At 41.7% G+C, this 72,089-nt stretch overlaps 2 protein-coding genes across 2 annotated transcripts; one reads left to right on the top strand and one right to left on the bottom strand.

The window, feature by feature from the left end:
• Nucleotides 1-39,655: 39,655 nt before the first annotated feature.
• LOC147449231 (uncharacterized) lies at nucleotides 39,656-41,290 on the top strand. The gene has a single exon (XM_086521758.1). The coding sequence runs from the start codon at nucleotides 39,859-39,861 to the stop codon at nucleotides 40,813-40,815; it is 957 nt and encodes a 318-aa protein (XP_086377884.1). The 5' UTR covers nucleotides 39,656-39,858; the 3' UTR covers nucleotides 40,816-41,290.
• A 4,747-nt stretch (nucleotides 41,291-46,037) lies between these two features.
• Nucleotides 46,038-49,626, bottom strand: LOC147449230 (14-3-3 protein 7-like). Its single transcript, XM_086521759.1, has 7 exons — nucleotides 49,424-49,626; nucleotides 48,326-48,632; nucleotides 48,115-48,202; nucleotides 46,849-46,958; nucleotides 46,618-46,766; nucleotides 46,360-46,406; nucleotides 46,038-46,235 (listed from the first exon to the last, which is right to left on the bottom strand). The coding sequence occupies exons 1-7, from the start codon at nucleotides 49,494-49,496 to the stop codon at nucleotides 46,233-46,235; spliced, it is 777 nt and encodes a 258-aa protein (XP_086377885.1). The 5' UTR covers nucleotides 49,497-49,626; the 3' UTR covers nucleotides 46,038-46,232.
• Nucleotides 49,627-72,089: the final 22,463 nt, after the last annotated feature.

Genomic DNA, 72,089 nt, shown 5'->3' with positions numbered 1-72,089 from the left:
GAAGCATTGGGAAGCAGTGAAGAAAATCCTCAGATATTTGAAAGGTACAACTAGCAAGTGTTTACGCTTCGGAAACAGTGATGCATCTATTGTAGGTTACACGAATGCGGATTATGCGGGTTGCGTGGATCGTAGAAGATCCACATCTGGCTATGTGTTCATGTTTGCTGGAGCGGCTATCTCTTGGAGATCGTGTCTCCAAGATTGCACGTCTTCATCTACAACTCAGGCAGAATATGTTGCTGCATCTGACGCCAGCAAGGAAGCCATATGGTTGGCTCGTCTAGTGGGAGATTTGGGCATTCACGAGGTTCCAGTACTACATTGTGATAGTCAGAGTGCCATTGCTTTGGCAAAGAATCCAGTGTTTCACTCAAAGTCGAAATACATAGAGGTCAGATACCATGTCATACGAGATGCATTGGCTGGCAAGCGTATCGAGCTTGTCAAGGTTCACACTGATGACAACCCCGCAGATGCTCTCACAAAGAGCCTATCCTCGGAGCGATTTACACATTGTATAGAACTTATGGGTGTAGGATGAAGCCTCGGCAATGCTTCATCAATTTTGTATAGACTAACTATACTAATGCCACTATTGGCCACCATGACCTTCAAGTGGGAGGTTGTTGGGGTGTAGGCCAGGTGGCCGTGGGAAACCACCCTTGTACACTTAAGTTCACCTATTCAATATAGGGAGAAAAAGAGGAAGTGTTGACTTCACTCTTTCTTCTCCACTAACCCACACAGGCTGCCTGTGTATCTCCCCCTTCCCCATTTCTCTTCTTCCCTTCTCTTGCACACACTCCGTACACTCATACGCGCACTCATCAAGTGGTAGTGGCCCTCTAAATAGACTAATAAAGAGCTGGTATCCTTCTTTGGATATAGTGTTTGAATTGAACGACAAATTCTTTAGATGCATTAGCATCCCCTATCACCATTCTTACCAATCAAGGCATTGGTCAGATAGCAATTCTCCCATGCTTCTCTCGTGTAGTTTTGGTCTTGCATTTGGGGCATCACAGTCAACTAAGTCATCAACTGCTATTTGTTGGCACTTAGGATGCATGTACCAGCCTTGACCCAACATGCCAACATTACACGACATAGTAGTAGAAGAAACTTTGTCATTGGTATGCACAACTGATTTGGTGAGTAGTGTGTCGTTTGCTTCTCAGAGGCAGTATTCATGATGGGTGTGGGGTGATTGCATAGCTATAGCAACTTTGTCTCTATATGTGGGTAAATTTCAAATTTACAGGCTAGATTTCACTTGATCTAGCGAGCATGTACACTTGCATCTACCAAGACTCGTCACATGGATGTTGAGGTCTCTTGCAATTGAGCATAAGCGTGTTAGTAATATAAGTCGCATATTGTTTTTTGTGTACATTTGGGCACCATTGGCGCCTTAAAATGTGAGTGCAATGAAAGTAAAAAATTTCACTCAATCATTTCTCTTTGCAAGAGTTTTGGGCATCATGCTACAAGAAAGGGCGTGCTGCAAAATACACACACACACAAACAAACAAACACACACATGTATGTTCTTATTTGAGAGAGCAGATTGTATTCAAACATTCACATGGTTGCCCTTACCCATATTTTATACCATAGCAGCCAATTGGCATAGCTCCCACTCCCTTACATGTGAGACGGAGCATTGAGGCACTACATGGAGGAGAGTCTCTTTCTGTACGTGAATTATACCCCTTAACAATTTGAGAGTGCGATCATCATACCCTACATGAGTGCTCAGCTTTTGATCACATCAAACTTTCTTTACCCACATTTTAGCCCATACCATGGCCTACATACCTTTCTCTCCTAGCCACCTCATGGATTCAACTTGTCAATGGCCACCCTTATATCCATAGTGTTCGAGCATGTTCCATGTTGTACTCAGTCCCATAGGTCAATCTGACCTTTAAGGATGATCTCTCTCTCTCTCTCTCTCTCTCTCTCTCTCTCTCTCTCTCTCTCTCTCTCTCTCTCTCTCTCTAACCTTTGAGGTCACCGTGTCCCCCTCTCCTTGTATAAGTATGTGAGCATGCAAGCCCTTGAGTTCAAGAATCAACGTTCATCGGCTAATATTTTTAGGTATGTTGTGATCTTCTTCTTCTCCTCTCTCTCTCTCTCTCTCTCTCTCTCTCTCTCTCTCTCTCTCTCTCTCTCTCTCTCTCTCTGTCTTCTAACTTGCTATGCAACATGACGACTTGTTGCTAACAATGTTTGGATTGGATAGGGTTTGCCTAAACTTAATAGTTGACAGTCAAGATTAGTCGGTCTCAAAGTTAACGGGTCTCAAACCACGTCAGTAGGAAGAAAAACGTCTCTATATGTGTGTGTGTGTGTGTGTGTGTGTGTGTGTGTGTGTGTGTGTGTGTGTGTGTGTGTGTGTGTGTGTGTGTGTGTGTGTGTGTGTGTGTGTGTGTGTGTGTCTAGTTTGTAGTATTAAAATGAAGCATGTGAGAGGCGAAGAGCCCGGTCGTGTGTACCAGCGAGCCTACTTTCTGCTCGATCACGAGGAACCTCTTTTCTCTCTACCTATCTAATTGTGGTGATTAAGAGCCTCGAAACGGGCATAGCCTTTCACATGGTTGACTTTTGAGGCCCTCTCGGTTACCAAGAACCTGCTCAAGATTTGTCTCATCACTCAATCAAATCAAGCATTTATCTTCAAAAACCCACCAATTTTCTTGACTTGCAAACAAAGCTGGAAGGCTATTTAGCCATTCCAAAGTGACCAGGCTCTAAATGTAAGCAAAATGACATGGAGGCAGTCCTACAATGGAGATACGTGCATGGAGGCAGCCCTATAATGAGAGACCAGAGTCATCATTTCTAGGGAGAGGCCACATTAGGTATGTAACACCAAGGAGGATCCAAATGAGCAAACAATTGCTAACTCCAAGACCAAGGCCAATACCCTCTTATGGCAATGATCATCCTCTAATGCAATCACGTCAGTGTTCAGGAAAAATCATTTTTTCAAACGTACAAAATTGCTTTCCTTTAATTTTCCAAGAGAAATTTTAGAAAATTAGGTTTATTTTGCAGGTTTTTACACTATTTTTCTCTATTTTGGGACGGGATTTCTCCTTTTCCCCTTGCCCTCAACCGGCATTTTTGAAATTGAAAACTGCATGATATTAAGCTGAGACACATTTTTCCCAAACATTGAATGGAAGACCCGCCTTGCACGACTGTTGCCGTGAGCACTGTTGCAGCAAGCAATGCCACCTGTCCCCTTTGCAGAACCCCTTTTTTATTGCCTATGTCAGGAGTTCGAGATGTGAAAACTTGGGAAAGCTAAAAAGCCTAGATGGTCACGTTGGAGCTCTCAACATTGTAGCATCCGCTGACTGGCCGAAAAAAGACGAAGAAAGTGTGGAGACGAATGTGGGACTCTCTCTCTCTCTCTCTCTCTCTCTCTCTCTCTCTCTCTCTCTCTCTCTCTCTCTCTCTCTCTCTCTCTCGTGGTGTGGAGGGTCGCAGCTAGGCAAAAATGGAGCTCGTCGGGATCGAGGGTGGCGGACAGGCAGCGGTAGAGGAGTAGGTGGCTCAGCAAGCGCTTGTGACGAGTGGGACATGTATTGGATCCAGAGTCTTGGTGTCCCCGCGAGCAGATAATTGAGGTTGTATAAGAGTGTGGGGCTTGTGGCAGATCAGTTGTTGGCAACCAAGGGTGTTCATAGAGGAGACTATATGAGGCCTATTGCGGTAACATTCGAGAACTTATACATGAAGTAAATGGCGGGTTGTGTTCATGATCGAGTTTAAGGGGGGAAGGGAGCATTCTCTGTCAAGTGCCAAGGCCAATCAATGGCACTCCCTCTCTCTTTCGAACAGAAATAGACATACACACTCCTCAACAAGACTAAATGGGATTGGCCTCTCTCTCTCTCTCTCTCTCTCTCTCTCTCTCTCTCTCTCTCTCTCTTTCACTCACACACACACACACACACAAAGCTACAACAAATAATGAAGACATCTCTCTCTCTCTCTCTCTCTCTCTCTCTCTCTCTCTCTCTCTCTCTCTCTCACACACACACACACACACACACAAAAACCTACAACAGACACGATAGTACTGAGGCAAGCTTTTTCATGCATGGGAACCCCCCCATATATTTTTGCCCTTTTACCAAAATATTTCCCATTACATAAGTTACTTTTGATTTTTTCTTCCTTTTTCACAAACATTTTAACCTTTATTAAATAAATAAGACTTATGCTAATCAATCACGATGTAGCATAAATAAGTAAGCTTTCTTTGTTGATCTCTCTTTTGACCTTAAATATTAAATATATATAAATTACATTATATATTTTAGTATTTTCTAATATATTTTTCATGTATGTATATTATTCCACCCTACCAAATATTTTATTCACTAGTTTTCATTTTCAAACCTCAACCCCACTTTCAAATTTCAATAATACCTCCATCTAAATGATTGCTAATCTTTTCAAAACTCTAAGTCATGTTTTCATACACATGAAGAAGCTTACACTTAAAGGCAAGAGAGAAGTCCATTCAAAGGGGACCACCAAAAGACTTTTGCAGCCACAAATAATACATTATTTGGCTGAATTTTTTAAGTAAAGAAGAACCCCGAATCTGAAGGAGCGTTCAACATGAAAGATGTAGCTCGTGATCTCAACTTTTAGCTCAAATTTTTTCAGAATTTTTGGAGTTATGAACGCGGAGCTATGATTTTTGTAGTGGACCCCAGTTTTCTCATGTAATGGTGACACAGGCCATCCTTAGTTTTCTTCCCTTTAGAATGGCTATGGTTCTACAAGTCTTCAAGCATGATTAGAGGAGACAAGGCTCTTTTAATGAGGTCTTGGCAAGTCTAGAGTGATTCTATTACCATTTTTGGAGGATCCATCCTCATCAACAAATATCCACCTTCGACAACCTCTCTTATAATTTTCTTACCTCTCTCTTCTCTCCCTAATAAGCTTATGTCTAGCCAAAGCTAGACTATTGTAAATATTTCCTATCCTCTACATCCTACCCACATTCTCTCTTCTTCTCTCTCTATTGACTCTGTTATTTTAAATAATGAGGAGACAAGATGGGAGCCACAGTCACATGCACCCCATTTTCCTAGTACCAGAGTGGGACACTCACTTCAATTAGAAATATTGCTAAATCCTCTCCTCTTTCCCTATATAAGGAGGCCATGAGAGCTCACCATGACACAAAAACACACACAAAATCACCAAAGAATACACTACGCATTGTGTGTGCCTAGTGCACACAAACACACCCACACCATCACCATCACCGCAATCACCATGCTCGTCTTGAGCATGACCTCTACACCCTTGGGCTATGGAAGATGAAGGGCAGCTAAATGAAGGATGATGGCCATAACCCTTGGGCGAGTCTTCGCCATCAACTCCCACCTATCCGCCATGTGCTCTACCACTCTCTCCCTTCTCATTCCCCTACCCTATGCTCCCCATTTTATCGCCTTATTCTCTAAATAAAGCTTGAGGTTTTGTGAGTATGTTTTCGTGCAATGTTTTGCCCATGTGAGGTATGTGGAATCGCCACCTAGTCTTGTGTTTGGAGTGAGCTTGTGTATGTGTGAAGGGTGTGCGGATTCGTCATCCTTCTGTGGTACCTAAGTACTAAGCCGCAATACCCCCTCCCTCACTCTCTCTCTCTCTCTCTCTCTCTCTCTCTCTCTCTCTCTGACTTGATCTCATTTCTCTTCCTCTTCATTATTACTCCCAAGCATCCATCTCTCTTGGATGAAAACTTTGTTATGGTGGTGTGTTGTTTGCATCCTAGCCGCTGAAGTTAGGTGGTGTCCCCCTGTTTGCTTTACCATGACAGGCTCGAAGCGCGCCATTCGGTCCCCGGTGTTTTAGAGGCCATCGGGGTTCGGGGTTCGCTTTGCTCCCTTCATTTGGTGCCCCCACTAAGGAACTTTTCATGAAACCCTTCAGTTTACAAGACTAAAACCCCTAAACTATTGTGAATGGATGAATGGCTAGCAGGATTTGCTAATTGGATGACAGAAGAAGAAGAGCTCCAAGCACAACTAGACGAACTCCACATCTCCATCGAAGCTCGAGTGCCAGGGGTAACGGTAATCGATTTGCAGTGGGAGAGTCAACCAACACGCCAAACCCAGTGGATATACATAGGCCAAGTGCCAAGAAGAAAAAGGAGAAGGTCGAAACCATGTCCGCAACCTACAACCAACCCACAACAACAAAATGGAAGGAGCTCTACACAATAGAGAATCAACACTATTCTACTTTGAGAATCGGGTAACTCAAGTCACCAAGGTAATTATCACAGTCAGTTTTCAAGTCGCACCTGATGCTGCAGCACAAATAACGGAATCATTGGCTCAAACTCTCACTAGAGAAACTAGGGATCTACTGAGTTTGTTTCAGGAAAGAACACCACCCTCTCCCACAAGCTTGGACAGTGACTAAGCACCTCTAAGCTTCACATGAATCAGTACAACCTACCTCAAGACAGATCACACATACCAACACGTGTACGCTCAATCAAGGTAATACTGGATTTGAAGGCTCACTACCAGCACGTCATTGACACCATGCCGGGTGGGGAGCGGTTTTTGGAGGTTCTGGCATCAGATCAACCATTTGTCTTACCTTTGGTACAAGGCAATGTACCGTTTGAAGTTTTAATCTATGTCCTAGTATAAGAGGGTATACACGTCTCCTTGTAAAGAAGAAAAAAAACTTTTGCAAGCTAAGCAGTGTGTCTTTCTAGCTCTCTCTCAGTAATCATGGCAAGTGTAGCATTTCCAACATTTAAAGGAAAGAAGGGGGAGGATTTGGTAACAGACTTCCTAGATGACTTTGAAGTCTCATGTGTAGTGAGCAACAAAGATACGGATGAATCCCGGGTTAGAATCTTTAAGCATCTCATGAAGCTAGAAGCTAGATCATGGTACAATGCACTTCCACAAGCAACCAAGGATGACTGGGAACCCTTAAAAACCGCTTTTAAGAGGCGCTTTGGGGGAGGTACCACTTCAGAAAAGTTATGGGACAAGTTGAGAGACTTGGAGCAGGAGGGTCTTTTAGAATATGTCACCTATGAGTCCAAATTTGTGGATTTGTGGGAACGGTGGGTTGAGTCACTGGCAAAGGGGGAAGCTGCACCCGATTTCCTAAAAAAAGATCGGTTCATGCATGGCTTATGGCCGCTTCTCAAGGAGAAGGTGAAAGGTAGATTCCCGGCTACGTACGAGTTAGCCGTTGAGATTGCTCGCCTTAAGGACAAGAAGCTGCGAATGAAAGCCAAAGAAACCGAGTCAAAAAAAGCAGGAACATCGCGTCGACCAGCAACTATGACAACCACCATTCCACCACCACCACCGGCTCTTGGGGTAAGAGATGACCAACAAGATATGTTGGCCCATATTACTGACCAACTGCAGAGTTTGTCTGTCCACTTAATACAGCAAGGGAGGAGTCAAGAAAGAGATCAAGACCCTGGAAGAGCACGATGACAAAACAGAGAGTATCACTGCTACAACTGCAGAGAAGACGGTCACAGTATGTACTACTGTTCCAAACCACGACAAAACTATAATAGAGGAGGTAGGAGGAACCAATTGTCACCCCTAGAGAAAGAACACCCCCACCCCGAGCACCAGCCCCACCAACACAAATTCTACGTCCGCCACAATCACCACTTACAATCATCCTACGCCCACCATCAATTGGTACGCGCACACCAAGTATCATTGGTCTTGCAGAAGAGGTCAAGATGAAGGTAACCGAAGAAGGATCAAGCGAGAAATTTATTCAAAGAACTGAAGCAGTGGAACAAGAGGTTAAAGAATCAAAAGATGCTACCCAGGTGGGGGAGGTAAGTCAAGAAAATTACGTTACAAATGTGAGTACATCTTTAACCTTGAATAAAATGGGCACCAAAGCGATCAATCGACAGCATTGGGCAGTAAGGGTAAGAAGGTGTAAAGTGTTGATTAGGCCTCGCCAGAGTAAGAGGAATGCAAAGGGCATGAAAGATACAAGAGAAGAGGAAGACCAGCCTGCTAGCAAGGCTTTGCAGAAGGTGGACAACATATCAAGCAAAGGGGAGGGCTTTGAAAACGGAAGCATGTGCACCAACATGGACCCAGGACAATGTAGCAATCTAAAGGAATCTTGCATCAAGGCAGTTTCACTTGAGGACCATAACGAAGAGGTAAGTATGACTGAAGATTTGGAGTTGGATATTGCTCCACAGGCTTGGCAGCCGAGCAAGACTTTATTGTGTAGTGTTATAGACTTAGAGATGGGTAATGCCTCTAGTCTACTGAAGGGTGTTATAAACTTGGAGATGGGTAATGCCTCCAGTATATGTGAGGATGTTCATAGTAAGTTTGATGATCAATATGTTGCCAACCTTTTAAGGATGTTCCAAACTCCTCCACAACACAGCATTGTGTTTGCATGAGATGCATCAGACCTATGGCTATGGCTAGCCGCTATAACATATAGAAAGAAGATCAGCATGGAGATAAGAGCAAAGGAGCCATGGATAGACAAAAACCTGATAGAATGCAAGAATGAAGACCTAATTCGCAATTTGGTACAATTTTTTACAAATAGTGCATCCTCTCTTTGGAGAAAGGTAAGTGGATTACGCTTGTATTTAAGCCGCAAGGTAGGTGGCTTGCTATTAGCATCAGTAAAGGAAGCTGACATGTTTCAGCACACCCAAAAGAAGCATGATATGCTTGCAATTTCTTCCAATCATGGCAGTAAGCAGGATTCTGAAAACAACTGGAGCTCACCACACCAACAAGGCAGCCATATATGGTGGATTCTTGGCACACTCTTGGGAATCATAATTTTCAGTTCTGTCTTTGCAGGAGCCAAGATGCTCATTTCCCCTCTCGCTACTGGTGGTTACAAATTTGATCCAATTTGGCATGCAAATTTTATTATTCGGACACTGCAGACAATGATCCTATTTTTCACTTGGGATCCAGGAGGACATTGGCACAAAGTTCTGGAAGCCATGGGCTTCCCCTTTAATCAACCGACACTATTCCAAGGAACAAGCTATCACCCAGACGTGTTACAGATTCATGAATATCCCAGGAATCTCACCAATGGCCAAATGGAATGGCTAGTTCAGAAGGCAACTCAATATCGGATCCTACAGCTAAGCGGAAGAAGAAACAGAGCTAGAGACATGAATGCCTCTAGCCTTATGGGGAGGGCTAATGAGGCAAGCTTTTCCATACATGGGAACCCCCCCACATATTTTTGCCCTTTTACCAAAAATATTTCTCATTATATAAGTTACTTTTGATTTTTTCTTCCTTCTTCACAAACGTTTTAACCTTTATTAAATAAATAAGACTTATGCTAATCAATCACGATGTAGCATAAATAAGTAAGCTTTCTTTGTTGATCTCTCTTTTGACCTTAAATATTAAATATATATAAATTACATTATATATTTTAATATTTTCTAATATATTTTTCATGTATGTATATTATTCCACCCTACCAAATATTTTATTCACTAGTTTTCATTTTCAAACCTCAACCCCACTTTCAAATTTCAATAATACCTCCATCTAGATGATTGTCAATCTTTTCAAAACTCTAGGTCATGTGTTCATACACATGAAGGAGCTTACACTTGAAGGCAAGAGAGAAGTCCACTCAAAGGGGACCACCAAAAGACTTTTGCAGCCACAAATAATACATTATTTGGCTGAATTTTTTAAGTAAAGAAGAACCCCGAATCTGAAGGAGCGTTCAACATGAAAGATGTAGCTTCTGATCTCAACTTTTAGCTCAAATTTTTTCAGAATTTTTGGAGTTATGAATGCGGAGCTATGATTTTTGTAGTGGACCCCAGTTTTCTCATGTAATGGTGACACAGGCCATCCCTAGTTTTCTTCCCTCTAGAATGGCTATGGTTCTATAAGTCTTCAAGCATGATTACAAGAGACAAGGTTCTTTTAATGAGGTCTTGGCAAGTCTAGAGTGATTCTATCACCATTTTTGGAGGATCCATCCTCATCAACAAATATCCACCTTCGACAACCTCTCTTATAATTTTCTTACCTCTCTTTTCTCTCCCTAATAAGCTTATGTCTAGCCAAAGTTAGACTATTGTAAATATTTCCTATCCTCTACATCCTACCCACATTCTCTCTTCTTCTCTCTCTATTGACTCTGGTATTTTAAATAATAAGGAGACAAGATGGGAGCCACAGTCACATGCACCCCATTTTCCTAGTCACCAGAGTGGGACACTCACTTCAATTAAAAATATTTCTAAATCCTCTCCTCCTTCCCTATATAAGGAGGCCATGAGAGCTCACCATGACACAAAAACACACACAACATCACCAAAGAATACACTATGCATTGTGTGTGCCTAATGCACACACACACACACCCACACCATCACCATCACCGCAATCACCATGCTCGTCTTGAGCATGACCTCTACACCCTTGGGCTATGGAAGATGAAGGGCAGCTAAATGAAGGATGATGGCCATAATCCTCATGCGAGTCTTCGCCATCAACTCCCACCTATTCGCCATGTGCTCTACCACTCTCTCCCTTCTCATTCCCCTACCCTATGCTCCCCATTTCATCGCCTTATTCTCTAAATAAAGCTTGAGGTTTTGTGAGTATGTTTTTCTGCAATGTTTTGCCCATGTGAGGTATGCGGAATCGCCACCTAGTCTTGTGTTTGGAGTGAGCTTGTGTATGTGTGAAGGGTGTACGGATTCGCCATCCTTATGTGGTGCCTAAGTACTAAGCCGCAATACCCCCTCCCTCTCTCTCTCTCTCTCTCTCTCTCTCTCTCTCTCTCTCTCTCTCTCTCTCACTTGATCTCATTTCCCTTCCTCTTCATCATTACTCCCAAGCATCCATCTCTCTTGGATGAAAACTTTGTTATGGTGGTGTGTTGTTTGCGTCCTAGCCGCTGAAGCTAGTTGGTGCCCTCTGTTTGCTTTACCATGACAGGCTCGAGGCGCGCCATTCGATCCCCGTTGTTTTAGAGGTCGTCGGGGTTCGGGGTTCGCTTTGCTCCCTTCAGTGCTGTAGAAAATGAAATTAATCTCTCTCTCGAACCTGAGATGTGCCGCATCTCTCTCTCTCTCTCTCTCTCTCTCTCACACACACACACACACACACACACACACACACACACACTCGAGACGGGCCAACTTATCGACGTGTGACACAGCTCGTTGTTCTTTATTTTCCCAAGGTGCGAAGTAGAGCAACCCTTTACAAAATAAAAGTAATCACTCTTCAAAATTGAAGGCTAGATTCAAACTCCATGGCTTTGCTAAAGACTTTAAATAATATAAAAATATATATAGTAATAAGTATTGTGACTTTTTGACAAGAGAAGTCAAAACTACATCTTTTCATTTTTTACCATCATTGTACTTGCTACTTACCCTTCACTTTCAGATTTCAAACCCAATGATTACTTACCCTTAGCTGTTACATTTCAAACCAAATGTTTCTTAAAATAAGTTCTTGAAATGAAGGGGAGAGTGACACATGGATGCCCTCTCTTTCCTTGAAAATTTTAAGCTCAATTAGATATAACCAAATGTTTCTTAAAGTAAGTTCTTGAAATGAAGGAGAGAGTGACACATGGATGCCCTCTCTTTTCTTGAAAATTTTAAGCTCAAAGTGACCAGGCTCTAAATGTAAGCAAAATGACATGGAGGCAGTCCTACAATGGAAGTACGTCAATGGAGGCAGCCCTATAATGAGAGACTGGAGTCATCATTTCTGGGAGAGGCCACATTAGGTATGTAACACCAAGCAGGATCCAAATGAGCAAACGATTGCTAACTCCAAGACCAAGGCCAATACCCTCTTATGGCAATGATCATCCTCTAATGCAATCACGTCAGTGTTCTGAAAAAATCATTTTTTCAAACGTACAAAATTGCTTTCCTTTAATTTTCCAAGAGAAAATTTAGAAAATTAGGTTTATTTTGCAGGTTTTTACACTATTTTTCTCTATTTTGGGGCGGGGTTTCTCCTTTTCCCCTTGCCCTCAACCGGCATTTTTGAAATTGAAAACTGCATGATATTAAGTTGAGATACATTTTTTCCAAACATTGAATGGAAGACCCGCCTTGCACAACTGTTGCCGTAAGAACTGTTGTTGCAGCAAGCAATGCCACCTGTCCCCTTTGCAGAACCCCTTTTTTCTTGCCTATGTCAGGAGTTCGAGATGTGAAAACTTGGGAAAGCTAAAAAGCCTAGATGGTCACGTTGGAGCTCTCAACATTGTAGCATCCGTTGACTGGCCGAAAAAAGACGAAGAAAGTGTGGAGACGAATGTGGGACTCTCTCTCTCTCTCTCTCTCTCTCTCTCTCTCTCTCTCTCTCTCTCTCTCTCTCTCTCTCTCTCTCTCGTGGTGTGGAGGGTCGCAGCTAGGACAAAATGGAGCTCGTCGGGATCAAGCGTAGCGGACAGGCAACAATAGAGGAGTAGGTGGCTCAGCAAGCGCTTGTGGCGAGTGGAACATGTATTGGATCCAAAGTCTTGGCATCCCGACGAGCAGAGGATCAGGTTGTATAAGAGTGTGGGGCTTGTGGCAGATCAGCTGTTGGCAACCAGGGGTGCGAGCAGACTATATGAGGCCTATTGCGGCAACATTTGAGAAGTTATACATGAAGTAAATGGCGGGTTATGTTCATGATCGAGTTTAAAGGGGGGGGGGGAGGGGGGGGGGGGGGGGGGGGGGGGGGGGGGCGGGGGGACGGGGGAGCATTCTCTGTCAAGCGCCAAGGCCAATCAATCGCACTCTCTCTCTCTCTTTCGAACAGAAATAGACATACACACTCCTTAGCAAGAGGAAATGGGATTGGCCTCTCTCTCTCTCTCTCTCTCTCTCTCTCTCTCTCTCTCTCACACACACACACACACACACACACACAAAGCTACAACAAATAATGAAGATGTCTCTCTCTCTCTCTCTCTCTCTCTCTCTCTCCTCTCTCACACACACACACACACACACACGAACCTACGACACACACGATAGTGCCGTAGAAAATGAATCTAATCTCTCTCTCTCTCTCTCTCACACACACACACACACATACATTCGAGACGAACCAACTTATCGACGTGTGACAATTCGTTGCTCGTTTTTTTTCCAAGGTACGAAGTAGAACCACCATTTATAAAAATAAAAGTATTCACACTTTAAAATTGAAAGCTAGATTGAAACTCCACATCCTTGCTAAAGATTTTAAATAATATAAAAATATATATAGTATTAAGTATTGTGATTTTTTGACCAAAAAAAATCAAAACTAAGTCTTTTCATTTTATTTTTTACCATCAATGTACTTGTTACTTACCTTTTACTTTTAGATTTCAAACCAAATGATTTAGGACTTGCCTTTTACTTTTACATTTCACACCAAATGTTTCTTAAAGTAAGTTCTTCAAATAAAGGAGAGAGTGACACATGGATGCCCTTTGTTTCCTTTAAAATTTTAAGCTCATTTATATATAGTAAAGATCAAAGCAAAGGGTTTATTAGGCTATGGTCACGGGAGGCATACTTGTTCACTTCTTCAATTATGTCATGCAAGCATTTTTGTCTTTCGCTTTAATGCGTGACCAGTCACCAAACACAAAATGTCAAAAGGCTTAATAACTCTAGTCTTTGTGACTATAAGGAAATGTCCATGCATTTGGGGAATAAGTGTTAAATCTCCCTCCCCCCCCCCCCCCCCCCCCCCCCCCACAACCCCAACCCCAACTAACTGCACCCCAAGGAGGTGCAGTTAGGTTTACAAATCTTACGTTCTTCCTTCCATTTTGCGGGTGTGTGTTAGAGTTGTCCCATCGATCGTTAAATTTGGTTTCTCTTTCAATTGCTTCCCCTCATGTGGAGGGCACCTATGAAGCTTTCTGCTGCCTTAGTATGCTAGTAAATAAGTGACATCCACTAGGTATATATTGACCACGACCTTCCATACATCTTGCGATCCCCCTTGTTTGAGACATTGCCCAACCTGGCCAAAAATTAAAAAGTAGTTCATGTTCTAATTAGGAAAATTTTGTCATCATTGTAACCTCTAACTCTGACACATATTGAAACACTAAGGCTCTACATTGCCACAATCAAAACAAGTGCATGCCCCAATGAGGCAAATTTTGTCATCAAATTGCACAGTAACCTAGTGATTGTGCCACACTAGAGGTATAGCTCATCCGGTCCCCCCCCCGCCCCCCACAGGTGTCGTGTTCTCCTTGATCCGACATGTGTAGAGTGCAGCTTCGGCTACACAGCAACACACCGTGCGAACTGAGAATGAGAGAGGGAGACGTTGATTGTCCCGGACGTCGCATGTCGTGCGTAGAGAGCAGGCACAGCCGAGAGTTCAGACCCAGCTGAGTTAGATAGAGAAAGAGACAGAGCCCTTGACCTCAACACACGAAGGTCATAGCAGGTAGAGTCAAGCTAAGGCAGCAACCTAGCACAGGCCCGAGAGAGAGAGAGAGAGAGAGAGAGAGAGAGAGAGAGAGAGAATCCTCTCTCTGTGTCGGCAGCAAATAGCCTAGAAAATTGAGTCTATTGCCAGTGCCTGCAAACGTTGAGAGAGAGAGAGAGAGAGAGAGAGAGAGAGAGAGAGAGAGAGAGAGAGAGAGACTTTTTTGTCGGCGACCAATGTTCGGGAAAAATGTGTCTTTGCTTAATATTGTGTCGTTTTCAATATCACAAATTTCGTTTGAGAGCAAGGAGAAAAGGAGAAATTCCGCTCAAAAATGAAGAAAAATAGTGCAAAATCCCAAAAAAATAACCTATTTTTTGAAAATTTCCTCTTGGCAAATTCAAGGAAAGGAATTTTGTAAGGAAAATTTATTTTTTTCAAACACTGCCAGCGACTGTCCATGCACAAATGGTGTGTGTGTGTGTGTGTGTGTGTGTGTGTGTGTGTGTGTGTGTGTGTGTGTGTGTGTGTGTGTGTGTGTGTGGCAATTCTAAATAGATACATACGCACAAACGAACACTACCACTTCACAGACCAATAATTCTAGGCAAATACAATGGATTTGTACAATAATTTATTTGTTGTTGAGAATAAATTTTGTACAAGGTAGTGAAGAAAACAAAGTATGACAAGGGAGAAAGTAATCCCTCAGGCTGGAGAGATGCTGCTTCAAGGTAAAAGATAAGCCTCATGTCATCAACCTCATAGAACAGAATGTTTTTATCATAGAAGGTAGCCCTCACCTGCACCCATAGCCACAAGAAAACAATTGGTTAGCACGTGATTGTACATAGGTGATGCTGGGCATCCCAGTTGTTATCCATGTCACAATGAAAAAACAAACAGTCCTTGACATGTACTTTGCTTTTTTTTTTTAACAAAATAAGAGTCCTTGGTTTTTAGCAAATCTATCTCAGAGAGTGAGATTCCCAAAAAGCTACTATATAACAAGTCAGTTCCATATTTATTTTATAAAATTTTACATTGCCTAACCTTAGTTTAAAGAGCTTTAAAGTAATTATCTCAAAAAACTATGTTTAAAAATTTCTAACTCATTCTTTAACCAGATCGGGGAGATTTTTACCCCATAGGAGCAAGTACAAGTTAGCTCGAGACATACAACCTACACTAGACATCAGTTCTTCAATGGCTAAAACACCTCTTGAAGAGATAAAGGACAACCTGGTTACGTATGAACGAAGTAAGAGCCTGATTTTACTTCATTTACAGAGCCTAAAGGCCTCTGTAGTATATTAGAGAAAGCAAAACCAACACTCATCTAACGACAAATTAAGGTACAGGACCAACAGAACGACCAGAGGAGTCTGAATGGTATGTCTGGATTTTTTTGAACTATACCACTACTTAAGTTAAGAACCAATTTAATCCTTTCAAATGCCATCATTATTAACAACTGATTCTCTTTCTATGTCATGGCTGACATAATTTTTCACAAAGCCAATACCAAATTCTTGTTTTTATCCCTGCTAACAGAGTACTTATTAATATCAATTCCATCAGTTGTGTACCCCATATTAAACAGAAACAGCAGATTTGTTGTTCTCATTATGGAAAGCAAAAAAGCATACGAATTATATAGTATGTTTTTATAGTGCAGGCCAAAGTTCCATTCTCTGAAACACAACCAGACCAGCTGGGCAAGTCAAAGCACCAAGCGAAGAAAAAGGCCAAAACAATAATAGCCATAGGTACAGTAAAAAAAGGGGGCAGAGATCATCAAAAGCATTTTCCAAAGTCACCCTCTCACGCGCCAGAGAGTAACCATAATACCATTAACCCATGTTAAATGTTACAACCCAAGCTAGAGAATTCAAGTTTTCCCAGTCTTTGTAACCAGCATCATGCGGGTAAATTTGTAATGCAAAAAATCAACTTCTACCTGATATGATATGAAATGAGAGTATGTAAGGCCTTAATAGAGCAAAGCAAAGATCATTTTACCGCAGGGGAACTAAACCAAAAACCAGGCGAGATATACCAATGCTACAACATGTCAGTAAAATTTTCAAGATGTAAATGGGGAGCACTTGGTCAGGCTAGTGTAGTAAAAAAAACCATACAGCATTCGGGTACCTGATGGCAGTCGGCAACCGTAATCAAGCTCAAACTAAGAACTAGTCATCATTAGGGAATGTAAGTTTATTTATCTTTAAAGATTCTTTTAAATATCTGGCAGGTACCTCAGTACCAAGTAATAATACACCAGTGAGATACCTAATGTTTTTAGAGTTTTCAGCATAAAACCTGCCAAAATCAGAGCATACATTCTATGACTAAACAATCCACAAGCCGAAATCATAAATACACAGAATATTCTCAAAACCAGTTTATCACTATATCTCAACCAAACTAGCCCAGCCCGATCTAAAATGCTAGATAGGAGAAGAACACCACGAGATCAAATATATAGAATTAAAAAAAGGTGTAGACTCGGAGTAGATGACGATTCCTCCATAGATTTCTCCTTTCCTTTAGGCATGATGTAGTCTTAATAATTTAGAAGGTTTGAACGCATAGGTTGAAACACAGCATATTGATGCTAAGTGAGTGTAGTACTCACCTGTTCCATAACTGTGAGGGTCTTATAGAGGTCGATGCATAGCCATAGCGGATGGGACCTGACCTTTGCAATCAATACCCGCAATCAAGGTTGCTTCATACAGCCCATGTCTCTAGGGATTGCAATCGCACAAGATCCGGTAGCACATATTGTTAGACGAAACGTGAGCATTGTAGCCTCATATCTGAGAACACTCTATTCACTTGCAAAGGGTAGCGTGCGACAGAGCAGATGTACTAGCAGACTTGCAGAAGTTTAAAGTAAACAACACTAAACAAGTGTCCATAAGGTAAGGCCAATTTTTTTTAGGGTTTTTTAAAGCAGCAAATAAAACCAAGCTTAAGTAATTTCTAAAAAGAGACTACCAAGAATCCGCCTTATTTTACTGCTAGTGATTTAATAAGATCCAATAAATTGGTAGAGTCGATGCGTGGCATAAAAATTTCTAATGAGGTTACTCTCCAACTCTCGATGATTGTAGACGAAAAAATAGTCATAGAACCGATATTTCAAAAGAGACCATTTTAGGTAGGATGGCCTAGTTTGGTAAGTTTTTAGGAGAGACATATCTCAAGAAAAACAAAGGTGAGTTAGTGTGTTCCGAGACTCAATAAGAGTTGGCAAGAAGAGTTAGTTTTTTGTACGGATAGTCACTAGGTAGAGGTTGCAATCTGGGTCTATGTAAGACCGGTGTTTTATACTTCAGAGTGCACTGTAAAACAGGCTTGAGCAATTTTTAACAGCCAACAGCAGTTAACAAGTTTCTTTAATAACTTGTCTTAAGCAGTGTCTTATACTCCATCAGCTGTGGCTTATATTCAAGATCAAGTATTAGCGATAACGCTAGTCCATCTGCAGAGCAGGAAGATGAGTCCATCAAGAGAAATATCATACTCCGTTATGAGTGTCTTCTATTCCCTCTATTAGGAACATCAGTTGCGCAGACAAAATGGTGGACATATCAAAATAGAGTGACACGGGTGACCCTTTGGGGTCGAGAACACTTCAGGAATAATATCCCTCTGGCGATGGTAAAGGAAGCCCTAGGCTTAGGTCCACAGTATTATTATGTGGAACATTTAATGAAGAGTGGATTTTCCGAGCGGTTATATTTGCTAGCGCAGTTTCTACCACATCGTAAGATATTTTTATATCGCCATTTTGGCCAACCCCCAAGAGGATATTTTTAACTTCTCACCACAGACCACGGAGTTTAGTGTAATTTTAGCCAACCGTATTCTTCCTTTGGTTGAGCGTCCTAACACGTGTTTTTATTGTGAGAGCTACTTGTGTGGTCATGTAATGGAAGGTTTAATTGAGATGTAAAGGTGAAGGAAAAAGGAGGAGGGTTTTATTGAATCTAAGCCATTCTCTTTTTGTCCAATTTATGTAGTGAAGCATGAGAAATGACTCATGTAATCTTGTGTGTGTGTGTGTGTATGTGTGTGTGTGTGTGTGTGTGTGTGTGATGGAGATAGTTAGGTGTAGGGGACTGAACAATCGCGCCGAAGGTGTGGCCACGGCAAAGAAGAGCAAGACAGAGAGCGAGTAATTCTGTTAATACTTCAAATTGGAGAGAAATAAAATGATATATTAGGGGCATTTCGCACGTGTCTAGTGTACTCAAACTCCAACAAACAGACAGGGCATGGTTGACCCCTCCATTTACTAACTGAGCGTTCGCACAGTGAACCTTGCACACAAATCCTAAGGTAGGGGAGGCAGGGGGTTTAACCTTAGCCATTGCAAAAAAAAACCCTTAACGTCTTCATGAAAAATAACCTTTAGGGTAGGTTGAAAGAGGAGATTATTTGATGCTTCAAAATAATCGGTGTTTTTTGCAATTATTCTCTTTTTTTAAAATTTTTAAAACATATTTTCTCTTTCTTTCCGTCCTTTCAACTCGTTGTTTTGATTTTTCAACCGGGTCAAGGCTAAGTTGAGGCACACTTTTCTCGAACATTGAAACGAAGAGACATACACACATTGGAGATGGAGAGAGAGAGAGAGAGAGAGAGAGAGAGAGAGAGAGAGAGAGGGGGGGGGGGGGGGGGGGGGGGGGGGGGGAGCGAGACTCCTGTCAATGCTTCAGATTTTGAAGTTGATTGCTACAGGAGAGAAATGAAATGATATATTAACATATTCAAGAGGCCAAAATGACCTATGAGAGCAAAACATCAAGAAGTGGTGATTCTGATGCCATGTTTGGGTACTAGAAGTGCTACTATCTAGAACTCAGAGCGAGAGAGAGAGAGAGAGAGAGAGAGAGGAGAGAGAGAGAGAGAGAGAGAGAGAGAAAGAGCTGCACAAGAGAGAGCAAGACAGAGAGCGAGCGAGACTCCTGCTAATGCATCAAATTGTGAAGTTGATTTCCACATGAGAATATGAAATGATATATTAATGTATTCAAGAGGCCAAAATGACCTATGAGACCCAACCATTACTGATTGGTGGAATCTGATACCATGCATGGGGAAAAAATATATATAAAATGAAACTAGCAGTGCTACTAGCTGGATCAGAGACACAGAGAGAGAGAGAGAGAGAGAGAGAGAGAGAGAGATTTGCACAAGAGGGTACCCATGTCATAACCTCCTTCATTCGATAGTGTGTCCTGCAGCTCTTGTGACACAGAGAACAATGTGTGCGTAGCTATAGAGAGAGAAAGGTGCTGGGAGGAAGGGGAGATAGAGAGAGAGAGAGAGAGAGGCGGTTGTTTTGGAGTATTTTTGTCCTTCTTTTTGGAAAGATGTTATGACTGTGTCAAATTGTTTTCCAACTTCAAACGTGCCTTTGCATGGTGAGACTCCCAAGTAAAGGTGTATGTCGACAAATATTCAAGTAAAAGAGGTAACATTTGCTTGAGGTTTTTGGTTAAATCTCAAAATCTATTTAATTTTCTTGCTTGCATTCAACACTGAAAGAACTTAAGGCAACTTAAGCTAAAGATTGGAAGACAAAGGCCCACATTGGGGGGGGGGGGGGGAGAGAGAGAGAGAGAGAGAGAGAGAAGAAGAAGAAGAAGAAGAAAATTCTAATTTTTTCAAGCAGATTTTCTCCTTCTTTCCCTCCTTTTGGCCGGTTGTTTTGATTTTTCAACCGGCTCAAGGCTAAGTTGAGGCACACTTTTCCCGAACATTGAGACGAGGGGGGGGAGAGAGAGAGAGAGAGAGAGAGAGAGAGAGAGAGAGAGAGAGAGAGAGATAGATAGATAGATAGATTTTATCATCGTCCTCAGAGGTCAAAATATGACCTATGGGACCAAAGTTACATGTGATGTAGTATGTGTATGGATGATGAGTGACTCTTGATGCTCCAAAATTGTGGTGATGAGAGTCGCAATGGAGAGACCACACTGTGGCTGGGAGAGGAAAGTGTGTAGGTCTAAGTCATGGCTGAAAATGTGAGAGAAGCAAGTTCGGATGTGACCAAAAGCTGAGCACTCTAGTAGTGTGTGGTACTCAAAATCTCGAACTTGCACTGAGCATAATGTGCACAGTCTATTTGACTCTTGTCCATTGCCCCAATGCCCTGTCTTGCATCAAAGGAAATGGGAGCTAAGCCGAATGGTTGTGATAGTGCATATTGCAATCAAGGGGATAGGCTCAAGCATGTACGTGTAAGTACGGTTTCCTCTTTCATCGAAGAACATGGATTTGTAGTTGGGGGCAATATGGGTGGTGTAATGTATGAAGCGTGACCCACCGGATTTCTCCCAAGCCGTAATACATTGGCATTGTAAAAAAACTTCATTCACTTGGGAGTCAATTGAAGCATCATGTAGTGCATCCCATCTCCCAAACCACTTCTTTATGTCTTGCATCCATCCTATGCTCAAGATCTTGCTTTTATGCGTCTTTTGCACTTTTTTGTCGCTTCCCATGCAATTATAGGAAGTCAATGTGAGGGGTTTTGACTCATCTTTATCATGTACTCCACAACCCTTTCCATGCCCATAACCTCAATTGGAAGAGATCCCTACTCAAGAAGTAGGATCGTATATGGTTGTTTGTGTCTTAACTTGGAGAAAGTTTGTAAGAAAACGTTTTTGGACATTCTCAAACTCTTTCCAAGTAGAATTTGAGATGCTCCCACCCCACACTTCAACTCCATAAAGAAGAACCGGTGTCACCAATGCATCAAAAAGATACTTCTTGAGAACCCAACACTTGATGTTTCCCGGATAACACATGTTCTCAAATGCATAATATGATGTCTTCCCCGTTTCCAAATAACACATAGCACATTCATGCCACTTGTGATTGAACGGAACCTCAAGGCCAAGGTACTTAAAGCTCTCAACAACTTCAAGTGTCTCGTTGTACACAATGCATGGCTTCTCCTTATGGTTGGTTTTGACAAGCATAACTTTTGTTTTGGATTCATTCACAATCAACCCACTATGCAAGCAAAAGTTCTCAAGGACAACCATAAGCTTTTGTACATCTTTTAAAGTGTGTGCTAGAAGCACTACATCATCCGCATACAACAAAAGCATGATTATCGCATTGCAAATAGTGACCTCTTCAATGAGAGAGAGAGAGAGAGAGAGAGAGAGAGAGAGAGAGAGACTCTTGTCAATGCTTCAAATCTTGAAATTGATTGCCACAAGAGAGAAATGAAATGATATATTAACATATTCAAGAGGCCAAAATGACCTATGAGACCAAACCATTATGAGCTGGTGAATCTGATGCCATGTTTGGGAACAAAAAAACTATAAAATGAACCTAGAAGTGCTACTAGCTGGAACTAGGGGGGGGGGGGGGGGGGGGGGGGGGGGGGGGGGGAGAGAGAGAGAGAGAGAGAGAGAGAGAGACTTTTGTTAATGCATCGAATTTTGAAGTTGATTGCCAAATGAGAGAAATGAAATGATATATTAACGTATTCAAGAGGCCAAAATGACCTATGAGACCCAACCATTACTAATTGGTGAATCTGATACCATGCCTAGGTACAAAAAATATATAAAATGAAACTAGAAGTGCTACTAGCTAGAATTGTGTGTGTGTGTGTGTGTGTGTGTGTGTGTGTGTGTGTGAGAGAGAGAGAGAGAGAGAGAGAGAGTTGCACAAGAGAGAGCACGTGTCGTAACCTCCTTCATCCAATAATGTGCCTTGCAACTCTAGCAACACAGAAAACAATGTGTGTGTAGCTATAGAGAGAGAAAGGTAATGGGAGAGAGAGAGAGAGAGAGAGGCGGTTGTTTTGGAGTATTTTTATCCTTCGTTTTGGAAAGATGTGATGATTGTGTCATATTGTTTTCCAACTTCAAACATGCCTTTGCATGGTGAGACTCCCAAGTAAAGGTGTATGTCGACAAGTTAAAGAGGTAACACTTGCTTGAGGTGATTGGTTAGATCTCGATATCTATTTAACTTTCTTGCTTGCATTCAGCACTGAAAGAGCTAAGGGTTACTTAAGCTAAAAATTGGAAGACAAAGGCCCAAATTGGGGAGAGAGAGAGAGAGAGAGAGAGAGAGAGAGAGAGAGAGAGAGAGAGAGAGAAGAAGAAGAGAATTTTAACGTCGTAGGAAACTATCCCAAGAGACCTTAAATATCTATCTGACAAGGCCCACATTGGAGAGAGAGAGAGAGAGAGAGAGAGAGAGAGAGATGAAACAAAATGAAGTAAAATGTTATATGCATGCCTCCAAAAGGCCATTATGATCTCTCTCTCTCTCTCTCTCTCTCTCTCTCTATCTATATATATATATATATATATATATATATATATATATATATATATATATATATATATATATATTGCTTTATGAAATTTACGAGACAAGCAAGGGGTTTGAGGGTAAGAGGGGCCATACCGCCGTCGAAGGCGGTGCCGTTTTACTAGTGTTTATAAAGAATGAAACTAATAAGTGGTTTTGCAAGACAAGCAAGGGGTTTGAGGGTAAGAGGGGCCATGCCACCTCCGAAGGCGGTGCTGTTTTACTAGTGTTTATAAAGAATGAAACTAATAAGTGGTGCAAAATCTTTTTCACCTACTAGCAAATCTCCAAAGATGCTCCTAAGAGCTCCGAGAAGAGAAAAGGCCGATAAGGCATGTAGAGGAGGGATAGACAAAGAGAGTTGACATGACGTGCCACAGTACCAGCACAGACAAACAGAGAATTTTTTCTCATGTTTGCCGCAAAGGTGTATGGTAGGCTTGTGGTGTAGGCGGAAGGCCTCTCGGGCGCATGGTCTAAGCGTGCAAGCTAATGGAGCTGGTGGCAGAGCATGAATAGGGAGAAAGAGGGAGGGACCACACGTAGGGTAGTAGTGAAGAGCCACACCCACACACACACACACACACACACACAGATATGTAGGGTAGGCTAGTGGAGTTGGTGGCACGCAGAGCATGAAGGGGGAGAGAGAGGGAGGGACGGCACGTAGGGTAGCAGTGTGGAGCCACACACACACACACTGTGTTTCCAAGGCTTGCTCGAGTTGATGGCACGAATGGGCAGAGAAAGGGAGGAATGGCACAGAGTGCACTAGTGGGGGTTTTTTTTTTTTGGGGGGGGGGGGGGGAGAGAGAGAGAGAGAGAGAGAGAGAGAGAGAGAGAGAGAGAGAGAGAGAGAGAGAGAGAGAGAGAGAGAGAGAGAGAGAGAGAGCTGGCATGGCATGGACAAGAGCAAAATAATCCTGTTGGCATGGCGAAGGAAGGGAACGGGGCCAAGAAAAGCAAAGAGATGGCGATGCGCAATGATGGTGATAAAGGGACTTTGCCTTCAAATTTACAGATTCCAAGAAAATCTCAGAATCTGGAGCACTAATTAATGTATTTTGGGTGAACTGATAGTATAAGGTTTCTATTTGTATCCAACCTTGATAATCCGATTTTCGATAACATTTGTTTCAATAATTTACAAAAGTATCTTAAACATTTGTAATACTACATCAAAGCTTTTAATTCCAATTAACAAAATCTTTGAAAATTTGACCTTTTTTTTTTCAAAACTCACAATTGTGAGTGGATTATATCAACACAACCAAAAAAAATACAAATTTCTACCATACTCGTGACGAGCCATGAAAACTACTACGAGACATAACTACATCGGCTGACAGGAGAGCGACCCCAAGGAAAGGAATGAGTCCGCCTCTTCACCCAAGCAAGCTAGACAAAGCAATGTTGAAGGTCTTGTTCCATTCATCAGATCTTATTTGCTTCCCAATGGCGATATTAATCGCCCCCCTGCTTTCTTGGATTATCTCTGAGAATTTAGTTGTTATATTGGTGTTCTCAAAGATGCGGCAATTCCTTGCCTTGCACACATGTTTAAAGTAGCAACATCTCACTACTTGTGTTATGATAAGAAGCGCTTGACTTTTATATACTTTCCCTCCTAAGAAGAGATCATTCTTGTAGAATCCAATTTTCCAAGTTTTTTGAACCCATTTACAAATTTTCCCTACCAAGCCACTAACTGTTGGGCATTCCTTGAAAAGATGAGTGAGGTCTTCACTAGCGGATCTACATTGCAGGCAGTGATCTTTCTTCATCCATTTTGCATGTATACTTGCGTAGGAATCTTAAATGAGACAAGGTATTCTCTTGATATGCAAGATTTCCCATTCAAAGAAAGAAAAACTTTTGGCTCTTTAAAGACTTTTAACACTAGAAATTGTATAATTGACGACTGGTATCCCTCCATGAAAAAAGCATAATGAATCATTTTAACGCTTGAAGCATGAATGCACCCATGGATATAAGATAAACAAGAGGCCTAGTTATCAATTATCATCTAAATCATTGAGCATCACAGCCATATGCATGATTAGGATTGAGTTTCGGTGGAAAACAAGTATGTTGTACCCAACTGAGCATTGGCACCCCATAACGATGATGCCAGTAGCCTATAAAATTATCGCTTAAGCTGTAGCCCTCAAGCTCTCTCCCCTCTTGGACAAAGTGCTTACCCCCCACCAGCATGGCATTATCAAGGGAAGGTCAATTTCTGATAACATTCTGGAAACAATGGTCAGCATTGAATATGTTGCTTCCACTTAGCAAGAGTGTATCCTACTACAATTGGATTTGGAAAAAGCCTATGAGACAGGATTGCATGGTCCTTCATTGAAGACGTCACAAAGTCACTAGGATTTGGGCCACAGATGTGCCGGCTGGTCAACACCCTTGGTGCTAGTAGTCAATTGGAGCTCCTTTTCAATGAGAGAATTGTGGGGGCGTTAGAGGTCAAAAGATCAATAAAACACGGTTGCCCACTTGCCCCTCTAATGTTTGCTATTGGATCCCATCCTCTAGTAACTTTACTCAAGATAGTGCCGTGAAAGGGGAGATTCAAGGGTTGACTCTACCTAACAACAACCAACTTTTGGCAAAAAAAAATTTAGATGGCTCCCTGCTTTTCCTCAAAGCATCCCCTCAAGTTATCAGAAAGGCTATGAAAATTGTACAAACTTATGCCTTACCATCAGGATCAAAATGTATTGAAAAATCAAGATTGATCTCTCTCTTCGAGAATGACTCGTTTGATCCAACTATGTGGACTGGGGAGATAGTGTCAAAAGGGAAGATATTCCGACACTTGGGAGCTCCTATGGGGGTGGACATAACTCACAAGCAAAGATTCTTATGGGTTATGGAGAAGGTAAGGAACAAGATGTGAAGGTGGGAGTATGTGCTTCTTCCCTTCCAGAGTAGAGTGAAGGTAATCAATTCATTTGTGCTCCCTTATATAGCCTTCAATGGTCCATTGCTTAAGCTAGCCAAATGCAACTGGAAAGAGTTTCTGAAACTAGTAAAGAGATTTATGTGGAAGAATAACTCTAAAGACTCGACACCTTGGTAGCAGGCTAAATGGGAGACAATTGCAAGACCTGTGGAGCAAGGTGTCCTAGGGATTCTCCACCCTAGCACCAATGTGGAGGCCCAATGTGCCAAATTTGTAGTAGCACTCGCAAAGCAAGACCAGGCTTGGGCTATTATGGCTAAGGCCATGATGGACAACTCAAAAGTGTGCTCTAAAGGTAGCCAGTCGAAAGGGCTAGAGGTACATGACAAGTTACTTGCCCCCTCGATGGGCCATCCCGAAACTTGGGGGTATGACAGGTGAGCTTACTCAAAAGTGCAACAAGGCAACGGAGTCCTTGGAATGGGGGGAGCTATCAACATATTTTCACAATTCCATTACTCAATGGTCCCCTTGGCTTTCTAAGGTTGGAAGCATCCTCCTATCTCCTTTTTGGAGGGAAGTTGCCATAAAAATAAATAACAAAGGTAATAAATGAGTAGGCCAATTTTGGGATTACAGCAGTGGTAACTGGAAAGATACAGACCAACTGACTCTCCAATTTAACCTCAATGGGAAGGAAAGATTACTAATAAGCACAGCCTTAGAAAGAGTGGACAAGTGGTGTCTGCCAAACTGCAAATCCAAGTTCGAATGAAAAGCATGGCAATGGCCTAAGAGCGGACACTTTCTAAAACCGCAAACCAAGGACGTGTACCTCACCTTCATAGCCTCGAAGAATTGGTTCTCCCCTCTTAACAAGTAGTGGGGAAAGCACTGGTCGGAGTCAACATGGGAGACAATAGTGAAAAACATCTGGCGCCCACAATGGCCCACAGGGGATGAAGGTTTTCCTATGGAAGGTTTTATGGGGATCCATGCCGACTGGGGTGAATATCCTCACTAGGGAAATTGGTCCTGATAAATGCTCGCAATGTAGAACTGCTAGTGAAGACGTCCCTCACCTTTTCAAGGAGTGCCCGGCGATCTGCGGCCTAGAGACAAAGATTTGCAAATTGGTCCAAAAGACGTGGAAAATAGGATTCTTCAAGAATGATCTATTCATGGGAGGAAAGGTGCTCAAGAGGAGGCAACTTGTGAGATTTTGTTACTTCAAACATATTTGGAAGGCAAGGAACTCTCTCATCTTTGAGAACACAATGGAAACCTCTAAGTTTGTTGAGATCATCCAAAAAAGTAGGGGAGCGATCTTCACCATTGGGAAACAAATGAACTCAGATGAATGGAACAAGACTATGAGCGCCGCAATGAAGGACTCACATGGATAAAGGTATCAGCTCGTCCATTGTCGTAGGCTAGCTCCCCTATTAGCCGAAGTATCTATAAGCCCTAGAAGATGTCATGGCGAGCATGGCTAGGATTTGTAATTTATTGGTATTGATAATATAATCTACTCACCATTGTGAGTTTTGCAGAAAAAAAAAAGGATTGAGTTTTGGTGGGCATCCTTGCTCATCAAATTGCATCGCTACTTTATTATGGGCTTTAAAAAATCTCGAACATTGAGTGATGTCACTCCTTGTGGAGCTACTTCCCCCTTGAATGTGTGCATGCAATCCTTATTTTGGCGCAAACGATTCATCATCACCCACCGCCCCCCCCCCTCGGCGCACCCCGTGACCCTAGAGAGAGAGAGAGAGAGAGAGAGAGAGAGAGAGAGAGAGAGAGAGAGAGAGAGAGAGAGAGAGAGAGAGAGAGAGAGAGAGAGAGAACTTATGAGTAATGTCCATGAGAAGCTCCCAAGCTTGGTATGAAAGAATGATTTGCAACTTCTTACATATGATAATCTATCGAGTGACCACGTCATGCATCACTTTTATAAATGCAACCACTTTTATATATGTAGGAGGAAATCATTGATGTTTCTCACCCTGAAGGGAAGATACCATTATAACAGTAGAAACCATATTTTTTTGGCCACCCCGAAGGGAAGATACCATTATAACAGCAAAAACCATATTCTTTTGGCCACAGCAATGCGTGGTTCACATGCTAGTAGATTTTTATGGTGATGTAGGATTTTTTTGAAGGATAGCTCACATTCTCGCCTTTTAAAAAGATGGCAAAAACATCCAGAAATGGGTTACAAATTTCTTGGCAAACAAGTGATAAAATCACAAGGCCTGCCAATAGATGAAACAAATTAAGAACATGGAAGGGAAACACAAAGGTACAAGGACGGAAGTCACATTGATCGAGAAAGTGCTTTGCAGATTACATTACAGAATGTTGGCCTTGATGAAGGGTTGAAGAGTAGCAAAATTGCGTCTTCTTAGGATAAAGGTAGGCATAGAATATGGAAACATGGTTTGTTTTTGTGGAGAGGATGAGGGAAGGGAGAGATAATGGAAAAAGGGAGGGAGGGAGGGAGGTATAAGAATAATTTAGGAATGATTAGATGTGTGGATGAATGATCGGACTAGAAGCAAAACCGTGTGCCTGTGATGAATATTGCAGGGGGATTTTTAATCCAAACATGATCGAGCTTTGAGTTGTACATAGTGGTCACACATGAATTTGTTATGTGTAGCCATGTGCTTGGAGCTTCTCCTCCAAGTAACGATATTGATTGTTTGTGGGCTCATTGTCTACATTAAAGTCTCCCATGATGACACTCATTCGTGTAGGATGGGATTGTTGTAGCAAGGTATAGAGTTGTGTGACCAATGCAGTTGAAGATGTGTTTGGTGATTTGTAGACGCATATGATTTCCCAATCAAGGTGTTCATGAATGGCTAATATAACTTGAATGATTTCTATCCCTAGAGCTAGCAATGTTTTTGGAGTGGAGCTTGATGCTAGGCTTGTAGTAGATTGAAACACCTATTTTGTTGTGGTGATGGACATGATGAAACTTTGGTGCAAGATCATTGGAAGGATTTTTTTTCTTTGTTTCTTGGAGGCATAGAATGTCAAAACTTGTAAAATTCAAATCGTCTTTGATATGTTTGAGATATTTGTGACTAGAAACGATATTCAATGATTGAATGATATGATGTGTGTGTTTGTATGCTAATGGAAATTTTTTCAAATACTCCCATTTGGCATCATTGTTGAGGCGGTCAAGCTCATCAAGCACAATTTTGTCGACTTTGATTTGAGCTAGATGAATCGGATTGAGAATGTGGAGTTTTGATGGATCTTTGATGCGGGAAAGAGCTATGTAAACCAATCCATGTGAGTTTATTGATGTTGGATCAAAGGCTACTATACTATTGTCAAGCCTTGTGACATATGGATAGTGCGTGCATTCGCTGCTTGTATTGGAAACCGAGTTCGAGAGACAGTGTTTAATGCATTTTTACCAACTCGAAATTCTTTTGTTGTTTGAAAAATTGGTGTCCACTGAGGGCCAATGGGAATCGTATTAAGGTGTTGGTTCACATGTCGTTGTTTGCAGCCTGTTGAGGAATCAAAAAACTCTATCTATGCAAGAGGATAGTTAGCTCTACTGTCCACAAGCTTCAAAATTCCATATGCGCCATTCACAAGACCATCGAAAATATCGATATTTCCACCACAAAGCTCGACAATCATTCCTGCTTTAAGCTCCAAGGTTGAGGACAAGCCTGCTGTGTTTTGTGGGTTGTTTGGAACAACAAGGTTTTTTGAGCAAGTTTTATGGTGATTGTCTCTCACATGGATTATGTATGCATGAGTAGGCAATTCCTCAAAAACAAGTCGATTATGTGAGTCCTTCAAGTTATTGGTGAAGTATAAATGGGGTGTTGTCAATTTGTTAAAGACCTTGTTGGTATGGTTGGTATTCAAGAGCAACAAATCCTCGGTTGTGTGTTTTGCTTTGCGTATTCTATTGAGAATGGCAATGAAGTCATTATCTGATTGATGCATTGTTTTTGTGATGGGTGAGCCAGAATGAAGGGGAGAGCAGTTGCAGAGAATCCTGTGGCTCGCTAAATATCCAACGATCTCGAATCGGGCTTGCTTGACACAGGTCACCGCAGAAGATGACATCTAGACCACCAAATGGCTCTACGTGATTGTGCTTAATTGATCGCAGCCTTGTGTCTATGATACGCAAGAGTCTATTCCCAATCAAAGATGCCTCATCAAACACAACAAGCTTGAGGTTTCTATACAGTTGCGAGAGCTCGGCAAGGCTCTCAGAAGAAAGAGAAACATTTGGTTGGAAGACAAGGGGCAAACGCAATGCTGAGTGAATTGTTGTCCCTCCAAGGTTGAAAGTTGCTTTTCCTGTATATGCCATTAGTAGTGTTGAGGGAAGATGAACATCTAATTCAAGGGAGGCATTGTCGTGACGAATCAAGCCTTGCACGATTGCTTGCAAAGTGAAATTTTTCCCCATTCCTGCACCACCAGTCAAAAAGAGATGGATTGGTTGAGTTGGTTGCAAGCGCTTTCTAATCATAATGTTGTCAAAAAGGGAACGTTGCTCGATGTTCAACTTGGACACAAGTGAGTGATACTCCTCGTTGCACAATGCCAATTTTTGAAATGTTGGTAAGGATCTTGTAGTAGGTTTGCTTGGTTGAATATCAAGTGCCAACTCATATTTGTATGACTCGCCAGGCTTAGATCTTGAGGATGAGGGTAATGAGAGTGTGTTTGAGGTTGTTGCACGAAGTTCTAGTTTACAATATTTTTGACGATTTTCATCTATAATTGCATAGTTTGTGGTATATTTGTCTTTCTAACAATCAACACTTGTCTCAAAGTTTTTCTCATCGCCCGTAAATGGAAGGAACAATAAGCAAAGCTCATGAAAATGCCTCTCTGCATCTTTCTCCAGAATGAAGTTAGCATATCGTATGACTTGAGGGTTCTTAGACTTGCGGGTAGAGTCACGCACGCACCGGTAGTTGCTTGCATAATCAGCCAAACATATGTGTGCAAGGTTGTCTAGACAATGGGTGTACTTGGTGACAATATCGTCAAAGAAAATGTTAGAATCATCAGGATTCAAAGTATTCAATGCAGCTCTTCTTTTCAACAACAATGTGTGTTGGCTTTCGAAATCTGCATTGACGAACACGAATGGTCTGCTTGCACTATGTAAGGGCAATGAAAGAGAAATGTATGTGGCTTGTTGTGATGTCATTTCTTGTGTATTGATCAAAGCACTGCCAATTTTTTTCAACCGATCCGACGTTGACACACTTGTCTTTTTGCAATCTTGCAATATGTGCTTGATTGTTTTACTTGTGGTCGAATCGTTTTTAATCATGTATGATGTGCAATATGCAGCAGCGCCATGGCCATTGAATATAAATTGAATGTCAATGTTTGCATCCGATAGACTACACAACTCTTTGTTGAAATTTTTTGTGTAAATGTCCTTTGGATGTTTTTTCAAGAGTAGTGTTGGCTCTGTGATGCTCATCGAAAGGGACTTAATGTACACTTCTTCAGTCATTCCCAAAGAGGTCAACCATTTTTGCATCCCATAGACTACACAACTCTTTGTTGAAATTGTTTGTGTAAATGTCCTTTGGATGTCTTTTCAAGAGTAGTGTTGGCTCTGTGATGCTCACCGAAAGGGACTTAATGTACACTTCTTCAGTCATTCCCAAAGAGGTCAACCATTCATCATATGACACTTCTGAATCATGCCCAAGAGCAAGCAATTGATCCTCAATGCACTTTTTGCAGGCTAACAATGCGTCTTTCTCTGTCTGTGCCACTACGATTGGATATAGAATCATAGTTTCTCAAGAGAGTAGACGCGGAAAACCAAACCGACAAAAGCTTTTACGTTTTTTGCATGTTTTACGATGGTAGTGGTCTTGCACGCTTCTGAGAGACTCTTCTAACAAATTCTTGTCGGTAGCAATATGTGTGTCGATACAATGTATTGTATCATTATCCGACGGTACACCAAAGAGAGGTGCATGTTTTACCCAGAGCAATCCATGATCATGCTGAGAGGCGGAAGTGAAAAATAGACCCGGTGGCCTCTACACCAAGACTATGCACAATGGCCTCATCATGGGGGATACACAATAGGGGCACCACCTAGCAAGATATGCGGCTAGGACGCATACATATACACAATGAAGCATGCCATGGAAAACAATTTCAAGATCCACACCCAAATGTGGAATGGGGTGGTCGGAGAATAAGGTGAGAGGAGTGGTGAATGAGTAAGAATGGGCTTGATACTCGTGCATGTTAGTAAGGAAGATAATGAGGTAGGGGAAACTTGCGAGTATGCTCACTTATCATACAAGAGGTGGCGAATCCGCACACCTCAAGATGAAAGTAGCAAGAAGATAGGAATATGAGAGGGAGAGAGGGAGTGTGTGTGTGTGTATGGTGGCGAATCCGCACACCTTTACATAAGCAGAAAAAAAAGCAAGGAACAAGCATATATCATACTCACAATGAGATGTATCCAAAGTGACACAAAGTATGGCGCCAAGATGGAGTGTGTTGATTGCTTGCAAAAGATGAATACAATAGGTAGCGTATGGCAGGAAAATGAGAAGGGGACAAGATCGTAGGAGGCATAATGGAGAGATGGGAGTTGATGGCACGGAATATCATGAGTGTGTCCACCCTTCTTCTTCTTGAAATTGTGCCTTCAACCCTTAATTACGAGTGGTGTGGAAGTGTGGTGCTCATCTTTTGTGCATGGTGATGGTGATGATGATGGTGTTGTGATTATGTGAGTAGGGTTCATGCTACAAGCATGTAGCACAAGAGTGTGTATGGATAGGGGTGTGTGTGTGTGTGTGTGTGTGTGTGTGTGTGTGTGTGTGTGTGTGTGTGTGTGTGTATGTTTTTTCCCTTAGTGAGCTCTCATGGCCTCCTTATATAGGGAAGGAGGGGAGGATTTAGCAATATTTTTATTTGAGGTGAGTGTCCCACATTGGTGACTAGGAAAATGGGGTGCATGTGACTGTGGCTCCCATCTTGTCTCCTCATTATTTAAAATACCAGAGTCAATAGAGAGAGAAGATGAGAGAATGTGGGTAGGATGTAGAGGATAGGAGATATTTACAATAGTCTAGCTTTGGCTAGACATAAGCTTATTAGGGAGAGAAGAGAGAGGTAAGAAATTTACAAGAGAGATTGTCAAAGGTGGATAGTTGTTGATGAGGATGGATCCTCCAAAAATGGTGATAGAATCACTCTAGACTTGCCAATACCTCATTAAAAGAGCCTTGTCTCTTGTAATCATGTTTGAGGACTTGTAGAACCATAGCCATTCTAAAGGGAAGAAAATTGGGGATGGCCTGTGTCACCATTACACGAGAAAACTGGGGTCCACTAGAAAAATCATATCTCCGTGTTCATAACTCCAAAAATTCTGAAAAATTTTGAGCTAAAAGTTGAGATCACGAGCTACATCTTTCATGTTGAACGCTCCTTCAGATTTGGGGTTCTTCTTTACTTTAAAAATTCAGCCAAATAATGTATTATTTGTGGCTGCAAAGGTCTTTTGGTGGTCCCCTTTGAGTGGACTTCTCTCTTGCCTTCAAGTGTAAGCTCCTTCATGTGTATGAAAACATGACCTAGAGTTTTGAAAAGATTGGCAATCATCTAGATGGAGGTATTATTGAAATTTGAAAGTGGGGTTGAGGTTTGAAAATGAAAACTAGTGAATAAAATATTTGGTAGGGTGGAATAATATATATACATGAAAAATATATTAGAAAATACTAAACTATATAATGTAATTTAGAATATATATACTTAATATTTAAGGTCAAAAGAGATATCAACAAAAAAAGCTTACTTATTTATGCTACATCGTGATTGATTAGCATAAGTCTTATTTATTTAATAAAGGCTAAAACTTTTGTAAAAAGGGAAGAAAAATCAAAAGTAACTTATATAATAGGAAATATTTTGGTAAAAGGGCAAAGATATATGGGGGGTTCCCATGCATGGAAAAGCTTGCCTCAATGCTGACTTCCTCTATTTTGAAACTCGATCACAAAAAAGTAATCCATCAACTCACCAAGGATGGCATTGTTGCGTTTCAATTCCGTTTTCATTGCTTGAAATCTATGGACGTAGTATCGCGCTGTTGTTACAGGATCAGAACGTACAAGTGCATGAATGAATGAGGCTTTGGTTGGGTAATCTGTTCCTTTAATATGAGGATTCAATGCACACAAACATTTTTTCAAAGGGTCCCATCTTTGCTCAGTATATGAAAATGTTACAAAGAAAGTCGGATGGCCCAATTGACGAATCATTGTAAACACGTTTCGCTTAAGCTTCACCTTGTAATCGATTGAAGTGCATAGTGATTGGAAGTCATGGTACCCTAGCTCGGATGAAAGCAGCTGCTCTATGTTAGTGCTAGCTTGACCATCTTTAGCTTGTAATTGCTTGCCACAAATTTTTCCCTTGCGTAAGAGCACCCATATAGATCCAAGCACTTTCGCAATAATAATTTTCATTGTTTTGAAGAACAAATTTTCAATGTTGCTTGCAAATCATCTATCCACATTTTTAAGCTCCCATTATGCTACTTTTTGGTATTTTTTCTTCGCCAACACATCATACTTTCTTCTTTGACCAAAAAAAAATGTTGGGAATGACAACTCCTCACAAGATTCATCATCAAAAATGCTTAGAGGGATGAATCCCTCACAAGCTGCAAGATAAGCCAAAGCAGAGAGAGAGAGAGAGAGAGAGAGAGAGAGAGGGAGAGAGAGAGTGGGAGGAAGATACCTTCGATTGCTGTGTGAGCGAGGGCGTATGGCGGCTGCACAAAGGCTAAATCAGTCCTGCGCAGCAAAGGCATTCCGAGGTTGTTCGACTTCCAGGGACAGAACGAGCAGGGAAGGCATGCGCTGGTGTACATAGAAAAGAGGTAAGAGCTCAATTGGGCGGCGATGGCAGCCTCACCTTACCTGTCAGCACCCTTACATGCACAAGACGATGACCACACATAGAGTGAGGGAAGGCCCTATGGGCCTCACTGCCTTGAAGGGGTCTGCACAAGCATGCGCACCCAAGCAACCCTCTCGAGCTCGCCATCCCTCTGCGGCTGTGGCTGCAGAGGGGAAAGAAACATCGCGTAACATCCAAATGATGATCTCCTTGAAAACCTAAACAGCGTGTCTTATCACTCCCTCCAAAAATCATCATAAGCCAATAAAAATGCTACACATCGGCAATCCATATCCCTACCTCTACCAACCAATTAGGATACCCATTTTGTACGCATATTGGCCACATTCTCCACCACTTTAATCATGCCACAAAGCGGTGCTTGATAAAAAACCACAAAATGAACATAAAAAATAAAAAATATTTTAGTCAGCAAAAAAAGAAGTGATCTCTATAGCCTTTGCCTTTTGGGCATGCCAAAAAGGAACCCAACATGTGAGCCTCATCACACCAGCAATGGTCAGATTGCAAGCTGCATCACGATCATAAGAGAACATTATTGGGTATGATTGCAATTGCTTTCATAAAAATCTGAATCTTGCATCTTTCAAAACATGTACACTTTGTATGGTTCTTTGTTCATCATGCAAGGTGGGGCATTTGCTTTTTGCAATCTTTTCTTGACTCTTTAGACTCTGTTTGGATGGGGTCATTATAAAAACATGCTTTTGAGACTAGTCTTGATTTACATGTTTTGTTCTAACTAGAAGTTAGCTTGACTAAGGGGACTCCACACGAGAGGGGGCAGGACGTAAGACGTGATTGACGGAACATTTTGACGTGATTGTAATACATGTACACACATAATTGGGGAGGGGAGGGTAGCTTTTACAAATCCAACTTCAGCTCTTTGAGGTGAAGTTAGTAGATTTTATTTTTATTTTTATTTTTTATTTTTTATTTTTGGGGCAGGGGAGGGGGGGAACTTGAAAACAGTTATCTCTCCTCATGTGGAATCCTTATAAATCCCTCTTGCCCCAAACCTATAAAAGACGGCTCGAGAGTAATGATAACAAAGATGGTGATGTGACTAGGAGGTGACACTTGTCACACATACACACGAAAGGGAGGGGAGATTAAGATGGATTAAGTCGGTGCTCACATATTCTGGTTTGTAGTGTAAACTTTTCAATTGGGTCGCAATTTCATTGAGTCCAAATTGGACATTTTACATATGAATCCTTTTTTTTTTTCCAAAACTCACAATTTGTGAGTGAATTGTATTAATCACAGCATAAAAATTACAAAACAGCGTGAAGTTAAGGCCAAGCCTTGAGGTGCTGAAGATTACAATCTAGATTATATATGAATCCTAACAAATACCTTCGATTTTGGCATAAACTTAGATTGTCTGTCTTATCATTTTGGTCTTGAAATCAAAGCTAAGAAAATGATTTCTTCTTGGCAGTGGTTTTCTTTTTGGGTTTTGTTGGCCGTGGTGGTGGTGGTGGTGGTGGTGGTTGTTTTTGCTTTCTTTTCTCTCTTTTTTTTCGCTTTCCAAAAGAAACCTTAGTGTTGTGTTTGGTTAGGGAGATTTTCATTGTTTTCAGTGCATTGCATGATGGAGACTTACTTTGATTGTTTATTTCACTTTCATTTCATGTCGACATGCCTTGACTTTTTTGCATTCTATTGTTTTAGAATCTTAAAGTGAAACTTCACTTAAATTCTATGGACACACACACACACACACACACACACACACACACGTATATTAATGAGTTTTTTTAATTTCAAATTTCATTTCACAGCCTCACATGGCTTGACTTTTCTTACATTCCATAACTTAATTCTATTTAATATTCAATAAAGGCTCTTTTATTAAACGACCATCGAATGAGTTTCTTTCCCACAAAGAAGCGAACCGAAAATACTAGCATAAATTTAAAATTTGCACAATTTTTGAACTATTTTCTCACACATTTCACCAGTTTTTCTTCCCTTTAACATGGTTTGCAACCTGGTAATCTTCATTTTCAACCGACTCAAGGTTAAGCTGAGACAATCCTTTCTTGAACACTGATTCTACTTAAACTCAACGTAATGATTTTATCACATTCTAATTATTTTAGAAAGCCGTCGTGATTCTTTCACTTTTTTTTTTTTTTTTGGTTTTTTGGTTGGGGGACGGGGGGGGGGGGGGGGGCGGAGGGGGTTCGTACGTATTACCCTCCTTAGGTGTTGGGGTGCCCTAAAACCGCATTTGACAATAAAAAATAGCATGATCAAAAAGGCAAAAAATGTTTAATTTTTGTACGTTGTTATATTTTTATTGTGCTACTATTTTTTAATCTTGATTAGATATGTGTGTGTGTGAGTGTGTGTGTGTGTCCATGCGTGTGTGTAAACACTACTTTTACCTAGCCACTTTAGAAAGTAAGATCATGAATAGTACCATGAAGTGCTTAAAATTAGAAAGCTTTTGAAAAGATTCATGTATAGACAATGATCTCTTCATGGCTATATATATGGCACCTCTCTATCTATTCATAATCAACAGTAATTATGTACAAGTGTTGTCCCTATCTATGCATAATTATGTTGAAGTGTTGCACTTCTTTCCAACTTTTCTGAGCTTTATAGCCTTCACTCTATGAGGATTCCATCTTCTTTAGTGAACCTTGTTGTTAATCAAGAGGTCGATTCTCCAATAGACACCGCAACAACTGAGAAGAGATTTAGTGCAACAAGTTCCAATCTTAGGTAGAGATGATAATTTCACGAAAAAGAGTATTGTATCTCATCTTCTTTAAATGAAGCTTGTCTTCAAGCAAGAGGATGCTTCTCCGATGGACACCGCAACAACTAGGCACAAAAAAGTTGCAATTTTAGAGAGATATGAAGATTTTACAGGAACATTACAAAGCAACTCTACTAGGTGTACACTTCAGTAGCATGATCAGAGGTGTCCTTAATTGAAATAGTCCAAGCGTATACAACAAAGGCATATTAAGCTTTCATTCTATGTGGCCACTGGCCTACTAAGATCACAAGATGGTATCTTTAGGTGGTTATGTGCAATCTACTAACATAATATGGCGGAAGGGATAGCCCTTTACACGTGTCGCAATCTGCGACCTGAAGGCTAAAGTCCAAAACTAAAAAAAGCCCCTTTGCACGCGATAAAGAGGGAGAGAGGGGGAGAGAGAGAGAGAGGTCGCCGAAAGCGGCTGGCCGTACTAGTCAAATTAATGTCACAAGATGATGAGCTCACATGGTCGTTAGCGTGCTCTTAGTAGACAGGGTTGTTTTTATGAATCTTCCTCCTCCAAAATATCCAATAATAACAAAGTTAAGGGACAGTGTTGGCCTTTTTATGTCCTAATATCATCTCAAAGGTGACTCAGGAGATTAAGGGCAAGTATTTAACAATCAATGCCCATCAAAAATATGATTATGAGAAACTGATCATAGTTTAAAGTTATTTAGCAATTTTTAAAACTTTAAAACACATTAAAGTCTTATGAGAGCAATGTTCTTCATAGCTTTACTTTTTTTTTTTTAGCAAAACCCACAATCGTGAGTGAAATATATTAATCAACCCAAATAATTACAAGGTCTTGTCATGCTCGTGTTGAGCCATAACATCATCCAGGGACCATAATTACATCGGCTACCACGGCAGCCAACTTTACTTAACATACATAATGCATGAAAAATAATATGGTTAGTGGACAAATAGATGTAAAGATATTGTGTGAACATGTGGATGAGAAGCATGTAGCCAATCATGGTAAGTAATCTCAAGGTAAAATGAGCAAAAGGATTGTAACATATCCCCTTGTCTAGCGACGCAGAGGCAATAATTAGCATCAATTAGGCCAGAATCAAATGCACAACCCTAGCTTCAACACCCAAATCATCGTGCACTTTCACAAAGGAAGCAGGACAAGCAAATGGAACGTCCCTTATAACATTGTTAGCATCATAGTTAAACCCACAAACCTATCTTCAATGCCCAAATCCTCGCACTATGCACACAATTTCACAAAACGGATTGTCCATTGTGTCATCTTTGAGTCCTTGAAGACAAGTGCACTAGATCTTTAAAGTGTTTCCGCATGTAATGTGGCCTAAAACCTAATAATTAATTAGAAGGCCGGTGTAACTTACTGTGCACACCATTCATGCAAGTCACTACTTATGTGACACAATAAAGTTGCAATGGCTTGATGAGAAGTTGGAATCCCTCTCATAAGCTTGAAGCTATAGGTTAAGCATGGCCCACAACCGACTTTGTGTGCACTACTCAAAATAAACTTCGAAAAAAAACCTAGAAACTTGAAAATTCTACATAATTTGACTATATTTAAAGGTCTTTGCACTAAATTTCTTTGGAGTTTGTAGGAATTCTCACCTTCAAACAGAACATTTAGCGGTTGGTAGGTGGGATCACAATAAACCTAGGTTCGAACACAGACCTTTATTTGCGGTGAGATAGATGCGCTTTCAACATAATGTCATGTACCATAAGATTCAAACCCCCCCCCTCCCCATTCACAATATGCACTCACACTTCAAACCATTGCCTCTTACATGCGTGAGGTTTGAACTCATGATATGCACCAATCTATACTATATATTAAGGAGATAGACATTCAGAGGGCCACGTGGCGTAGTTCACCTCATCCGGTAGTGTGGCTCTGCAGCTGATCCGGTAACACTGAGGACAGTGCGCGCTATAGAGAGAGAGGCGGCCGAAGGCGCCGGCCACACTAGTGCTTGTAACCCTTCGGACCCTATGTACTCCTCAAGGTGAAAGTTTACAACGTCAATCATTTGTGTTTGTTGGAGAAAAAGCTTTAAAGGACATTGCAAATGTTTGGTTGGGATGAGAAATGAGAACCTTCGTCGTAAGACGGCTCCCTGACAAGGACCCGCTGGGTGGTTTCCTTGAAAACGCAGGCACTTTTGCTAGACATCGACTACACACTCACATGCTTGGAAGGACACACACACAGTGACACACAGAGTAATGGCCAGCTTCAAGAGCTCCTTGTTTGCCTGCATCCAATCCTTCTCCGCCCACATCCTCACCCTCTTCTAACTTCTGCCTAAGCCAAGGCCATGGCTTCCTCAGATACCCGCCTGCCCCGCCCCCAAGAAGATGACGACTCCGCCCTCTTCGAAAACTACAGCATGAATGGTAAGATCATCATCTCTGCCCTTGGTATCCTCTTCTGCATGGTCTTCATCATCGTCGTCCTGCACATGTACGCAAAATGGTGCTGGCGCCGCCGCTCCAACATGCAACGGCGTGCACTTTCACGCCTCCGTAGTTCGCTTTCCTCCTCTGCCCAAGAGACTCATAAAGCCAGTGGTCTTGACAAAGAGGTTGTTGAAGCCTTGCCCATCTTCGCATACACCCCTCAGGTCTTCAGAGGGGCCAATTTGGGAGCCACAGCCAAGGCTGTGGAATGTGCGGTTTGTCTCGCAGAGTTTCGGCAGGGTGAGAGCTGCAAGCTGCTTCCAAAATGCAAGCATAGCTTTCATGCGGTATGCATCGACCTGTGGTTTCTCTCTCATGCAACTTGCCCTCTATGCAGAGCGACGCCAGGGTTGTTGGTTGTTGATGAAGAGGCCGGTTATGCGTTACATCACCATGAAGATGGAAGTTGTGATGAGCAATTTGATGAAGCACAAAGAGTGCGGCGGTGCATGCATGGAGGAAGACTCCATACTACTTGCGGTGATGACGAACAGCAAGATTTTGAAGATGATGACAGTCTTCTAAGCAAGGGGGCTTCATCAGAACCTCGGAAATGGAGAAGGTCATTCTCTGATAAGTTTCCGTGCACAGCAAGAGAAGCAGTGCCATCAAGTGGTAATGCTTACATGGCTTCACCTATGGGACTCTCTCAAGTCACCACTGACAACCCAAGGCGACAAGATAGGCTTGTCGTGTTCTCCAGCTGCTCCTCTATTTCAAGTTTGGTTTCGCCACATCGGGTTTTGCCGCATCCTCATGTTTATCCACCACTTGTTGGAGAGCCCAAAGGACTAACCAGGGTTCTCAGTACATAAAATTGGAGAGATTATGATATGAAACAAGTAGCAAGGCAGTGCTCGCTCCAAGAATGATATACGAAGTACATGAGAGAGTGGCAAACATGCTTGTAACACGGATGAGGATACATTGACTCTCTAGCCATACTGCAGCTTTCGATGACAATGGAGGTTTGAATAGTGGAGTGAGCAAAGAACAAGCAGTTTGATGTTACACGGTGTCTCTAGCAAGAAGAAGCTTATCGTTGAAAGAGATTGAATATAAGAACATATATGTAAAGCCTTGGTGTAAGCCACATGTGGGAGCTCTACACATGGAGTGTCTTGTGTGTTGACAAGGAGGTGATTTTGCGCGGTTGCTTTATGCTCGTTGATATCTGTTCTGCTTAAAGATTCTTTATTCAGGTTGGAGTGTCAGACCACTCCATGGATAACTGTAAATCATCCATCAATACTTATTATGCTAGCTGTCAAATTCCTTTAAATTCTGCTAGGATAGCTCATAGCCAATGCTTATGGCTTCTTCATTTGTTGTTAAGTTGCAAGGTAACTAGCTTGGTCAAGAGTTGCAGTAGCTTTGTGCAATGCGAAAGACCCCGCTACATGTTAGTGCTGTGAAAAGGTAGGTATATTTTCTCTGCATCTTAGGTTAGTCTGTCCTCGGTCATACTTACATGGTGTCTTGTTAGCTGTGAGATGTCTTGAAAGTGACATGGAGGACTTTCGAGAAGTTCGCTGGTTATGCCATTTGCTTTGATGTCATTATAATACAGAGAATATCACTCTCCACCAAAAAAAAAAAACTGAATTGTTCTTAGTCAGCCTTACATGTATCTATAAGAACTTAAAAGCATTAGTTTAATTGCAATTAATAGTTTTCCTAGGTCATATTGTCCTGTAAAGTGGCTAATTTGGAATGGATGTGCCGTGTTTGGGGGGGAACGTTCCCAGACAGTGTGCACAATGGTGAACATAAAACCATTTACACAAGGTTTTGACACTATTGTTGCTTGCACATTTTGGCTGCAAGAAAGATCCCTTTTTTTAATATATGCCATAGAAGTGCAGAAATTTGTTTTAAGAGTGAGACCAAATGTACACTCTCTTTACCAAGATCCTTATATCTTTGTATCCAAAAGAATTTCCTTCACGAATTTCACAGTGGGGATTAGAGCTAACCCCTACGGAGCTGCAGCGTAAGGAGTGCAGCATTCTATGTGCTTCAAGACTAGAGAAAATTCTAGTTTTTGCTGGGCTTTACGCTTAATCGGGCAATCATTGCAGCATGCCTTTACTTGCTATTGCATATGCATATCTAATACATATGTATATCATGCTGCTCATACATACATGGTGCAGTTGAACAGGTGGTTAGACAACTGGGCAGAGTATTTAACGCACTGAAGACATCTCAAGGGCTGTGTGGGATTGAGCTCTTACACCAGCCCAAGATGCATTTTCTTCGTGCACTAAAGAGCTCCCAAGAGGTGTGGGACTAACCTCTTACATCCATCCAAACAAAGAGCATAGCCTCGCTATGCATTAGTGAAAATTTATGGCATCAAGAAAGATAGGAGTCACATGAGCCGTTAGCTCTTAGGGTTGAGTCGCACAACATAACCTAAATTTTGTAGTAGGCTTGAAAAATCGTGGGCGATAGGATTGGCTTTTGAAGCCCTCGAAACCAAGGGAGTTGCGCTTAGATGTTCCTGCAGCACGACACTATAGGCCTCAAATTGACAATTGATTTTCTTTGCTAGCACTACTAACTGCTCTGCTCTTGGCAATAGAAAGGGGGACATCTTCCTTGAAGTAGTGATACAAATAATCCTCACTTTTTTGCTTGTATTAAGTTGAATGATGACATTTTGCACCCATCTATTTCCATCTAACCAAAGCTGTCTCGTGAATATGTTACTCTTTTGCCATTTTCTAATATAATTCCTCGCATATTTTCCGAAAAAGAATGCATCCTTTAAGCGGTAGAACGTAAAAAATTAATTCGACTAAACACAAAAGGTCAGCTCAAAGATATGCCTTGCAACAACGGACCTTTTAGCTAAATGTGCCTTGCAAAGCCATAATATGTGCACTTATAGAGCATACACTAACATGCTCAAAAATCGAGGATAAGTTTCAAGTGCGTTTAGCTTCCTTCTCGATGAATTGCTCATAGCCCAATTTAGACTTCAATTTTCCTAAATATGGATCTTCCAATGAACATTCTTGGCTAGCAAGCAATAGTGCACAGGGGCATTGCCAATCTTAGCACCAGCATGCACGAATGTGCAAATTGTTGTAGGTAGCACGATCTGCTTTGTGCTAAGGACTAGTATTAGCCCAGTCCTCCTTCACTGTGTGTATATGGAGGTCATGTCCATGAGGAATCAATGCTTGAAAGAGTAGCTTTTAGTACTCACTAACACCACTTTGTCGATTTGCCTGCAGTTGAAGTGTGCCGAGGGCCAACTTACCGGGTGTCAATGGACCCATATCATTAGATGATTTTAACAGTCCAATCGTCCAATGGGAGAACAAATGGCACCACTAGTTTACCACCTACTTCATTGACCTCACTCACCTTACCACCATTGTCGTCTGCGGACATGGTGGATGCACACTACCCTAGTTCACCCTAGTTACCATTCCCTAGTTCACCCCTAAGTTTACCTGCCAATCAAACAATAGCAATCAAGACCATTTCGCGTCACCTAAATGGACCCTAGATCCCCAAAGAGACCCACAGGTGAAATAGAAGGATGGATAGACCATACAGTTTATCATAAAGATCTTATACAGGTGAAATAGAAGGATGGATAGACTATACAGTTTATCATAAAGATCTTACACTAAGTAACTTTGTACGAGCTTTTAAACACATTCAACGAGCCAAACTTTAAACTCGAGCAAAAACCACTATGTAGGACAACGACTTGCAGTGAATCCTGATTGCCACCTTTAGTTAGAACTCATATGTAAGGAAAAATAAAATAAACCGTTGGAACCATACAAAACACTAGACCAACTGAGGACCAACAGTTTGAAACTTTGAAGAAAGGAATCAGATGACAGCTATCTAAAGGAATTCTAGTGATGGCTACTTCAGATGGTCTGAGATTTGGGAAACGCCACCACATACTTCACTAGCCCATGTCGAGAAGCTGCCAGATAGTAGTGGCTGAAAAGATACATCAGGTGAATCAAAAATCTCTAGCAGGGTAAGCTACGCAATAGAAGACTACGATCCAGACAGTGAGACCATTTGCATAGCATGCATGCTGTGTAGTGGAATCCCTGATGTTGCTACCCTTGATAAATTTCCTCCCTTCTTTTAAGCTGTACTAGTGTTTGCAGACCAGATCCTCTCGCATCTCCAATCTCCAACATCAGAAAACCAGAGATAGAAGCTTGCAGACATCAAGGCAGTCTTCTATCAGCTGCAACCACTCCACATTCTCCATCACTACATCAGAAAATCAATCTCAAGTTGAATGCGAAACTTTCAGCAGAAGAGTGCACCATGTCAGGGTTTAATAAATACCAAATTTCTGCTCGAGTACCACCATCCTGTTCTAAGCGTAGGAGCTCCCCTATCAATCAGACTCTGTCCTCCTAGAGTGCACCTACCTTGATATTTGAAGTTCCAGTTGGTGGGTTGACCACTGACCATCACTGCTCTCCACTAATAAATTATGTTGAATGCATGGATACATTGTCATCTCTATCCTAAGAATTGACATTCAAGAGGGGTACCCAAGCAAAACAAGGAGTCAACAGAAGAAAGACATCTCCCTTTCTTCCTTGGCCTCTGCAGCCTCTTTTGGAAGTCAGCAAAATATAGCTAAGAGAAAGATGCAAATTATAATAAACAATGAACATGCAAGATCGCCCTTTCATAGGGAGTAGTGATTATCAATATCCATGAACAGCTTTACATTTCAACTTCTTTCACCTGTTGGTTTTCCACCTGTTGGTTTTCCACCTGTTGGAATGCCCAACTATTTACCTCCATCAGAATCATTACTTTGCAGAGGACCTTTTTCCCATGCCATATGACAAAAGGATGGGAGAGGAGTGAAACCATAGAGCATACAATATATTTTGAAACCCCTGGCCGAAGGATAACCTGCCTATCAGCAGGTCAATACAACTTTCACTACTCCAGATAGGCATGTCAAGTCTCCACTGTAACATGGAGCCATGCTGTCGGTGAACAAGCTCTGGATACACATCTCCAGGCTCTCTACAATGAAAATTTCACGAGCACAGAAGCTAGAAAATACTTCTCCAGAGTGTGCCAAACCTCCACCCAAAATCTAACTTGGGAATGCAAACTTCATAGTCAAACGAATACATATGCCACTCTAGCAAAATTCAAACACAATTTAAACCACAATTGTGCACACATGAAGGACCAAATTAGGGCATGTAGCCAACCCTGACTTGGGGTTTCTGCAATTTGCTAAAATGCCTCAGAAGCCTACACATCTCTCTGAAAGACGGGAAGAAAGTAAACGGCCACTTCTCAATTTATGCTAGCACCTCCACCATCTTTCAACAAACTCCACCATCTCCCTCTCAATGAGAAACTACAGACTCAACATTAGAATGCACCTATTTAGTCCCAGTGATGATCATTTTCTAAGGAACGTGTAAAAAAGCCCCTTTCAAATTTAACATAGAATCGATTTGATAATCACTGTGACCAGGGTTGAAGAGCGTGGAAACCCAAGTCACCTAAATTATCACAGTCAATGGCTCAAATAAGATAAAGAGTTGTGACAAGTGACTCAACTACTGGATCATAGTGTTGATTGACACGAATTAACAGGAATCTCCACATTAAGCTAAGCAACACAAGATGTAAAGACATGCAAAGTGCAGATACAATTACTCAACAAGACATGCTCAGCAAGCTAAATGCCACAAATTGAGAAAACATGCACCAACAAGCTCGATGTCACAACTTAAATAACATGGCATTTCCTTGCAACTCACAGAGCTAAATGCCACGAGTACACATGACATGCAAATCAAAGCTAAAACACTGCATGCTTGTGGAAGATGCGATTCAAGCTTTGGAAGCACTTTGAAGGACCAAATACGGGGGGGGGGGGGGGGGGGGGGGGGGGGCCTGGCCATTTAAGACCTTCGAGAGACATACAAAAAAAGAATGCCCCCATTTGCGCCCACCAATAATAACTTCCTTATAACACAGCAAGAAAAGACACTTTCAGATCTCAGTACAAGAACCAAATTCATTAATCACTGTTACAGAGTTGAAGGAAACCAAAGAAGCCCAGGTAAACAAAATTATGGCCGGAAGAATGGGTCAAAATCCGTGACGCTAAAGGAGATGGTCACTTGTAACCCAAATACTCCATTATCTTGTTGAATCCACTTGCAATCTCCTTGCTTGATCAGCAGAAAGCCCCTCACTACAGAAAGGTAAATCAGAACGGGGTCAAACACCAAAAACTTGCAATAACTAACAAAAATAAAACGACAGGAAAAGTGACCTTCAGCAGAAAAAGCCACATATCCCAGAAAAATTTAACTCACCTCTTTGTCATCATCTTTAAGGTTTTCTCCTTTGGGTTGTTCATCCCCTGTGCAGCACAATACATGACTTTTCAATCGGCCCTCAGAAATATATATTTCAATCAGCACACCATCTTGTCAAACTTACACACAGATAGAAAGCACAGAATTCACCAAGATATTCATCTCCTCAAAAGAAAATTTCCTTAGCACAATAGATATGGCTGGAAATTTTCTATTCGTGAAGAAAACAACAAACTTTTCTAGGTAAAACATTACCCCCATCATCGGGTAAATCGGATGTCCACAGTGTCAGGTTGTCCCTGAGTAATTGCATGATCAGCGTACTGTCCTTGTAGGACTCCTCACTGAGGGTGTCTAGTTCAGCAATTGCGTCATCAAAAGCTTGCTTGGCAAGTTGACAAGCCCTGACAAGTACAAAATTCCTAGGAGTGAAAAATGCGTACCAATGAATCAACGATTAACTTCACTTGAACCATAATTACTTACTGCTCTGGCGAATTAATGATTTCATAGTAAAACACTGAGAAGTTCAGCGCCAGACCAAGCCTGATTGGGTGAGTTGAGGATAAATCGGTCGTTGCAGTGCTCATAGCCGCCTGCAAAGGAAACAAAACTATTTGGTTGGGAGGCAATATACTGCAATTGATCTGAATCACTCAACTGAGTAGACAAACAGGTTATAATGATCAGCAGGATGGTTGCTTGCATGACATTCAAAATGCTCTTTCTGAGCTCAGCATTCTAAGCAGCGAGATGCCTGGTTTATGGAGCAGCTGGTATCAACTTGGACTCAATTCTTTTTACCATCCAAACCTATTGTAACCTGGTCAAAAAAAACCCTCTGACCCTCTTTCTGAAAAATCAAGCCTAGAATCCAAAGCATTTTTTATATAAATAAAAGGCATGACATCTTTTGTATGCTCTCAACATTTCCCGAGCTTACTCAAACACAAAACCAGTACCAAGGGTATGCAGGAATAAAAACAGCACTGTCAGCAACATTGTGGCGATCGCCTAGCATTATATGTACCCCTTTCTACTTAAAAGAGTCTGAAAAACCCTTTCTTCCTGATCATTTAGTTTGTACCTTTCAATTGACCTACTTAAAGAGTCTAAGGAGCCTCCACACACAAACACCCCCTTCCACCCCATATTTTGTTATCCTACACTAGGTTTCCGTCCATACTTGCATGTACAGCTTTCTGTAGAGTCTCCATGTTCTTTCTGCCAGAAAAATCCCTATCACAGATATGGCTTTCCCATCATGCCTTGAAAGCATAAATCTATGGGCAAGCCAACTGTGGTTCCTTTAAGGTCACCATTTCCAATCATACTACTACTCACCATCAAGTCTCCTTCAAAAAAACGTGAAGTAGAAACAGTCCACATAATATAGAACTTGCATACTAACCGTGTGCTTTTTTCACAAGACAAGATCTGCCACATGTCCTCCTTAATCATGTTATTAATCCTAAATTTCATAGCCAATGCTTCTAGAATGAATCTTTTTTCTCAAGAAAATAAAACCAGATCAACAATCTGACTTGACTAGAAACCAACAGAGAGATACACAAGCAAAAACCCCAAAATGGGGGAAGAATGCAGCAACCGATAGATAGAGGACTTTCACACTAAGTCATATGATGTTAAGCAGCCTAGTTGCTCAGCTATGACATTTGATATGTGAAACAGTAGCTCACAACCATATGAAAATGTAGGGCCCACCAAAAACCAATCATAAATTGGCCTTACTTGGTAGGACGCCAAGGATTGGTCAGCAGCTTCCTTCCTCTCTTGTCCAGTTTTGAATTCCGCAAGATATCTGAAGTAATCTCCCTTCCTGAGAGGCAGCAGACATCTTAGAAACACCCATGCAGAAAGTCCCCAGAACATGAAGACTCATAACACCAAACCCAAGAACATAGCTCTGAAAGTTCAGGATTCAAAGATTTATATGACATACATCTTATGATAGAAGACTGCAAACTCTCCATTGCTTGAAGATGGCAGTAAATGTTCATCAATAATGGTGAGAATGTCATTACAGATGTTTGTTAATTCATCCTCCACTTTGCCACGATAATCTTTGATGCGTTTCACATTCTGCTCATTTCCTTTGTTCTCCTCCTTCTGTTCAATCGAAGAGAGAATGCGCCATGCAGCCCTGCGAGCACCAATCACATTCTTGTATCCAACTGAAAGCAAGTTCCTTTCTTCCACTGTCAACTCAACATCCAGCTTGGCAACCTTCTTCATGAACTCAACCATTTCTGCACATCAGCTCTACATTCAAAATCGTGTCTTCAAATGCAAAAATAAGTATGAGGCTATCTCCAACAACAGATGTGTGTATCCACTCACACAATAAAACGTTTCACATTTAACAATTCCTCCCGCAAATGGGTGCCTGGCTTCAAGCCCAGATTCAAGAGGCAGAGTCAGTAGTCACAGAGCGACAAAATTACATCACACTAACACTCAGTTATATGTGCGTGAAATTCTGAACAGATTTGCAAAACTTCAAAATTGTGGTCTTCCAGACTATATTCAAAGAACTCAATCCAAAATTTGAAGACCCAAGAACCCAAAAGACACGGTGTTTTACGTATGAGCACCAGTAACACCATCACTCACCAGAAAAACCCCTCTTTCATAATCATTTTCGGTATCTGCCTTTATAGTCCAAACGGCAGTAAAGGCAAACCGACAATTAGGATCGCCTGAAAACATCCAATGAGGAAAGAGTGGGATCACTCTAATAGCAGGATGAAAGGGAATCAGAGGCGATCTGCACAGGGCATCTGTTGCATAATAGCAAGCTGCTTGTAAATGCTCACATACAGCTTATTCCATGGCAATCGACTGACAGAAAGTCTGATCAGAACGGGCACGAGTAGAGTTTGAGCAAATCTATGAAGCTGCGTGCTCTTTCGGCGAAATCATTGCTGTGCACTCACAGAAGAAAGGCTTCCAGCAAATGCTTGTGTAGATCGACACGATTCGCACAAAGAGAGAGAGAGCGAGAGAGAGAGAGAGAGAGAGAGAGAGAGAGAGAGATTACCGTCGTAGCGCTCGGCCTGCTCGGCGACCTTGGCCATGTAGACATGGGACTCCCTCTCTTTCTCGGTAGTCATGGCGATGGTGAGGACGATGGCAAAGCGGACCAAGTACTGCTGCTGTGCTACAGGAAATGCTCAGAGAAGGAAAACCCTAGACGAGAGGAGGAGGCAGAGTGCGTTAGATAAGTGCGGGAGGAGGGAAGACTTGTGAGGAGGGAGGGTCCAGCCAGGATGCCTTCTCAGGCCAGCTGTGCACACCCACGTGGACTGAGTCGTCTCCCACGCACGCCCCACTCAGCTTTGCTATTAACTACTTCTTCCTTCATATGACCCCTCCCTTATCAGAGTCTTCGACTCTCGAGTCTCCAGCATTGGTATTACTCGTCCCCCATATGACCCCTTCCCTATGTTTCCTGAACAAATTTGTCTATAAGGGCCTCCTCGTGCACCTCATAAGCTATCTAGTCGTGAAATTTTATCTCGCTCGAAACTAACAGTCACGCTAGCCCATAACGCAGACTTTCCTTGGTTGAGATGGACGACTAAGAGATAAAGTAGAGTGGGCCATGGCAAAATTTAGCAGCTAATGAGAAGAAATGGCATCCCATTTGGTTGTTATCAGTGAAAGAGGTCTATGATTCGAAGATGCCTATGTGGAAAAGGGAATTTCTTGGTTGCATGTGAATGCAAAACTAGACAAGAATAACCTTAGCTACATTCTTGAGAGATCTATGGGAAGGCATTCTTTGCATGTGTCTAATTGCACCATGTTATGCAAAAAGAGAGGGGTACTAAAGCAACCACAACCATGACCAAATAATTGATACATGGTGAAAGTGAGATTTTGAAGAGGAGGATAGCTTTGTTTCCACTCATTAGCATGTGTGGTGTATGGTGATGTAGCCAAAGTAAGGTAAGGTAAGGATGAGCTCCCCTCTTGTGAGGTCTCTCTTATAATATACTCGCGGTTGAGAAGTATCTGACTTGTTTGAACCAAATTTATGTATGGTAATTGGGGCCTTAAGGATTTCACTGCTCAAAATGTCCTTATTCTTGTATCAAATATTAATAAGTTGAACCAAGTTTCTGTGGTAATTAGGGCCTCAAGGAATTCCCTGCTCAAAATGTCTTTATTCTTATATCAAATATTAATAAGGAGTCAGTGAGCATTATCTCACTGCAAGATCCACCATACACTGTGTACTCTTCCTCACCACACGCACAAGCATATGCACTCGCACTCCTTTCAACTAGTATCAAAGTGAAAGGGCATGGGGACTGAACCTGCTAATCTCCACCCAGCCATGCCCTATATAGACCCTTGCCCTGCTAAATATAGGGACCCCCTTGACTGTATGTCCATCCTGGCCCTTGGCCGTAACTGGTCCTACCCTTGTCCTGACATTACTCCCCCCTTGGAGAAGCGTTTCCGTTCGCGAAAACACAAGTGATGGTATCTTCATAAGAACACTAATGTCTTCTACCGTAACATCCCTCATGGATCCAACGGTTCATTTGAGCGAAACCCGGTTCAGTAGGAGGTTCAATGAAACCAAGAGTAACATCTTGATTTTCTACATTGTTGTCCATTTGTAACCATCTGATGGTACCGGTTCCTATCCAAACATAGTGTGTAGACTCCATTTAGAACGCTCATGAGCATGGTAAACAAGTTTATCACAACAAAGATGTACCAAAAAGAGTACCTCTTGTCACTTTCCATGAAAGTAACTTGTTGACATAACTCATCAGTCCTTGACTTGTTCCCAATTTTCATCATCAGTAAACAACCCCACCCTAACGAGTGTTCAAGGTTGAGAACCTGACTTATACATAAAGAGACTACCTAGTCGCAACATGCGTTAACTGATAGTAAGTAAACTCCAAGAAGAGAAATAAATGCTTATTAATTGGATTGCTTGGTGCTAATGTACGCACTTTGCATATCCTTTTAGCCCAAGGTTACACTTTGTAATCTGCCAATCCCCTTGGATACTGACAGTACTGAGGTGTGTTTCCCCCAGTCTTCCCAGATGACTGGTAAATGGGGAATCACAATAGCGTATAGCATTGTTGAGGAATCAACAATGTCTGGAATAACCGTCGTGGTTAACTTGAAAAATCCACAAACACCCAAACCGAGCCATGATCTCTATTGGTGATCAGTAGACCCAAAAGTAATCTCATAGAGATAGTGCACATAGAGTGCAAAATGCTTCATAAGCAACAACCTGAGGAATATGCATGCCATTCCAAATCAGCCTTTGCTAAACACTAGGACCCATAACACCTAGTGTGCATGCAGTTAGCAAAAAACAGATCTGAACCTGTATATCCATGGTGATCCTTGCCAATACTTGTGGCAAATGTGATGCACCTAGCACACATTAAAAAGGAATGTAAATAGTTCTGAAAAGAAACTAAATACTTTCAGTTGCAATCGTTTGCAAACCTTGTTGAAACTTCTGAATCACAAAAGAAGGTGAAACATTGATCACTTCTAAGTACAGACAATGAAACTTTGTCATTAACAACTTATAACCTTGCTATATGTATAAACAACCATCTGTAATGTTGTTTAGCAATACATGTAGCTGAACAAGTCATTCTAAGTATCCGACAATTTTATTTTATTTTATTTATTTATTTTTTTGGCCACTCAAAATTGCTCCCGATACGTCGTGCTGAAAATGGTCTAGAAAACAGATTTGACCAGCATCTAGTTGGACTTTGTCGTGACACATAATTGAAATAATGGCGCCAATGTCAGTCCAGAAACTCATATTCTCTATATGTGGAATATGTCTCATGTGAGGATGTATAAAAAAGAACATCTGTCAAGTACAAGATGTACTTGTGTGTGGAGGTAACTCTAAACACTCTGCAACAAGAGTGAGAGGGACCCTCGTTCATTGCTCCACACTCGCTAAACCGAACTCCTTGAGTTCCTAGACCATGTTGTATACCATGTGACAACATGTACCAAATTGAACCCTACAAGTAGGTTCGCCAACAGCATAAGGCAGAAAGTTAGATTGGACACTTGGCCCAAAATACTTTGTGCTAACATGCCCTTGGCATGGCTCTATAACATTCAAGCGTACTTATACGTCTTGAAAAACCAAGCAAAGCATACTAAAAATGGAATAACACCAAATCAATAGATGCATACCTGGAGATTTGAACGTAATGTTCACTTATCCGTATTCAAATGGAGAGGAGCACGTCCCCTACCTGAAAAAACAAACAACATTGCACTGGGAACCCTGGGTGTTGCCTTTTCAATCCAAGCCCTTGGATTAGAATCTACGTAGTCAAACCCCTTGGTAAGACTCTTTGTAGAAACTGCTCAACTAGCAGATAACGGTAACCAACATAGTCAACCGTGTACAGAATGATTGGAATCAACGTGAAAAGTGTGTTCCTCCGCTACCGCGTGGTAGATTGCGGAATTATTTCCTTGAAAGTATAACTAGGAGAGATCAACTGTGATCCTCAATGCAGATCAAACTGTGATCCTTAATGCCTATGAGGTGATGTAGCAATCACCCGCCGGGTCTTACCCCAAAACAATATGTTCATAGACACTCCGTAGTGCTATAGACAGAGCAGGAGACCCACACAAGTGAACTGTCGAGCTCTTATGGACAGCCATGCTCTCGCAATTGATTGCTGCATCTATACTTTCTTGTAGAGATCAGTTGTTATGAGTTGAAGATTATCAAAAACTCAACTTGAGTGTCGCACCGAAAACATGTAGCGCAAAAATGACACCCTAAACATCCGTAATGACAAGACTCTTGCTTGTCCATTAACTTCGATGTGTACTTCCTTGGGTAGATCTTGAAAACAATCACCCAAAGAATGCCAATAGTTGGGTCTTACCCTTGGCATGACAACGGCTCTTAGCCTCTTTGGCTCATAGCCCTTATGCAATATAGTGTTCAATCGACGAACCGATGAAGACTAATTTGAGTACCATCTTAGCCACGTGCTAGCTGTGAGTTAGAGCACCTTGGCTCAAGCTGACTCACGAGCAAAACATGTATCAAAAGCTTCTGAGAAGAGTTTCATTTTTTTCTTAGAGAGAGAGATAGAGAACGAAAAGAAGAGCATGTTGGGGTGAGGAACTTTCCTTAAATTTCTAGTGTGTGTGTGCCCAGAATGTGTGCTCTTAGACATCTTATGCCTGACTGGCAGCTTATCCTATAAGCATGCAACAATATGCCTGTATAATGCTGTCATCGAGAGAGGAAAGAGAAAAAACAAGCCACAGCTTGCCCCACTTACCATGTATGGGGTCATGACTTTACAAAAATGACTTAATATGGCACTTCACCTGTGAAATAAGTCGAAAGTTTAGGTTTTGTTTAGTGTTGTTGTAAACAATCCCTTTTTTAGTATGTCCGTGGACAGAGTTGCAAGTGTGATAATGGAAGCGTAATTCACGAGGCGGTAGAATTGAATCCACCTAAGTAGCATGCCTTGCATCCCGTCTGGTAAGCCCTTGCGGAGAGTGATGTCCTCAACCGTGAGAACCAAAACCATAAGTGCCTTGCACAGTTTAGACTGGTAGGGATTCGGTGAGTTGATATTCCCTATTTTGCTAGTTCCCCAAAGCCTTGCTGCATATAAAATTGCCAAAGCACTTTCATTTGCACAATGACAGTAATTGCCAAGTAAAGTGTAAACAGGAAAAAACAAGAAAAACTTAAACTTGGCTAGCCTGGTCGTTGTTGCTGCAACCAGTTGTCATGAAAGTTGGGAGGAAAACTCATTCCAAAACGGCCCATAGCCATTATCTGCACAGACACCCTCGTATGTCTTATACACTCGTCTGGTACATAAGGCCATAACCTGCAAAATTGAATCCACCTGCAAACACCTTGCCTATTCCTTCCCCATTGTGTATGCTCATAGCATATGCCAAACGTGACCAGCTTCAATGCAAGATGTATAAATTGAAGCCTTGTTTCATAGAACTCTGTTTGGCCTCATTGCCAACAAATGCTATTGACGACAGATGTCATAGCAAAGGGAGACGACCTTGTCGTTCATGCACAAAAAATCGACCTTGTCTACTTGTAGATCTGCCGGAAAAACAGAATTATATGTGCAATAAATAAAATACCAATTGCGTACCTCATGAAATGGCCGTTGTAAGAATTGAACAAGTTGGAATCAAGGTTCACAATTGTTTGACCTCGTACTTCCAAGGGCCTTGCCCGATTTGCAAATAATTGGGAAGCTTGTGAGCAACTTCCATGCTCTTGTGGTGTTACATAGACCATACCCATGAGCATCTTTGACGAGCCTTGCTCCCGTGTAATCCCATTGAACTGCTAACGAGTTGTGCTTCAAGTCAAGGCGATAGAGACTCAAGCCATGCGTGAGTCTAATCGCTATGTCAAAAATGTATGCCAATAGCATCATAGTAAACACAAACATTCAACAAATACTTATCATTTGCATCATTTGTTTAATGCATGCCATGCTGCATTGATTCTTGCATGTACTAGTATGCCACAGGTCCTGCTTGAACAGCATGATATTTATCTATGACAAATATACATGGAAACTAGCTCCCCTTCTATCATAAGGAAGAGTCTCAAATCGTGCTATCTTTCGCAAATTAGTAGAATGGTTCTACAAAATAAACTCAAAATCAAATAAGTTGTAAAGAAAGTTTCATACCTGCGACCTTGTCGACCAATTGTGGGCGGTGAGAGCTTGCATGAATATATCGCGCTTGCTCGTGAATTGTATATGGATGCTTGTAGCTACACAGACCTGCTGCATGCCAAGCTTCTCGTAGCAAGATTCTTTGGAGCGTGAGAATCTTGCAAAGAATCTTGCTAGATTTTTCTCAACTACCAACCACATTTGGGGTCTCAATCTCTCACATCGCGACAAAAACCAAGACCACGACAAATCAACCTGACTATGAGTCAACATGGTAGCACGTTCTTCCTCCTCCTTCCAAGCGTGAGAGAGAGAGTGCCCTTGAGAGGTCATGCCTCATGCTGAAGTCGATCGATCGAGAGAGAGAGAGAGAGAGAGAGAGAGAGAGAGAGAGAGAGAGAGAGAGAGAGAGAATCCATGAAGGCATGCAAAGCCATGCCTCGCCATGCTCTCTGTTGCTTCTCCTCCATCACTCCCCTCTCCCCTGAGCTTTGATACCAGTGAAAGGGCATGGGGACTGAACCTGCTAATCTCCACCCAGCCATGCCCTATATAGACCCTTGACCTGCTAAATATAGGGACCCCCTTGATGGCATGTCCATCCTGGCCCTTGGCCGTGACTGGTCCTACCCTTGTCCTGACACAAAGCTTGGCTATGGTGTGCCCTCCTTTTTTGGGTGGCCTCCCTCTCCAATCAAAGCTAACGGTTTCAACCTTAGTGAAGTACAAACATAGGTAATTGAAATAAAAATCTATCCTCAGTATCGCACAGAGTGTAGCAGGTGAAGAGCTCACACAACAAGCAATCGGGAGGCACAAGGAGATCAGAGAGCAGGTGAGTCTGAGATTTGAGCATTTTCGTTCGCTAATTAGGAGGGACAAGGATAAGAGAGCAGGTGAGTCTGAGAGATGAGCATTTTCTTCTATATGCGTGCACTTTTAATGAGGATTTTTGGTTCCAATTGCTACGGCATCACGCTCGTCGTCCCAAGAGTATTGCCAAAAAGTGTCTTTGGGTTTGACCCCACTTTCAAAGTCGTTTTCTCTCTCAAAATCTCCATCTAATTAGCACATCAAAAGATAGCTTTTTGATAGCTATTGTGGAGCTCGCCTGAGCCTATACATCACTGAGCAAGAGGTAGAGACAAGTTTTCAACACTGGTACACTCAGAAAGAGCCGAGAGAGAGTGTGTCTGTGGATCTTGAACACACACACATAGTGAGTCTTGGCTGGAAGATTCAGACTTAGCTAGGGAGGAGTCTTTTGGCATTGATGCACTGGTGCAAGTGATGCTCATTGAAAGTTGGTAGACAATTGGGGTGAAGACCTCCAAAGTGTCATGTGGTGCGCTCTGTGATCCCGTGACATTGGATAATTAGAGATCGTAGAGAAGCCAAAACCAAATCGTACTGCAAGGAGACACCAAAACCGAGAGTTAGCTCAACAACAAAAGGAAGCAAAAACTAAAGCAAAGACCCTATCACAAAGAGCCCGTAAATTTTCAGCCTGACGTGAACATTTCAAATCTTGTACCATGAGGGAACAAAAAGTTGTACCAAAGCCCAACGAGTGGAGCCTACGATGGTGTGACGATAGTTAAGAAGATAGAATTGGCAGATCGATTTGAGGAGTGTGAACCAGTTATTATTATTCAAGACTTTACTGAGAGTAAAGAGGTTGTACTTAAGGTGCTTTTCAAAGAATTCAAGGACAAACTTGTTTGGACATATCATGATATGAAGGGCATTCCACCTTTCATGGTGCAACATACAATCTCCATGATTATCACTACTAAACTAGTCCAACAACAACCCTACCAAATGAATCCTAAGTATGCAAAGATTGTTTAGGATGAACTTGAAAAACTTATCCAATGTGGATTCATATACCCTATTGAGCACTCAGAATGGGTTCTCTAATAGCCATTGTGCCTCCTAGGTTTCAGGCCCCATGGTCGATTTTAGTCGGTCGCCCGCCGACTTACATTATTTTCTTTTAATGGAAATAAGCACTTGAGAGTCATTGCTCTCATGTGCTCCACCCAATACTGTGTACTGCTTCTCCTTCCCCCTTCTCTCCTTCCCTCTCTTGCACTCATCTCCCCGATTCCCACAAGTGGTATCAGAGCATAGGCATTTGGACCCTGAGCCCCAACTACCCCGCATGTGCAGCACGCCTAGAGAAGTAAGGGAGTCTTGAGAGCTTTGGCAAGCATATGCAGGAAATTGGCAAGCAAATTCGAGCAGGGAAAGCATCTCAAGGAGAGTCGAGTTGGTCAAATGCAAGGAAACAAAAGGAGCAGAGATGTGAGCTTGAAGGCAAATCGAAAGCTATGTTCGAGCAGCCATTGAATCGAGCAAAGAGGGGGGCTCTGCAATGCTCATATGCAAGAAATTATTACATCTAGCGGGTACAGATCTCGATCGAAGGCAAAGTAGGCTCGGGTTGTAGCAGCTTGGTGTGAGAAGCACTGAAATTGAGCGGGCAGTAGCGGAGGTTGAGCAAGGAGCTCACGCCACTAAACACCAGTCCAATTCAAAGGCAGTGCTGGATCAATCAGCAAGTCAGAACTAAGCGAGCAGGTGAGCTTCGAGCTTGCAAGAAGGTGATTAAGCAGCAAGCCGGCCACCCACACACACATCCACACCACGCACTCCCACCTTGACCTCGCTCGCTAGACATTGCAGACTTCGTCAATTTGACAGTGAGCAATAAAATCTTTTTTTTTTACAAAGTGACTTACACACATTGATCCCACCAATGCCCTCGACATCCGATCCCTGCTCACACACACCCCAATGTGAGAGAGCTTGAGAGAGAGAGAGAGAGAGAGAGAGAGAGAAGGGTTTTTTGACACCGATTCAGTGGCTTGGTATCATCAATTCGCGACAACTCTTGAATTCCCAACATTTAGCATTTGGCATTGGCGATTCGCATCGGTTTCGACACCGACTTCAGCAACTATGACATCTTCTGAGCACTCATAGCTCGGAAGGGCTTTCGTCTGACGGCGGAAGGCGACATCAGCTTCACTTTTTCGGCATTGACTTCATCAAAGATCTACCGGTGATATTTTGGCATGTGCGGTGAGGTACCTTTGTCATAGAGGAGTGACACCTTTGTCATAGAGGAGTGACGCCCGACATTTGATTAGAGCACACTTTCGTCCGACGATAGAAATAGGTACCGACATTCCTATTCTACACCGACATGCAGGTTACAGGGGGTTTTTGAGCCCACGTACACCATTTTCTCCATGTTTTTCAGACACTTACAAGCACAGCGCCTTTCAGGTGGTTTTGGCAATCAACAGTTTTTCTACGGATATATGCATTGACAGATGCATGTTTGTTTGAGCATGCATAGTGCTATTGAGCTCTTTTGAGAGCAGATATCCCCACAGGGATCCTTTTTACTGCACGCAACAGTTCTTTGTGCATGTTCATGCGCAGTCACTCGTGTATGTTGAGTTGCAATCACTGCCTATGTATGTTGTTTGTGGCACTGATTTGGCGTGATACTTTGGCAATTTTCTCGGCCGTTTTGGAGACTCAGCCTCTTAGATAGTGATTTAGTACATTTGGTTTAAATTTCTACTCCTGTTATAGGGGAAACTCTGCCGAAATTATCCCCAAAATTTTTCCATAAAGTTTTTTGGCCACATTCTATTGAGTCATGGCTGCGGAGTAGTGCTTCTGAAAGAGAAGAGTACTACATCAAAGAGTTTGATGGCATAAACTTTGTTATTTGGCGGCAGCGTATGCAAGATGTTTTGATCAACAAAGGCTTGATAGCACCCTTGCGTGAACGACGAGAGAATGTACATTAATGATCGGTGGGAAGACTTGAATGAGCATGCCATGGCGACCATTCGTCTGCACCTTGGTGAATCCATTTATTTTTACCATAATGGATAACACCAACGCTAAAGATTTATGGGATGGTCTATGTGCAACATGGGATGGCAACAATGCCTCGGACAACGTTTTCTTGATGAAGAAGCTTATGTGCATGAATATGAAAGAAGACACTAATGTTAGTTCTCACTTGAACGAGTTCAACAACATATTTTCACAGATTACTTCAAAAGGTCTCGAATTCGGTGATGAAATGAAGGCCATTTTTCTTGCTATTTTCATTACCATCGTCATGGGATACCTTCACTACAGCCATAAGCAATTCTACACCTAATGGAAAGCTAGTTTTTAGCAACATTGCTAGTGTGTTGCTCACTAAGGAGATTTGACAGCAATCTCTTGATGCGAGTGGGCATGGTGATGCGTATGTGGCTAGTGGCAATCATGAAAAGCAAAGGCAGTGTGGTCATAGCCGCGGTCATTCTTAGGATCGCAGGCAAGGTCATATCAAGGGTTGCGGAAAAGACATGAGAAATGTTGAGTGCTACTACTGCCATAAAAAAGGGAAACTTGAAGAAAGATTGCCACGCATTGCAGCGTGACAAGGGCAAAGAGAAAGCGAAGTCTGACAAACCTAAAAGCAAAGTGAAAATTGAAGAGATTAATGTGGTTGAGTCTCCAGCCATTGGGATAGTTTCTGACATGCCAAATGTCATAATAACTAATATCTAATTCTCCTAAGTGATTTTCTCATGTTAAACTGATCATTTAATATGGGAAAGTACCAGAGGAGAAAAGGCTAATAGACTGGTCACAGTAGGGATCCAAAGGAGGGAAAATAGGGATCCAAAGGGGGCCATCTGCAAAAGAGCAATGTGCATGAATGGTGCTTCAAAGACCTTAGGGTTTAGCCCATTATGAGTTCCAAAATGCTAAGGTTCCAAAATTCAAAGGTAAAGTCCAAATGGTCAAGCTTAACAGAATTGGATGCTTTTGTGAAGATCATAAAGTCTTCACATATCCCTAGATGGGAGGGGGTGATCCCTAAAGGTAGGGGAAGAGAGAGAAGAGGTGAGAGAACACACACACACACACACACACACTCAAGGCTTCCCTTTATACAAAGGGCATAGTGGACACATGTCATGTTCCTAGCCCAGTTGCCCCCAAAGTGCATTCAAATCCTATTGGATGGCCATAGAGGTGGACCAATGAGAATTAGGCTAGAGTAAATTTAGTTTAGTTCATTTAAAAACATTTGATATAAGAACCAATAGAAATTAAGCTCTCTAGAAGACTATTGGACAGTCTACCAAGGGGTTCAATGAGCATTCAACAGCCCAATGGCTTGCCTGATTCCTATTGGCCAGAAGACTAAGAGGTCCAATGAGAGTTTAATTGAATTATTTAAATACCTAAAGCTCTCACAAAAGGGGAAAGGGGGACACATGTCACAAGGCTAGCAATTATGCTTCTAATTTATGATTGGCTAAGCTTTATAGGGGCCAATGGATGCCATCATGAGCAATTAGCAAGAGGGGTCGACCAAGATGAGAGAGAAGGTTGCTTTTTACTCTATCTTATTGCACACACACTCACACAAACTCATGTGTGAAGTAAAGAAGACTATCTCCTTCTCAAGCTTTAATGGAAAGCTCATTATCTACTCCAAGCTTGTGAGAAGGGAGGCCTACACCAACAACTCTTGGCTTTGTGATGCAAATCCAACCAAGAGCCAGGCTCCTATGCATGCTCATCTCCTCTACCATGCTAATTATGAAGCTATGCTAAGCTATTAAGAGTGATTATGTGAGGAGAAATACTTCAAACTCGTAAGAATACTTCTTCTTCCTCTAGATCTACTCTCATACCCCGCTAGCTCTCACCATCTTTGAAGGTGTGTGAGGTCTTGGGTCTAAGACCGTGAGGAAATTGATGTTGTGTTTTTCAAGTGAAATCATGGTGCTTGAAGCTTCCATCTTCATTGCACCAGCAAGTTATTGAAGGAACACAAAGTATTGTATTGTAAAATGTCTCCCTTGATGGGGGAAACCTATAATACAAAGCCTTTTGGAGGGGGGACCGGCTCCACGTAAATCCAGTCCTCAACTATTATCAATAGCTTAATTTCTCTCTCTTTTTGAAGTATTGTTCATGCCTATCTAACGAGGGGTTATGCTTTTGTTGCTCTCTCCAACCAAGCACTCTCTCTATGCTCATTAGGAATTTGTTCTTAATGAAATGCTCACTGTGTTATGAATTTCCGCTACACACAAGTTATTAGTGCATTGAATGTTACATTGGTATCAGAGCTATTGGTTTCTCTTTTCTTGGTCTAGAAGAGAGGTCCTCAAGCTGACTATAAATGGTTGGTATTATTAATTGCAATTAAGTGAGTAGAATAGGGAATTTTCAGCCTTACAGTGCGCCTGCTTCGTGCAAATAACGGGGCATCACCGTTGAGAGCTATGGTCTTGATAGTGGAGTCCTACGGGGCTTGCCTACGGCTTAACCACTATTGAGCTATTAGAAGCTTGACAGGAGTTGGTGCTGTTTTGGTGGTGAAAGACCCTTTCTTCTATTCTTGTAGTTAATGATATTCGAGCCACGGGTACAGGAGCTTAAGTGCTTTTCTAAAGGGTTAAGAGAAGTAGCAACTAGGGCTTGAAGTGCCAAGGTACGCTTAAAAATTTTAGACCTAAAATTTGTTAGAATGGCTGACAATACTAAAGAGAGTGAAATCAACGTTGGTTTTGCTGATGAATAGGCTACTAATGATGTCCCTATGGTTGTTAGTTACCTTGTTACCAGGCTTCAACAAGCCATGGGCAATCCATCCCTTCAAGGTGAAGTGCAACGGCAACTATGTACTCATGGGATTATCCAAACTCCCCACCAAGAAGAGAGAGTACCTAGGTAGCCTCCTGTTGACTTCCAAAAGAGGCCTATCTCTAATAAGGGAAGAAGAAGAGGATCCATACGAAGGGCTCAAAAATCTAGTACTCGACAACACATCTCCTTCTCAAAGGAGAACTCAAGTTCAATGGTAGAGCTCCCACTGAAAGAAATAAGCGAGTCTCCTCCCACCTTGGCGGAGATGGCTCCACGAAGACGGCGAGAAAAACGCTCTCCAACACCCCCTAAACGGAGAAGACCATTGCATACTTCTCTATACCATAATTCAAAGAGGGACGAGACAAAACAAGAGGGAAAAAAGGCGAGAAAGAGGTCACCGCCTTCTCCATCTTCTTCATTCTCTTCCTCTTCTGAAGAAAGTGATGGTGCAGACAAGGAGGAACAAGGGAAGAAAAAGGCGAGAAAGAAGTCACCCTCTTCTCCATCTTCCTCATACTCTTCCTCTTCTGAAGAAAGTGATGGTGCAGCTCTTGAACCACCTAAAAGAAGAGGCCATAGGAAATCCTATGCCGTGTGAAGAGGTCGTCCAAGCTCAAAGAGCAAAAACAACAATTTTGTGTGGGTTTAACTAAGGATATGGCGGAGTATGTTAACTCCCAAACGCCATGCACCATATTTGTGGTCATACACCATACCTTGGTGGCTTCACAAATTAATTTCCAACAAGGGGTTAAGAGAAATCCTAAGCCCACGAAAACGAGGACCGTAACGAGCCTAAGGGGAAGGACAATGTCCAAAAGTCTCCCAAAGGCAATGACAACAACAACAAAGCTAAGGAAAAGGGAGTTTATACATGCAAAAATAAACTCTCTCCTGAAGAGCTAGAGCGTTATCGGAAAGATAACCGTTGTTCTTGTCCCCACAAGAATACACGTATAAATGAGCCTCCTAGAGCTACCTTGGTTGAAATTCAAGAAGAGGATGCTCATCACACAAAGGATCTCCTCTGTGCCATGCTTGGGGAAAGGTAAGAGAACATGATGCTTTTATTCTTTTTGACCCTGGTTCTACTCACAATTGCATATCCACAGAGTTGGCCACCAAGCTAGGCATCCAAGCCTATGAAATGGGAGATGTCCTACCTACTGATGGTGCTTTCAAGGGGCAAGAAGCCTCAGTCACTCCCTTAATTGGGAAATTGAGGCTCCATGTCCAAATCTCTGTGGACAAGGAGGACTCCTTTATCTCTCCTCTCAAGCACGAGGATGTAATCCTAGGGGCACCATGGTTTGATTGCATGGCTGCCAATGTTAAATTCCCTGAAAGGCAAACCTACTTTAGGTTCAGGGAAAAAGATATGTATATAGATGCTAAGGAGTTGGGTAACACCATATCCATTGTACATAAGCAAGCTTTCAATAAGTCAATAAAGAGCTCTATTTCCGTGTACATAATTTTTGTTAAAGATTCTCAAAATGAACCTAATGCTTTAGCAAAAGAAGATATAAACAATCAAAAGGAATTAGAGTTATCCAATTTCCTCAAGGGGTTTCAAGATATTTTTATTGACGATATCCCTTGTAAACTACCTCCAAAACGAGGCAATGATGACCATGCAATTGAACTTCTTCCAGGAAGTTCACCGCCTAATAAACCTCCTTATAGAGTTTCCCAAGCTCAACAAGAGGAGATTATGTGGCAAGTGCATGAGTTAGTTGAGAAGGGCATGGTTAGGCCTAGCTCATCTCCATTTTGTTCCCCAGTGTTATTAGTGCAAAAGAAAGACATCACATATCGTATGTGTGTCGACCAGAAGCACTAAATAGGATCACTATCTAAAATAGGTTTCTCATTCCACGGGTAGAAGACCTATTTGATAAGCTACAAGGGTCGACCTACTTCAATAAGATTGACCTAAAAAGTGGCTAAGGATAGTTGATCAAGACATTGTAAAGACGGCATTTTGCACTATGTTTGGTCTTTACGAGTATATTGTCATGCCTTTTGGCTTGACCAATGCACCAGCCACATTTAACCGCTTGATGCAGAAGCTATTCAGGCCTCATCGAACCTTTAATGGAGTGTTCTTTGATGATATAATCATCTACTCTAACTCACTAGACGAACACAAGCAACATCTCCAGGTAATATCATGCCTCATTGAACCTTTACTGGAGTGTTTTTTGATGATATAATCATCTACTCTAACTCACTAGACGAACACAAGCAACACCTCCAGGTAATATTTCAAGTTTTACAAGAGAATAAACTTTATATTAATTGAAAGAAAAGTGAGTTCTTCTTACAAGAGATTCAGTATTTAGGTCACATATCTCTCAAGATGGCATCCAAATGGATCCATCAAAGCTAGAGCTAATAAAAGGATGGCCTAATCCAAGAAATCTACATGAACTAAGAAGCTATATAGGTATGTGTGCATACTACAGATGCTTCATAGAAAAGTTCTCACAAATTGCAGGGCCATTACATGACCTAACCAAGAAAAACGTTGGGTATACATGGTCTGCCAAGGAGAACAATGCTTTTGAAAAGCTTAAAGAGAAGCTTATCTCTCAACTTGTGCTTATACTACTGGATCTCTCAAAGCCATTTGAGGTCTAATGCGACGCATGTGGTGATTGCCTTGGAGCTGTTTTGCTCCAAGAAGGGCACGCCATAGCCTATGAGAGTCAAAGGCTCGACCGTGTTGAGCAATTTCTAGGCATATATGAAAAGGAACTCCTCACAATTCTACATGCCTCAGACTCGTGGAAGCACTATTTATTGGGGACTCCTTTTATTCTGCGGACGAATCACCAAAGCCTTAAGTACTTCATGACGCAGACCAAGCTCTCCGACAAACAAATGAGGTGGGAAAATTTCCTTTCGCAATTTCATTTTCATATTGCTCACATTGCTTGCAAGTATAATCAAGTAGCCAATGCACTCTCAAGACGACCGAGAGTGAATGCGGTTTCCATAGCAACTCACAATGATCTATCTTCTATGATAGATGAGTACGCTATTGATCCCGATTTTAGAGATGTGATTTCAGCCCTTGCACTAGGGAAGAAAGAAGAACCATTTACCCTACAAGATGGTTATGTTTTCTATGGCAATAGATTATGTGTTACTAACTCACTACGTGAGAAAGTAATGTATGAATCTCATGCTCCTCCTTATGCGGGGCATAGAGGGATTCAATCTACCCTAAAAGGGATAGAAACATATTTCTATTGGCCTGCCATGAAAGCAAACATACAAGAGTATGTTTCGAATGTGGTATGCCAAAAGATGAAGTCTGATAGAGGGAAGCAACCTGGATTGCTTCAACCTTTGCCAATCCCTAATTCACAGTGGGAGAGCATATCCATGGATTTTATCTTTGGATTGCCCAAGTCTATCCATGGGAATACATGAATATGGACGATAGTAGACAAGTTTAGCAAACAAGCACATTTCATACTTGTCAAAAAGACTATCAAAGCCCATCAAATGGAAACCCTCTTTATATCACAAATCTTCAAGTACCATGGCTTGCCAATGTCCATAGTATCAGATAGAGATACCAGTAATTTCTAGAAGGGTCTCTTTGAGAATTTAGGGAAAGGCTAAACTTCTCTTCGGCCTATCACCCGCAAACGGATGGCCAAAGTGAAATAGCTAACCTAACAATTCTTGATCTACTAAAAGCCTATGTAACGGAAGTAGATCAAAGGTCCCAATGGGAGAAGTACTTACCATTGGTGGAGTATGCCTACAATAACATTGTACATACCTCCACCAAAAAAGCACCTTTTGAGGTAATTGAGGGAAAATCCAAAAGTCCCCTACTACTTAAGGTACACGGGAAGATCTTCGTTGCAGATGAGTATAGCCGAGACCTACAAGAATCTTCCCAAAAGATTAAGGATGTTATCTCTATCTTACAGCAAAGGCAAAAGGTTGTTGCTAATAAGCACAGAAGAGCTCAAGCCTTTAAACAAAATGATTGGGTCTTGCTTAAATTTGCCAAGGCTCGATTAAGGCACACAACGGGCAAGAATCCTACGGGACACCAAAAGTACTATGCTAAGTTAGCAAAAAGGTACTAGGGTCCCTTCGAGATTCTTAGACCAATCAATGAGATGGCCTATCAACTCAAGTTGCCCAGTCATTAGCTCATACACAATGCTTTCCAGGTGAGCCTACTAAAGCCTTACAAAGGAGATCCACCTTAAGAACCAACTATTGAAGACCCACCGAAGATCGAGGACCAATAAGAGGTGTTGCAGCCCGAGTCCATTCTCTGACATGAAGACAAGGTATTGAGAGGCGGTGAGGTTATTGGATGGTATCTTGTTAAGTTTAAGAACTATCCTTTTGAAGATGCTAGATGGATGCAAGGCATACAATTAAAGGATAACCTAAACCTGTCAATGCTTACAATGCTTCCCTAGAGTAAGCAAATGTAAATATGTTTAAATGAACAAAGTTTTGTCTTATAAGACTCTCTTTTTCTTTATCATGCATAGATGTTAAGAAGTATGCATGCTTAGGATCATGTTTGCGAAGACGACGTCTCTCGACACCAAGTAGAGCTTGTCACTCTACTATGGATTGATAGGATTGACGCACAGACATACTTGCGGCAGCTTAGGCTCTCAAGCGCCAAATGGATTAGTCATCCATTCTGGAACGCTGTCGTAGGGTAAAATAGGGATCCTCTACCCGCTAGAAAAAGGACTAATGACTAGGCTTTATCGTCTCTACCTCATAGTCAAGGACGACTATGATTTCAAGAGAGAGGTAATGTCATAATAAGTAATATCTAATTCTGCTAAATGATTTTCTCATGTTAAACTGATCATTTAATATGGCGAAGTACCAGCGGAGAAAAAGCTAGAATATTGGTAAGGCTAGCAGACTGGTCACAGTAGGGATCCAAAGGAGGAAAAATAGGGATCCAAAGGGAGGCCATCTGCAAAACATCAATGTGCATGAATGGTGCTTCAAAGACCTTAGGGTTTAGCCCATTAAGACTTCTAAAATGCTAAGGTTCCAAAATTCAAAGGTAAAGGCCAAATGTCAAGCTTAACAGAATTGGATGCTTTTGTGAAGACCATAAAGTCTTCACATATCCCTAGATGGGAGGGAGCGAGCCCTAAGGTAGGAGAAGAGAGAGAAGAGGTGAGAGAACACACACACACACACACACACACACACACACACACACACACACACACACACACACACACACACACTCTCAAGGCTTCCCTTTACACAAAGGGCATAGTGGACACATGTCAGGTTCCTAGCCCAGTTGCCCCCAAAGTGCATGCAAATCCTATTGGATGGCCATAGAGGTGGACCAATGAGAATTAGGCTAGAGTAAGTTTAGTTTATTTCATTTAAAAACATTTGATATAAGAACCAATAGAAATTAAGCTCTCTAGAAGTCTATTGGACAATCTACCAAGGGGTCCAATGAGCATTTAATAGCCCAATGGCTTGCCTGATTCCTATTGGCCAGAAGTCTAAGAGGTCCAATGAGAGTTTAATTGAATTTTTTAAAATACCTAAAGCTCTCACAAAGGAGAAAAGGGGGACACATGTCACAAGGCTAGCAATTATGCTTCAAATTTTTGATTGGTTAAGCTTTACAGGGGCCAATGGGATGCCATCATGAGCAATTAGCAAGAGGGGTCAACCAAGATGAGAGAGAAGGTTGCTTTTTACTCTATCTCATTGCACACACACTCACACAAACTCATGTGTGTAGTAAAGAAGACTATCTCCTGCTCAAGCTTTAATGGAAAGCTCATCATCTACTCCAAGCTTGTGAGAAGGGAGGCCTACACCAACAACTCTTGGCTTTGTGATGCAAATCCAGCCAAGTGTTACAGAGGGAGAATGCGGTGGCCCTGCAAAATAGAGAAAACAACATATTGCAAGCCATAAATTGACAAAACTGAATACCTGACAACCATCCTTGCACATATTTCACGCCATACGCAACATGGAGAGACATAGAGCGAGAGAGAGTAGAAGAGCACGTGCAGATGCGCCTCCTAGAGCGGAGTGCCACACCGGCATGACAAGAGAGAAGGGAGGACGGGAGAGAAGAAACACACAAGCACTGGGTACAATCTCCCGCCGTGCAAGAGTGACCATTTCCCTCTTGCACGTATTTGATTTATAGATTTCTTGAATGGTCAAATTGAGTTTAAACTGGCCGGCCGGTCATAAATGGCCAAAGCTTATAAAGAGCACTCGAATAATCAAATATACATAAAATATAATATCCTTTTGCAATAGCCTAGCTCGGTCAAGCCTTTTCCACCTGTCAGCCTACAATAAATAGTAAAATATCAATTCCATAACATACCTCTCCGTTGGAAAACAATTGTCCTCAGTTGCAAAGATAAAAATCTGCAAACAATACTTGTTGAAAATAGTGATTAGTATTCTTGGTTAGGAACATGTCATAATAAAAGGAAGAAAGTATTAAACTAAATAACATTGTTTATGTCTGTCGTCATCCACATACTACCTATTATAGTTTCCCATACCACTGGAATAAGCTGTAGTATGTCATACCCTGATGAATCAGGATATCATTGGTCACACTGATCATTGAATAATCAATTCTCATCAATCTCAAGAGTCAAGTCCAATTCCATAAATAATGTTGCGACAAAAAATCATCATATACCCATTCCAAATCCAAATCCAAATATCTGCCAATCATATATCCATTTCAAATCCAAATCCAAATATCTTTCATTTTGTATACCCGGGTAACAAAATCATACTAGTTATAGTGGTGGCCAGCCACTGCAGCATGCTTTTGTGATTGGTGTTGCCTAAATCGGTGAATCTACACCAATAAGATGTGCTGCCTAAATCGGAAAATCTACACTAATGCTGCCTAAATCGGCGAATCTGCATTTGGTGTTTAAAAAGCGTGAATCTGCACTTTGTTGGTGTGCTGCCTAAATCGGCGAATCTGCACTAGGATGAGCGTTGACACACTGCCTAAATCGGCAAATCTGTGTGCTTGTGACCAATGGACTAGACAAGACATAAAGGAGAAAAATATTAACTATCTGTGTGACACCACTTTGGAGTATATCAAAGTACTTACAAATTGTTGTTCAGTATCCGAAAGCACCTTAGCTCACCGGAGTAGCTGCATAGCTTATTGACAAAGCATCTCAATAAAATTTCCTTTCAACACAATTAGAAGCCATGGCCGTAGCAGTATTTGAGTATGCAGCTTAGAACAAAATGGAGAGAAATGAAATATGAAAAGAGGAATGACGTATTTGATGTACATACCATGAGGATATCCTGTATTTGAAAGTATGTATACCATTAGTGGCATATGGAGAGAGGTACAAGCATGGCAACTGGTAAATTTGTGTTAGTAATGTGCAATGAAATAAAAGAATATTCGGTCTCTCTAGAATTTGATTTAGTATTAGTGTGTGATTACACTTTTAAGATCTACAGTGCTGGCACGGTGACTTGATCGACAATTGGAATTTTAAAAGAAAGTAAATTGGGAAAAATTATCCATAACCTTGCTGAAACTGAAATGTGAGACAACTTAGCTAGAAGAAATACTTTGCAGTTATAGCATAGATCCACTAATGCCACAAACAAACCTAAAAAAAAGATATAAAAAAATGCAAGAACCAAACTCTAACTTGTTGCAATGGGCCAAAATAAAAGAAGTAAGAATGAAATTTTGGTGGAATCATTACAACTCGATCTGAAGGATAAAAGTATGTTGATTACTTACTGAGGCCTACCATGATTAGCCTTTGATTGATGAGAAAGTGGGATTATTCTGCTTAGATTGTGTAAGAAGATGGGGTAGCCCTGTCTTGTATAAAAGGGTTAGTATACGTAGTCAAATAAGCACCGATTCGTCGTTAATGATATGCTTATAATAAACTCAAAAGAAAATAGTGCCCATTCTGGTTTGTGTGGCTCTGTGTGAATGATTGGACATGAGACAAGTAGTGAAAATAATCTCATGTGGGTGCATGTTGGTGGGACAAATAGTCATATTTCCCTAAAGGTGTGGTGAATGTAATAAAGATAGGCATGTTGAGCAAATTTTACTAAGAAGTAAAAAAATATGCGAGAGTAATTTAGCAAGAAATTTTTTCATAAAGTTGCATGTACATCAAATTTGAATTCCTACAAATGAGTTCATGACTTGTTATAACTTGCGAGTGTTATGCACAGAATTGGTTTGTGGACTCAGGTGCTAACTTTCATGTGACCCCTCACAAGGAGTGGTTTTCTACATACACTACCACTCATGGCACAATGTGTTACCATATACAAGTGGTAGTGATGTGTGTGAACACACTAGGACTGCTGGGGCATTTTTTCCCTCTTTAGGAGGTTTTTTCCCCCGAGCATTGTATATACGCCCATCACTCTAGGGCTATCAATCTTTCCATTGCACACTAAGTAACACACTCTCTATTGTGTGCCTTGAGCTTCCTTCGTCTTCTCCAAGCTGTGTGTGTCTCTCTGCAACCCTAATTCCAACAATTGGTATCAGAGCAGGTTACGTCCTCCCGGGTTTAGTCGCCAGCTGCTCCAGCACATGCCTGCTCACTTTTTCCAATTACAGTGAGGTTTGGCGAGCGTTCATAGGTCGAAAATATTTTGGGTAACCTCGTAGAGCTTAGTCTGCTCAGATTTCTGATTCGGGCTCATTTCGGCCTCCGTTTCCACTACAGGCGACGTGCAATTTTGTCATTTTGTGTAGAATTTTTGTCAATGCCGATTTCTGCATAACCGGTGCCTTACAGTCTTCTACGGTTTGTGCTATATAGCACCTGCTATTCCCGCTCCATTTCTCCTATTTTTGGGCAGTTTTCACATTAGGTGCAGCATTTACCATGGCTAACAACAACACAAACGTATGTTACCATATACATGTGGTAGTGATGTGTGTGAACACACTAGGACCGCCGGGGCATTTTTTCCCTCTTTAGGAGGTTTTCCCCCCCGAGCATTGTATATACGCCCATCACTCTAGGGCTATCCATCTTTTCCATTGCACACTAAATAACATACTCTCCATTGTGTGCCTTGAGCTTCCTTTGTCTTCTCCAAGCTGTGCGTGTTTCTCTGCAACCCTAATTCCAACAATTGGTTTCAGAGTAGGTTACGTCCTCCCGGGCTTAGTCGCCAGCTGCTCTAGCACACGCCTGCTCACTTTCTCCGATCATAGTGAGGTTTGGCAAGCATTCGCAGGTCGACTATAATTTTGAAAAAGCTCGAAGAGCTTAGTCTTCTCAGATTTTTGATTCGGGCTCATTTTGGCCTCCGTTTCCACTACAAGCAGGTCTGCACAGGCTATTTCGTCATTTTGTGCAGAATTTCTGTCAGTGCCATTTTCTGCATAACAGGTGCCTTACAGTCTTCTACGGTTTGTGCTATATAGCACGTGTTGTTCCCGCTCCATTTCTCCTATTTTCGGATAGTTTTCACATCAGGTGCAACATTTACCATGGCTGATAACAACACAAATGTGTTCAAGATGTTTGCTGCTGAGGACAGGTTGGATGGGGACACTTATCCTATGTTGGCTTACATGATGCAACATGCTCTTGTGTCAAAGGGCATCTGGAATATTGTGCGGGGCATTGATGTACGTCCTGGTTTTGAGGATGCAGGCGATGTAGAGGATGTTGCAGGTCTTGCTGTGAGGATTGCTGCTATTAGAGATGTTTTGCCTACGGCAAAACAATCTCATTGGGATGTAAAGGATGCGTAGGCTCATGCACTGATTGCATTGTCTGTGAAGCGTACCATTGTTCCTCACATTTGTTCAGCAAAATCTGCAAAACATGCTTGGGATATTTTGGTTGGTCTTTATGCAAGTCGCAATGAGGCTAAAATTGCTTTGCTATGTAAAGAGCTGGAGTCGAAGATAATGCACGAGGAAGATGATATGGACACTTTCCTTGCTGGTGTCAAGGATATCAATGAGCAACTTATTTCTGCAGGTGAAGTCATTTCAGACAGTTCCATTGTGCAGACTGTTCTTGATGCCTTACCAGATTCTTACTAGACTTTTGCTAGTACTTGGAGACTTATGACCCAAGGAAATCCATAAGTTGTCAAGTTTGATGCATTATGCACATTGCTATTGCAAGAGTCACTTTCCAGAAAAAACAGGACTAGACAACTGCAGTTGAACAGGCTTTTATTGCTTCTCAAAGAAAGGGTGGTAACAACAATGCAGCCACTTCTTATGGT

This window comes from Adiantum capillus-veneris, chromosome 10 (assembly GCF_014529385.1).
Source record: "Adiantum capillus-veneris isolate H3 chromosome 10, ASM1452938v2, whole genome shotgun sequence".
NCBI lineage: Eukaryota > Viridiplantae > Streptophyta > Polypodiopsida > Polypodiales > Pteridaceae > Adiantum > Adiantum capillus-veneris.
This window is presented reverse-complemented; position numbering and strand designations above follow the sequence as displayed.

What these genes read in the sequence shown, in the direction of transcription:
- LOC147449231 (XM_086521758.1), top strand. Translation starts at nt 39,859, where the DNA reads ATGGCTTCCTCAGATACCCGCCTGCCCCGCCCCCAAGAAGATGACGAC.
- LOC147449230 (XM_086521759.1), bottom strand. Translation starts at nt 49,496, where the DNA reads ATGACTACCGAGAAAGAGAGGGAGTCCCATGTCTACATGGCCAAGGTC. An exon ending in ATCATTAATTCGCCAGAGCA is followed by an intron (nt 46,767 to 46,848) that starts GTAAGTAATTAT and finishes TGTACTTGTCAG; the next exon opens with GGCTTGTCAACTTGCCAAGC. An exon ending in CGATTTACCCGATGATGGGG is followed by an intron (nt 46,407 to 46,617) that starts GTAATGTTTTAC and finishes TGTGCTGCACAG; the next exon opens with GGGATGAACAACCCAAAGGA.